This window comes from Pinus tabuliformis, chromosome 9 (assembly GCF_031772625.1).
Source record: "Pinus tabuliformis cultivar Carrire ecotype Pingquan chromosome 9, CPIR1, whole genome shotgun sequence".
NCBI classification, from domain to species: Eukaryota; Viridiplantae; Streptophyta; class Pinopsida; order Pinales; family Pinaceae; genus Pinus; species Pinus tabuliformis.
In genome coordinates this window covers 1,186,905,044-1,186,977,132 of record NC_142307.1, presented here as the reverse complement: position 1 = coordinate 1,186,977,132, position 72,089 = coordinate 1,186,905,044, and the positions used below count along the sequence as shown (strand labels likewise).

Genomic DNA, 72,089 nt, shown 5'->3' with positions numbered 1-72,089 from the left:
CATGATTCACTGGATCGTCTCTCACATTAATCCCGAGACAATGACCTTGAGTAGTGTCAGTGGGATGAAGCTTGCAACCTTCTGGGCACGAGATTATGATGAGATGTATCAGATGTCAGAGCCTGTGACTGTCATGAGTCCTCCATTCAGCTTGCCCAATAGTAGAGCTAACTCCAAAGACATTCTGAAGGATTGGGTAAAGGAGCCATCTCGTTTCAGGATGACACCTAACCAGATCTACAAGACAAAGATATTGAGGAAGGCGTACCAATACTTGATCATATTCGCATGTCGACTGAGTGGCCAAGCAAGCACTGAAACCTTTCCTTAGAGTTGGGTGATCGCATTGGACCAACTGCCCAGAGAAGGTAAACCATGCAACTGGTCCAGCATACCGGTTCATCAGCTAAAGGAACAAGTCATGAAGGCTTGACAGTCACCCGAGGGTATGCATGCAGAGATTTACATGTCTGCCTGCATCCTAGATGCAGTGTTTGCCCAACATGAGTTCCCGGGCTTGGAGTGGGCATGGTCACCGACGGAGACTGTTTTGAACACATATTTCAAGTTATTGTCGAATGCAGCTTCAGGGGAGTAATCATATTGTTGTCCGACCATTTTGTCACCCCAGTATATAGGATGATATTCGAATAGGATCCACCCTGCATGTCAAAGGAAGAAATGGACGTGTTGTTAGGCATTGCAGATTGGTATGCCTCACTGTCGGGTACTTTCATCCGAATGTTCAGTGCGGAGAAGCCTCTGCATGTTCTGCCAAAGTTTTCCTTGGACGTACTTGTCATGAAGGAAGTAACATACCACATCTCTGCAAGATTGACAGCTAGACTGCAGCAGAAGAAGAAGGAACCTTGGCCCATTCTTCCGTTGCAAATTGGCTTATATGAGATCTGGAGTATCAAGCAAGCGGATGTCAAAGTAGAATAGATGAAGAAGTACCCGTTCGACCTCCGAAGCTTCAACCAGTATGACACACATTGCATTATGAAGGATCACTGCATGAGATTTCAGTTCAACTGGATCCATGGGGAATTTTGCTGGGTCGAGGAAGACTCATGGAGGTATTGCTACAACTCCTCCAAACCTAATGAACAGGTCAGCTTCACCATAGAGTGGTTAGCAAAGTAGCATGAAGTAGCGCCATGGAGAGCACCAGTAGTAGTAGCAGCAGAGCCATCAGAGCCAAACATACATGTGCGCGACAAAGGGAAGAGGAAGATTGTCGACCGCATGGAGGAGGAGCAAAGCTACAAGTTTCGAGCAGATCCACTTGTAGAATAGGAAGCTATGGCTATTTAGGCAAAGAGGCAGCAGTGCGACAAGCGAATCACGCGAAGCCAGAAGGATAAGAAGAGAATGGAAGAAGCATAGAAGGAGTTGCATGAGCTAAGGGAGCAACTCTAGAAAGAACAAGAGCTGTGCCAACAGGAAAAGGAAACACAACAGCAGCAGATATGGCAGGGGGCGCATCATTTGCAGACAGATGAAGTAGTGCTCGTACAAGTAGTTGATTCATCTGAACAGCTGGCATCAGGTGAATAGGGTGAACCATCGCAGGGGCAAGACTTTGCTCATGAGATAGAACATGCGCTTGAATAGTTGGATGCAGACATGGAGTAGCAAGAGTTGGAACAGGACACCGACCTCATGCCTCACCGCAAAGAGGTCAACTGACCCGCTTCAATGCATCCAAATGATGAGCAAGTCTCAAATGACCAAGGAGGCACTAAGATCCTTGGTGGTCAGCCGGAAGCAGAGATGCACAACATCTCCTTTGATGAATCTCATCACAGAGTTGTGTAGTCTCACAGAGTACCGACTTCGAAGGACCAAACATCTCCTGCGCAAGTTGAAGAACAAGTGATCATGACTGATGTGCACAAGCATCTAGCTGCTTTGGCCAATGCAACTAGAGTGTATGTTGAAGCCACTAGCTCAAGTTTTCATTTCCTCATAGCTGAGAATGAGTGAATGGCGAAGGAATTACAGGTGTCCAAGCAAGGACAAGAGTTGGTGACAATGCCCACCCGAGCTGAACTTAATAAGGCAATACTAGATGAAGTATTGTCCCTTGACACAGTTATGCGAGCATTGTACTCCAAGTTTGGTACCGTGCACCAAGCAGTCGTCCATCTCCACGGATGGCAGCAGCAATGTGCGAGAAGAGCATGCATCTTGAAGAACATACATGTTGTTGTTGATAACATGCAAGCATGGACGGTGAAGTACAAGGGAGCCCTGCTTCACTTGCCAAAGGTAATGAGGGCCAATGCAGTAGAGCTGCAAGCACGTATCCAGAGTCAGATACGGAACTACGAGGACCTACCGCAACTCATCACTAGCATACAGGCTTCCCATGCACGAGTATTCAAGAGCATGGATGTTGTGGTGCACACACATGTGATCCCATCACTTGGGACTCTCACCCAGGCGAAGACAAAGAAGTAGGTCCGATAGGAGCTTGACTCGTACTTCGACAAGTTGATGCACACCACCACCAGCCCAGACTTGCCTATCAGTGCAGACATCATGCGCAAGTATGTTGTTGGTCCGGCCACATTGAAGACAATGATGCGCATGCTTTCAGATGAGTTGGACAGAGGAGCCCGAGCAATGTACCCAAATGCTATGGAGGCAAGGTTCAGGTTGCAGACAGATGTCACAGCAAAGCACGCAAACACTACAAGGACTAACAATTTTGGTTCAATATGTTATTGTTGATCAGCATGAGGATGTCGAGAAGTTGGACTTCTATAGTTGTCTAAGTCATAATGATGTCTAGTTTGGCTTGTTCAAGCCATTGTTCACATGGGTACATATGCACTGTAATGTTGAGTCATGTCAAGTGTAAGTCAAGTCTCAATATAGAGTAGGTGAACAGTCATGAGCGTAGTTGAATGGTCACAAAGGGGAATGTCAAGGGTCACCCCACCCTTTGCTATAAATAGTCCCTCATAACTCATTATATAGGTTTTTGGTAAGCCAAGCTTCTATTAAGACTACCTTGAAGAAAGCTCAGACAATATTGTAACGCACCTTGGCTTCTCCACTGTACAGAGCTAGTACATCTCTTTGGAGGAGCAGGCGGATGTGGCTGTAATGTTTCACTGATGGGGCTAGCAAGTTTACATGCCAGATGTATTGTATGGTCGGAACTTACACTTCTTTATATAATAAGAGCCAACACATTTTCTTGCATATGTTATTATTGTAGTTGGACTCTTCCGATAGCCTTAATGATATATGTTGTTTAACTTACGTATTTGTGTATGAACTGATTCGTATGCAATTATATGAATCTTGTTGCAAATGTGTTGTTGGTTTAACCATCACTTTGGATTTTCGACTGCTCTGCTTTCCAGCTTGTGATGCATCTTCGCTCGTGTGTTCCCTTCCCAACTAAGTACTGATACAGGTTGTCAAGGGGCGCACTCATCCCACCCCCTTTGTGTTAGAACCTCTCATGCACCTTCCTTGACTCATTGCAATGGTCACACCCTTGCTACTGACAGAGTTATCTTACTTGCCTCTGTGCGACATTGCAATCAAGGCATTACCTTATGACCCACTGCTGGGACTCCTACACCAAACAGTCTGAGATCTAATTAGGACTTCTTATCAGGGAGATCCCATTGACATGTCGGCAGGTCCGGGACCATCAACATTTATGGCACTAGAAGGAGGGACTGATGACAAGCTGTGTCCTCTCATCCAGTTTTGAACCTTTGCATATCTTTCATGGAGCCTTGCACTCTTATTCCCCCGCGGTTTTTTTTGGAATCGTGATGATGTCTCCATCACAGTGAAGCTTTTCAATCTCTTTTCCACTTTCACGTATGATGGTGAAGGCGAAGTGGCCTGGCCTAAGCACTTGCATAACTTTCTTTCCATGATTCATGAGGAAGATGAATTTTCTGACGAACAAGCTGGTTTCCTTCTTGCATACACACTTCGCGAATCTCCATTTCGTTGGTTTCTCAACGTACTAACTCACACCATGCACTCATTTGATCACTTATGTGATCTTATTGAAGACATGTTCTATCATTTTGATCCAGACCATCTTGACCAGAAATTGTTACAACAATGGAGGGCTCCGCATGAATCAGTTATTTATTTTTGGCAGTGCTTTCGTGAATTGCGGTTTCAAGCTCCGAGGAGCCAAATGAAGTTTGCTTATCTTTGGGACCGTTCAAGTATTTCCTTAAGAAATCTACTCGTCCCAAGAGAAATCTTGAAATCAATCCTCACTCAACATTCTTCATTGATGGAGCTGCGCAATTGCCTGTGGATACAGACACCATCTTAACTGACTATTCGTCTTCCTCTCATTCAACAGCTCCACCACTGTCAAGTGATGCTGAAGAGCATGCTCACATGCATGTTCATCTTTCACATTCTCCCAACATCACTTCACTCAATTTTTGCCCAGATTTGGTTGTGAGTCCTTCGAGTTCTCATATGCGTTCTTGTCTACGACCTCCATCTTCGCATTCGGGTGTTCCTCCGAATGATGTTGTCTTGTGTTCATCCATTCCAGACTCTTCACTTGTTGTGAATGAGGGACAACCCATTGATGGAGTTGGTGTTGCACAACCAACATGTATTTTCATTCATGAAGAGTATGAGTGGGAGCTTGAACATCAACGCTCGGCGAAGGATGGCTCCCTTCCATCCGAGCCCCCTCCGTTCTTTCCTAACCTCTTTGGTGAACCTGCCATCCATGATTTTGTATGTGTGTCTTCATCCATGAATGCACCCATTGTTGATCACTCGCAAGACTCACCGCATGTTAGTCCATCATTTGACAACAGAGAGGATAAGTTACTCATTGAAGATCCACTCGATCCTTCATCTGTCTTTTTCGAAGACACAGAGGATGATTTTGTTCGCTTTTCATCTACCCCTCTATTTGATTTATCTGATCATGAGGATGTCGAAGAATTCGTTTATTTTTCTCATCGTGGCACTCATGATCCATTTGTTTCCATTTATGATCACTATCATGACTCTATCACAGTTGATCTTTCGAAGCCATGGGTTTATAATGATCTACCAGATGACGAAGTCGAGAGACCCAAGACTGTCGAGGCACTTCAGCCCGAGCTGATGGTTATGTCAGGTCCTCACTCTCTTGGGATTAGTCTCACTTCCGATCATGAAATTGTTCAATCACCCCAAGGCTCCTCATCACTCATTTGTATGCATTGAAGATGCATCTCACACACAGATCACACTTCCTCCACTTGAACGACACGATCCCATTACTCACGCATTGGAAGAGTCTTACGTTGCAAGCACTCGTTCACGACACAAGTTATCTTTGTTTCTTTCATTTGCTTGCATGTCATAGTCAAGATTGTGCTTATGCTTCAAAGATGCACGTAGTGTCACACAACACCATGATAAGTCCACGGACTTCCCATCACACACTTTCACTCACTTATGTCCTGTGGGTACTTTGAAACACGAAGTGTGGCTGTATTCATTGTTATATCTTTCTTACTTGCTGGTTCACACACTTGGGTTGCTCGTGGACCAAGCCTTCACCAACATGGGTCTACCAATGCACGGTGGCTGCATTGGAAGTATCACTTCATGTGATCAGGCCCATGCACCGTTAGTGTAGGAGTAGGAGTAGTGTTTGCTTTTAGTTGTTTGCTTGCATGCTTGCTTGCTTACATGCTTTGTTTGCTTGCTTGTTTGCTTACTTGATTTGCTTTCACCTTCTCTTCTGCTTTTGCTTTGCTTTGTTGTTTTTCAGTCGCTTGTTTCGTTCGTAGGTTAGTTTTGCATGAAACCATGTATGACTCTTGAAGTGAGTTGGGTAAAGCACAAGAGGGCTTGTATAACTATGATTACTTGGTTATCTGTCATCTTGCCTCTGTATGATGAGCTTGTTACTTTTAGTCCATGATACGTCGAAGGAAAATACGTATTGTTCGAAGTGAACCTTGGTGATAACACAATGCTTGCGTGCTAACTAGTGTCAACTTCTCTAGTCGGTTTTTTTTGGGTTAATCCTTGTCAGCTCAGTCAAGTAGAGTAGGGTGAGGGGGAAAACCTTAACATGCACGTCACAGATACAATAAACTACTTCTCTGCTGGAACAAACTCTTCTTCTCTCAATAAGTAAGGATCCCTCTTCCGCCTCTGAAATGAATAAGTGCTATGCATAGTGAAAAATGAAAAAATGAAAAGTAAAAAAAAGATTCAAATGAAAATTGAATAAGGCGAAAGAAGAGAAAGGCTTCCTGCGCAAGGAGGTGATGCAAGTAACTCCGCCGGAGTATTGACTAGGCTCGCTGGCAACAGAGCCATGCTTGTGTTCCTATGTGACTCCACCGGGGTACTATCCAGGCCTGCTAGCAGTGGAACAACACCAGAGATGAATCAAAGACTCAGACGACTATACTTCTTATGCACTTATATACCCCTCAACCCTAATTGAAACGATTGTGTTGCCTTGGCTTGGAATGTGTGTCAATCGACCAAGGGTTTGGTAGATGCTACATCTTATAATCAAGTTAGTGTGAAACCAAGATGAGCTGAGAACTGAACAATACTTCTGGAGGTGTTAGACTCGCTTTTTACGAATAAGGTCCATTCAGAGAGCTGGAGTTCTCCCAGTGTGTTTCCAAGTGTTGTAGTAGCTACAAACACCCTCCAAAATTTTGCCTTGGACTGTTTTGGAGCCTCCCTACCAACCTTTCATAGCGCTTTGTCTTGCTTCGTCAAGTACTCAAGCTTCAGGGTTTCCCTCACACAAAGGCAGCTTGTCGATCACAGTTGATCCATCCCCCTCATAGGCTGTTCACCCGAACTTGGTCGAGCTGCAGGCTAAGTAGCTTCCCCTTGAAAATTGCACATTTCTGGATGGAAACCAGCCTTCCCTCTAGAAATTGTGCAATTGTCTCTAGCAGCCTGCTGGGCTCCAAGATTGCGCAATCCTGCCAGCCAACACTTCCAGTAGGATTTGCGTAGATTTCCCTAGCAGGGCTGCTCAGCCTAGGATTTGCGCAAATCTAGGCAGCGGTCAGATACTTTGCCCAGAAATTGTGTAATCCTCCTGGGCATTCAACCTAGTTCCCAGCTAGGAATGTGCATTTTTCCCAAGCAATTGAGCAGCTGCATGCATGAATAGTCCGATTGACTAGTTCCATCCGGGACTGAAGAAACTTGACTTGCATGCATGCATGACTTGTTCTTTTCGGAATAGCAAGAGGCAACATGAAAAAGGCATCCCATGATTCAGGGATTTATTTTTAGCAGTCGGGGTTACATGCAAAGTTGTTTTAAAATTTTTCCTCCTAGTTTCGCTTTTTCCTATATTTGTGGCATGCGCATAATGAGACCAAACTTATTTATTCAACGCATCAGAGCTCATTCATTCACATCGATCTTGGAGCTCTGACATCCCACAACAAATCCAAACTCTTTGACACATCCGACTCAACTATTCACAGGTAAGTGGCCTCAACTTGTATTTTTCAGCATTTCTATCGTTTTTTGTGTATTCGCTTGTGTGAGTGTTGTTTGCTTGATTTCTTTGAATGCTTGTTGTCATTTACATGTATAATAGCTTTTCCTAGCTCTGTTTCAATTTTTGTTGCTATCTCACTGTTGTTGCATGCATGAAACTGTTTTTGCATGGACATTCGCCGAACCGGCGAATTGCCTCACCCACATGCATGTTTATCTGTTTTCTAAATCTTTCATTCATGTTTTTCATGCACTGTCAATCACTTCTGCTATCACTTAGTGTCGCCATGCATTCACTGTCTTATTTTCTTTCAGTTGCTTGTCGGCAAGTTGGGTCAACCTTGGCGCGGACTCTGCCTCCACCAAAGTTGCATTGCGCAACCTGGGAAAGGAAGACTCACCCTCCTCCCCAGAAATGTGCATTCCTGCCGAACACTTGCCTCTAGGACTGTTTTGCACATTTCTGGAGGACAGTGGTTGATTGCGCAATCCCAACAGCTAGCTGCCTGACTGGATTGCGCATTTCGCAGATCCATTAGCCAATCCTGCCTCACAGACAACCCAGACTGCCTTTTGTGCAATTTTGGCAGCCAGTCACCCAGCCTCCAAGTAAAATTTGCACAATCTTGCTCACCATTTTCCCAGGTATGTGTTATATCCTTCCCCAGATTTGCTTTGTTTTCATTGACATATCCCTTGCCATGCATTTTGCTTGTCTCCAATTCTTTCAGGTGTTCATCTGTCTCAATGGCTTCCAAGAGAATAGGATCACAAGGCACTGATGGAGTTGCAGCTGGAGTAGCAGTTGAGCAGGTGTCCTCTAGTCTGTCGATCTATGAAGATACGAAGTTGTATCTAGACAAGGAGCAACAATAGCAGTAGCAGAGGCAGCAAAGCCAAGCATACTTGTGCACGACAAAGGGAAGAGGAAGATTGTCGATTGCATGGAGGAGGAGCAAAGCTACAAGTTTTGAGCAAATCCACTTGTATAACAAGTAGCTATGGTTATTCAGGCAAAAATGGCAGCAACACGACAAGCGAAGTGCACGAAGGCAGAGGGATAAGAAGAGTATGGAAGAAGCAGAGAAGGAGTTGTGTGAGCTGAGGGAGCAACTCCGAAAAGAACAAGAGCTACGACAACAGGAGAAGGAAGCGCAGCAACAACAGATATAGCAGGGAGCGCATCATGTGCAGATAGACGAAGCAACGCCCGTACAAGTAGTTGATTCATCCGAACAATTGACATCAGGTGAACAAGGTGAACCATCGCAGGGGCAAGACTTATCTCATGAGATAGAACATGCGTTTGAACAGTTGGATGCAGATACGGAGCAGCAAGAGTTGGAACAGGACACCATCCTCATGCCTCACCACAAAGAGGTCAACTCACCCGCTTCAATGCATCCAGATGATGAGCAAGTCTCAAATGACCAAGGAGGCACTGAGGTCCTTGATGGTTAGTCAGAAGCAGAGATGCACAACATCTCCTTTGACGAATCTCATCACAGAGTTGTGTAGTCTCACAGAGTACCGACTTCGGAGGACCAAACATCTCCTGCACAAGTTGAAGAACAAGTGATCGTGATTGATGTGCACAAGCATCCAACTACTTTGGCCGATGCAACTAGAGTGTATGCTGAAGCCACTAGCTCAAGTGTTTGTTTCCTCATAGCTGAGAATGAGCGAATGGCGAAGGAACTAGAAGTGGCCAAGAAAGAGGAGACCTGGTGACAATGTCTGCCTGGGCTGAACTGAAGAAGGCAATACTAGATGAAGTATTGTCCCTTGACATAGTTATGCGAGCATTGTACTCCAAGTTTGGTACCGTGCACCAAGTAGTCATCCATCTCCACGAATGGCAGCAATAATGTGCGAGAAGAGCACACATCTTGAAGAACATACATGCTATTATTGATAACATGAAAGCATGGATGATGAAGTACAAGGGAGCCCCGCTTCACTTGCCAAAGATGATGAGGGCCAATGCGGTCGAGCTACAAGCACGTATTCGGAGTCAGATCTGAAACTATGAGGACCTACCGCAACTCATCACTAGAATACAAGCTTCCCATGCACGAGTATTCAAGAGCATGGATGTTGTGGTGCACACACATGCAATCCCATCACTTGGGACTCTCACCCAGGCGAAGACAAAGAAGCAAGTCCGACAGGAGCTTGACTCGTACTTCGACGAGTTGATGCGCACCGCCACCAGCCCAAACTTTCCTATCAGTGCAGACATCATGCACAAGTATGTTGTTGGTCTAGCCACATTGAAGACAATGATGTGCATGCTTTCAAACGAGTTTGACAAAGGAGCCCGAGCAATGTACCCAGATGCTATGGAGGCAAGGTTCAGGTTTCAGACATATGTCACAGCGGAACACACAAAAACTATCAAGGACTACCAATCTTGGCATCAATATGTTACTATTGATCAGCATGAGGATGTTGAGCAGTTGGAATTCTATAGTTGTCTAAGTCATAATGATGTCTAGTTTGGCTTGTTCAAGTCATTGTTCACATGCGTACATGTGCATTGTAATGTTGAGTCATGTCAAGTGTAAGTCAAGTCTCAATAGTGGATGTAATAGTCATAGAGTAGGTGAAGAGTCATGAGGATAGTTGAATGGTCACAAAGGGGAATGTCAAGGGTCACCCCACCCTTTGCTATAAATATTCCCTCATAAATCATTATATAGGCTTTTGGTTTGCCGAGCTTCTATTAAGACTACCTTGAAGAAATCTTGGACAATATTGTAACGTGCCTTGGCTTCTCCACTACACAGAGCTAGTACATCTCTTTAGAGGAGTATGCGGATGTGGTTGTAACGTTTCATTGATGGGGATAACAGGTTTACATGGATGTATTGTATGATTGGAACTTACACTTCTTTATATAATAAGAGCCAACACATTTTCATGCATATGTTGTTATTGTAGTTGGACTGTTCCAGTTGCCTTAATGATATATGTTTTTTAACTTACGTATTTGTGTATGAACTGATTCGTATGCAATTATATGAATCTTGTTGCAAATGTGCTATTGGTTTAACCATCACTTTGGATTGTCGACTGCTCTGCTTTCTAGCTTGTGATGCATCTTTGCTCGTGTGTTCCCTTCCCAGCTGAGTATTGATACAGGTTGTCAAGGGGTGCACTCATCCCACCCCCTTTGTGTTAGAACCTCTCATGCACCTTCCTTGACTCACTGCAGCGGTCACACCCTTGCTACTGACAGAGTTATCTTACTTTCCTCTGTGCGACATCGCAGTCAAGGCATTACCTTACGACCCACTGTTGGGACTACTACACCAAACGGTCTAAGGTCTAATTGAGACTTCTTACCAGGGAGATCCCCTTGACATGTTGGTGGGTCCAGCACCGTCAACATTATCTTAGTACAAATTCATCTATATAATGGCTACAAACAAATAAGCAAACATTAGAAGAGAAATTTGATGTTAAAATAAAAACAAAAATTGATACTAATATAAATTTTAAGGTGCAAAATAAGTGTTAAAGTGGAAGCAAACCTTAATCATAACATGGAACCAAAAGTTCACACCAAAACTCGAAGCAACATACAATGCTAAAGTGGAAGCAAAACAGAAAGCCAAAATAGAGGTAATATTCAGTACTAAAGTGGAAGCAAATTAGTACTAAACTAGAAGTAGCAATAGGTGTTAAAGTGGAAACAAAACTCAATGTAAATAATGAAGCAAGACTCCGCACTAAATGGAAACAACAATTAGTATTAAAGTGGATGTAAAACTTGCATCAAAATGGAATCCATAATCGATGTTATAAGTGTTGATGCTATAATGGACATAATTTTGGATTTTTTCTAGTGCAAACATGCCAGGAAAACAATATTTTTGGTAATAAACCAAATGTTATATTTGAAGCAATATTAGATGTTAAATTGACTCTACAATAAGAATGTTTGATGGCACCAAAGTTAGCACAATAATTGATTGTCAATGTCAAAATCATTATTGAAAGCAACACGAATATATGCATTGTGAAAATCTAACACAAATGCAATTGTAAAATACAAAAAACACAATAACTTTGTTTTTAATGTTGAGGAAATGTTCCAACTTGACAAATAATTGCACTAAAATCTAGCACTAATGGTTTGTTTTATTATAGTGACACATTTATATGTACATAGTTGTATGCCTACATACTTACATCTATGCATATGCATATATACATTGTGTATAATAACACACACACACACAACTTGTTGGACTATGGATTAGTAAGATATTGGAGGAGTTGTTACAATGATGACCCATTTTCAAATCTTAGGAAGCATGCTCCTAGCTTGCACGGTGTTTGTCAATTGTGTTTCCTTGTATTTGTTGGTTCTCCTTATTAAAAGGAATATTGCATAGATTATCATTATTCTCTATATTTTTATTAATGGTATTTACCAAAATTGATGTATAGTTATCAACAATATAATGATACCCTCTTCTCACCAAAATTTAGTTGAGCTTGCATTACTAATAGGTTTTCAGCTCATTGGGAGCTCTCTCTCTCTCTCTCTCTCTCTCTCTCTTGCGTGTGCGTGCGTGTGCCACTCTTCAAAGTTCAATGCTTCAATCTTTGATATTCATCATTAAATTTTATTTCCTTTGTGAAAGATTAGGCGAGTGGGAAGGAGAAGGTAGAATAATTGACAATGAAGGAAGTGTGAACTCAAAGCAAAGGCAAACTTTACAACCTGTTAGGTCACTACATTCATTTCATTAGCCTAGACATAGAACAACCTTAAGGTAAGTTTCGCTTCTTTCGTGATTTCAAGATTTTTGTTCAATATTATCATTTGTGAGTAAATATTTTTTTCTAGGTTACAAAGCTTAGGGAAAATCATCAAGTACTTCTTTTCCTTTTGAGGATGGTACTTAAGGTAAAACCTAGAATCTTTAGGGCATAAGGCCGGCCACCAAGGCTAGAAGTTATTATAATAATATACTTGATATGAGCTTAACATATCACTTGTGAGAATTGATCATCGGGGAAGATAACAAACATTCCTCCCAACCACTCGAGATAAACCCAATTATATATAAATACTGAACAAATTTAGCAATCTTGAATTTTGTGTTCAACAAATAATATTGAATGTAAATTTTCAACATTATGTTTAAAATAAGTATTGTAACTCAAAAAATACTTATATTTTTTATATGGAAATTTAGATAAAAATTATCTTTCATGGTGGCAAAGAAAGTTTTTAATTTAATTTAATATTAATACTTACAACAAACTTATAATTTTAGCAAAAAGATATAGAACAAACGAAAAAATAAATTAAAATAACCGCATTAACATCAATTTAATTAAAATAAATAAATAAATTATACATGGAAAGAAGATATACACAAAGAGAAAGAGAAAAATCCAAGAAATTATAAAAGAATAGGAAGTAACCACATTAACACTGCTTGAAGAGTGAAAAAAATTAAAATAAAATAAAATATTGAAAATCAAAATTGGTGAAATTTCTATGTAAAAATTATTTTAATAAACAAAAAATTATTATATATTTTAATAGATTTGTATTATGAGAAAGATTTTATATAAAATATTTAATATTAAGTTTTTTAGTTAACAAGATCTATACATTTTTGTTTTGTTAATTTCTATAAATTAGATAAAAAAATTATTTTAAGATTATTATAAATTTTTAAAGAAAAAACCAAGATATTTTTTCAAATCTCAATATACAAAGATCTTTAACAAAAATAAATGTATTTTGACTAATACCTATGCACTTTTAACAACCCTAACCATCTCAACTGTAATTTAAAAACCAATAAGTATATATAAATTTACATTAAATTCATAAGTAATTTCAAGTCAATGTCCCTCTCCACCATCAATACATTCTTAATTAAATCATCATCGAGAGTATTTAAATTAAACCATTTTCAAGTTTTAACTTATCTAGACTTATCGCCTTACGTAAAATAAAAAAGTAATATCCAAAAAAAATACAAAATTTATCATTTTTTTTCTCGAAGGTGGTAAAACCTATCAACTCAGGTGTCAAACCAACAGTGAGGACAGCCATCTCTGGCTGCTATCCGCGAATGATGGGTTTGACTCATCACTGTTAAATAGGAAAACCACGCCACCTGGCATAACCCTACTGGTGGTCCGTAATCGGGAGCAGGCTCTCACTCCTGCCAGATGCCTCTGGGTCTTGGGCCGTTAACCTGTTCCTTACGTCCGAGGAAGACGAGCTCTTAGCCAAGCAGAAGCAGTTTTACGGCATACTCCAGGCCGTAATACAAAATTTATCATTATTGCTAAAAACATTTCTCAATTAAATAAAAAATGGTATTATTTGTAGATTTTAAAATTAATTGTTTCTGGAATTCCATGTGGCGAGATTCACAACGTGGACCGACAGAGATAAATGACTCCATACAATATCACAGACTTTTACATAATTTATCGTTTAAGAAAATATATACACATATATTAAATTATTATTTGAAGATATCAACGAAATTGAATTCTTTCACCAAACCAAACCTAAAAGCGTTGGCTTTGATTCTGATATTCCTACATGTTCAACTGTTACATTTAAAATTATTGAAATTTGGTTTAGTAGGCTCAACTAACTCTCATTTTCATAGAAAAAAAATCTCACAACTTCCATCTTTATTTAACCAAAGAAGTTAGGTTTGTTTTTTTACGAAGTATTATTATATTTTTAAGTTGTGATTTAGTGGTTGAACCAAATATAAATTAACGATTTAGGTTCAAATATGAATAAATATAAATGTTATAATCTGAGTTAATAAGTTTGATTACATTTATAAAATTTTGTTATTAGTTGGCTTTTTTAATAAAAAAGACTATATTGTATTATAAATTTGTGTTTAATTGTAGTAAATATATAAGGAAGTATAGCTATTTCGATTTAAAAAAATTCAATTATGTGTCTCGTGACAAAGAGATAACTAAAATTGATATCCAACACATTCTATTGTTCTATAAAACTAAGATTTTTTAGGTAAAAATCTTACAGAAAAGTCCCTTTAGAATACAACATTTGAAGAACATATTTATTATTTAGAAAGGTGAACCTGAACTTCATGAAACATGTCATCATCTTGAGGGAATAAGTCTAATTCTTTCATTGTTGGTTTCTTCAATGAGGCAACTATTTAACTACTTAATTTGTTCCTTTAGCTCCATTATTTCCCGACGAAAAGCATCCACTTCATTATCTTGATGACCTATATGAATTTTCAAATTAATGGTTTCACCAAGTTCTCGATTGATGAGTGCTCCTCCATCATTTTGTTTTAGTTGAAGGGCAAATATGTATATTTGTATGGCATCAACTTGTTGAGTGAAATTGGCAATAAGGGTTCTACAATTACAACCCTTCATTATGGATATTAGAGACATCAAAGAAGTCTTATCCATTGTCAACCTATATTTCCTTGCAATCCAAGATATCTAAACAATGAAAATTCCTCTTGAATCTGGATCACCACCAAGAAATGTCTTGTGAATAGAACCATGTGAAGATATTTTTGAGGCAGAGGCTACTCTTGGAGGCTTCACTAGAATCAAGCTCACAACTAATACCAATGTCTTCACAACTTGCAAGGCACTAAGAGGGTTTGTTTGGCCTTATCGAAAAATTAAAATTAACCATGCATAATCGACACCGAGGCAAACCAAGAGGGAGCCTTGGTTTCTTGCAACATTATCCTAATTTGTCCCAAAGTGGATACAACACCAACCCAAGAGACTAAATTCCACAATGAGAACCAAAACATGCTTGTTACAAGCTTTCACCGAAACTTGCCCATTGTGAGCATAATATAAAAGCTCAATCTCTTTCTCATTTATGGCTAACAGTAAAATTAGAACAACAATCACTAGCTCCCTAGAGCTAATAGGACAATTGTTGAGCATAACATGCGAATAAACTCACTTAACCAAGCAAACAAACAGATTGAACTTGAAAGTTATCAAAGCCAACTTCTTTTTCCCATTTATGTGAATGATAATACTAATGAATTTTATACTAACCTGGAAGACACATCCCTATGAAAGGGCAGAGAACCATTGGGCATAATGATTCAAATAAGACCCAAAATCAAGTGAAGAATGAAGCTGGAAGTCCTAAAAAGCTTTGATTGTCAACTATAGATTCTTGGAATTCTTATTGTTGCAAATGTCACCGCATTATTTCCAATTTTTATAAAGGAGAGAAGGTGGAAATGCCTGCAACCATTGCAAGGCAATCCCACATTCGTTCATGAACAAAATACCATAACTCTTCATTATTACCCACCACCTCCTATTAGGTATCGTGTCCCAAGGTTGGGCACTATAACATGATGACTCTGTAATTGTAACGACCTCTGTTTTGATTACTGTAGGGGGTGAAGTGATGTTTGTTATATTGTATGAATTGACTACTATTTGCCACGAGGCCAACATACCTCCTAATCTCCAAAATATTTTCCATAATTAAAATATAACAATGTATAAGGAATTGATCCATCATTAAGGGAGAATAGATGGCTTAAGATGGCCATTAACAAACAAATCTCCCACATTCTTTTTGCATCCTTCCTTAGACCGAATGTAAGCTTCTTGGTCGAGATCGTGAAGGACATGGAAGAAAGCTAATTACTAGGACCTCTAGGTGCCTACGTACACCCCTTCTACAAACATAGGTAAATCAAGAGATATAACACTTTATTATCACAACGATCACCAATTGAGCTCCCCGCTAAGGGTTGTACGTATCCATTTAGTTGTGATCCTCGTGAGTTTAAAATAAAACGATCTCATCACAAAAAAATGAAGTGCCAGTGAAATGCCTTAAAAATGGACATGATATAGTGAATTTTGAGATTCATTTATACGATGTTTTAAGTTCAACTCCTCTTTATCACTTTTCCCTTTGGCATTTTTATTATACAAGTTTTCAACATCATGACAAAATCAATAATAATGGATATCATACCAAGACTTAATTTTTAATCAAGGATTTTAATTAGAGAAAGTTTAATTCTAATTACGCATTGAATTAGACTAGTTAGTATACTTGTCCAAAACATTTTTATTTTTATTTTAACCATAACAAAATTGATGTACATTCAAAATTCTTGTAGCCAAAGTAGACAATTAGTTACATAAGGTTGATTCTTATATTCTCCAATAATCTAAGACATTTTTTTGAAAAACATAAAAAAAAATCCAATAAATTACAAAATAGATGTTCCAAGTTTCCCTATGTGTGACACGCTGGACATGTACTGCAAAGATACATGTATATCGAGCTATACAACACTAACGATAAACTAAAGCAATACCCTCTTCTTATTGCCCCTCTTTCAATTGAGGGGAGCTTTGTCTTTCTATTTCCATGTGATCTCTTGGCTTATGGACCATCTCTTCATCCTTGGGCTTGATTTGAATAGAGTTCGTTGCTTCCTTGTCGTTGGAGTTCATTGTTAAGGATTCCATATGCTAATTAGGTGTAAGATTATGCAACCTATTGCAATATATCCGGAGAAAATTTATCCTTTGCATATGATGTACAAGAATATTCATGGAATTAGTATTTTGGTTAATGAAAACTTTATCAACCTCTGAAACTTTGGTGGAATCAAATAAAACGACACTTATACCAGCTTGAATTAGTTCATTTTGGCTTTGCATGACCCTTCGAATCTCTTAGATGTTTCCGCTATCCATATTGCATAATTCTACTCGAGAAACTTGAGAAAGAGATAAATGGAAAAGACCACACTTATGCTTAACCAATAAGATAAATGATATTATTGTTAATGGTATTGTCATGGTTTTTGATGGGTAGACTTCCTTTTTAAACAGCCCAAATAACTAGAAAGTACTCACATCATAGTACCCAAAATCAAGATACTGGTTTTTTGCAAGGAAACACAAGGCCATCACACTATACCAAGGTTCAAGACAACAAACTTTAAAAATTCCACAAAAGTACTAAGTATTTACACATTTTGAAATAACTTTAACAAGGGGAGGTGGGGATTCAGGGTTATGATCTATCTAAAATATAAAAAGATTGCTACACAAAAAAGTTGTGATCCCAAGGGCCTTAGCTCCCAATTTAACAATTAGCTACTACAAAGGTCCCTTGTAGCAAAATGACAATTCTTGCCACAAATTCCACCCATCCAAATGCCTTAATTTTTCTCTAATTCTTTTTTTGAGAGATCATAGATAGGATGGTTGGGTGAAGTGTTGGTGTGAAAACAAATTGAAGAGATGTGATGGGAGAAGCTTAACCCACTTAAATTCGTACTTATATAGGAAATTACTAGAAGGAAAATATCAATCCAGAAAAGAAGAGAACTAGGGTAGTTTCCAATGCTAACTAGGGCACTTACCAATGTTCCAAGCACATGGGTGAACCAACCCATAATACACTGACGCTCATTCCTTAGCCACCCATTACTCCACAACAAACATACTAGAGCACAAAGCAACATTCAATAATTACGTACGAAGTAAGCTTTCACATGAGGAGGAAGGCGTTAAGTGTCCTCTAACCACCCATCCCAAGACATTTCCAACTCATAACTAAATGTTGCATCACAGTGATATTAATCGAGTTTGATGTTCACTTAATCCAAGACTTGGGGGAATATCATATGACTTTGAACCCTATTTAAACAAATGTTTTAGGCCCCAACTATATTGCACATTTGTCCCATAAATTTGCTTCCTTTTTTAAGTCCCTCTTCATATGGAAAAAGGAGATTCTAACAAAGGAGCTAATATCCCACTAAATTATGGAGATGATGGTTTTTAACTTGGCTCCTTTAGGAGTAGATTTTCCAATCATTGCTTTGATGATAATCATAGAATCACCAAAAAATTAATTAGATTACTCCAATATTTGCCTCCTTAGCAATAAATAAATCACACAATAGAGCATAAGTCTTAGACTAATAAGGAATTGATTAACCTTAAAACATGCTTTATAATTAATAATTATATTTTAAACATTATTCATTTAACTATTAGATTAATAACATTCCTCAACTAAAATTTTTAAATAATATTATTTGATGGTAGCATTTATTAAAATCATACTAATTATTGAATGGTGGTATTTTATTGAAATAATAATATTATTGAGTGGAATATTTATTATAATCATATTAATTATTGAATGGTGATATTTTATTAAAAAAATATTATTCTGAATGGTACTACTTTATGGAATTGATAAAGGTGGGTGGGGAATGTATCACTCACATATTAATGAAGGGACAAGGGGTAGCTGGAATGATAAGGAGGGGGAGGCTCAAGGAGGTGCGAGAGGGGTGGAAGTCAATAACATTAAAACTGAGGATGGGGGGCATTCATAGGAGGTGGTGGGGACAAATGAGAAAGGCAGGATAAAATGAGGAAGTGGGGATGGAAGAAGGGACACTTATTTTTTTTGGGTTGACTTTTTTTTGTTGGCCCAGGGAATTTTGGAGTGGGGTGAAAGAGATACCAGGGAGAACTCAAACTGAGATTTATTGGATTTCTTAGAGAGGGTTGAATCTAGATTTAACCCGGACACACTACGACTGGTTGGACTTGGGCTCAGAGGGATAGGGAACCTGTGGAGGTTACTTGGGCTAGGAAGTCATTCCTAGTTGGTTGGGAGGTAAATTCACTCGGGCAGCCCCAATAGGAGCATCCCTAACCAAGCCATGAGATCAGGTATTCTTTTATTTATTATTTTATTTATGTAAATTGTTGCAATGACATGTATAATATGTTGTAGATTGAATTTTATGTACATGCTAGTGATGTTGTTTTATAAACATTAAAATTTCATTGTTTTGATTTTTTTTTTGTGAAATTTATTTGTGTGAATGTAATAGTAGTTAGAGGACCCCCTAATTGAGGTCTTGACAACCAAATATATCCCGAGGAATTGTGTTGAAAGCTTTTCTAAAGTCAACAAAACAATATAAGGGATCAATTTCATTATTGTGACATTCCTCGACAATGATCCTAAGAGTAACACGACGATCAATAATTGAGTAATGTCTCTTAAAACTAACTTACCCTTTATCTCTTTTACCATGGTTTTCAAGTTAGAGGCTAATCTTCTTTTCCAAAATGAGCCCATACAATTTGGCTAAAATGTGACTGCTCATAATGGTCTTGTAGTTAGAGGGAACATTTTTATCTCCACTATTAAAGATAGGAATAATAAGGCTTTGTGTCTAAGGCTTAGGGAAGCGTGTTTCACTGCCAAATTGAGGAGATTGTGTATACGAGGGATGAGGATAGTTATTCCCATTTTGAAAATTTTAGCTTGGTAGCCTTCAATATCGCTGGCTTTCCCCATTAGCGAGTTTCTTAATCTCAAACTCCATGTCTTCTAAAAATATATATCCTCCTATGTAGGAGTGTTTAAGATGTAGCCCATGGTGTATGGGGAAACTAAAGTTTCTTAAGATAGATATCCCAGTTCTTTAAGGGGATCAATTTAGTTTCTTTCGTTTTACAAACAAGAATATTCCTACAAAAATTTATAGGCTCAAGTTTAGAAAGGTGAAGAAGAGGCTCCTACCTCTGATTTATATAGGACCTTTTCTTGCTTTTGATAAGAGCTTTATACATCTTTTTTTTCAAACTTTATAGTTTCGTTAGGAGCATCTATAATCGATTTCCTAGAAATTTTACAATCATTATCATACTAAGGGTTGGAAGTTCTATTTTTTTTTTTTTATATACAACACCTTAGTAGAGAACTTGTTAATGACAGTGGAAAGGGTTGTAGTAAAATTGTGGTAGATGTGATCAATGTTATTATTGTAAGTAAGAAACCTAAATCCCTTCTTAAATCCTTCAAGAAGAGATCCATTTTACTTCTATAAAAACAAATGTGCCTTTGACTCTCATAATTCTTTTACATGTGGTTGGTGTGCATGTCAAGGTTTAGAGTTAAGGCTAGAGGTCTATGGTCAAAATAAAGTTTGTGGTCGTTTAGGAGGTCAAAAATTACAATATGGTTGAGAACATGGGTATCAAATATTGCATCATCCATAACGATTTCCAAACCCATGAATACATGTCATCTAGCTAGAGGTTGGCCACTTATTAATTCCATTACAAATTACTAGGTCTTTGGAACTACAAAACTTGATTAGCTCAGTACCAAATAGGTTCTCGATTATGTCTTCATAATCTCTTTTGAATCTACTAGCTAAGTTAAGTCCTCATCTAGCCACAAGGGGGTTAGGGTTAGAGTTATTACTTAGGAGAGTATCTTGGTTAGTAGCAGTTCTAACATTTAAGTCCTTGAGCAAAAGGATACTACCTTCATTCCTTAGACTGTGAATATCCTATTCTAAATATTTCCGAGTGGAATCAACAAGGAAGTTGGAAAGGATGGAAGCTCGAAAATATCCCTGAGGTTCTTCTCCTCCAAAGAGATAAACTTATCAAGAATTTAAGAGGTTGTGCTCCCATAGCTCTTACAATGGCAGATAAGTGGGGCTGGAAAAAGGTTAGTTACATTGTCAAAGAAGGGTATTCACACCTGCTCTTAAAGACCCAATTACCACCTAAAACCTCCATTTGGGGAAAAATCTGGAAAATAATTGCCATCCCAAAAGTCAAATTTTTATGTTGGCTGCTATTGCCTAAAAAAAATCTTACTGTTGAAAATATTCAGAAGCGAGGCCAGATCGACCCCTCAAGATGCTTGCTATGTGAATCTGCGGAGGAATCAATTCCTCACCTCTTTCTCCACTGTCAGGTGGCTAAGGTAGTTTGGTTAGTGGTCCTCGACCCTCTATTCTATAGAACTGCTTGGCCTTCAGACCTCCTGATATTCTTCAGCTCTTGGCCCAAATGTTATTTGGGCTCCCTTTAGGCCAAAAGCAAATTCAAAGAAATATGGTCTGCTCTTCCTAAGTATGTCTATCGGGAAATTTGGCTATAAAGGAACAAGGTTATATTCAAAAAGTCCCAGACACCTGCTGGGGTAATGGCCATGATAGCCCTTTCAACATGTATGTAACTGCATAGACTAGCAATAGACCCTTCCTTGATGAGCTTGAATCCGCTTGGTTGGCTCCGTGGGTTGGATCCCCGACCTCACAACTCTTGGGTTGATGTGTTCCCTCGTGTGCCTAGTGGATTTTGCGGTTGTCTTCAGGAGGTTTGGTGGAATGGATCAAATCCTCGAATCAATGGACTCTTCAATTCGATGGCATGTCAAAAGGCAATCCTGGGGTGGTAGGAGGGGGAGGGATTTTCATTAATCCCGAAGGAATCACAGAAGATATATATTCTCGGGGGCTTGGAAGGAAGACAAACAACCAAGCATAAGCTTATAGCTTGTTTCTAGGTATAACATTGGCTCAAAAGAAGGGCATTAAAAAATACAGGACTTAGGGGACTCCATGTTGATCATTATGCATATGAACTATACTTCATCAACAAAAAACATTATCCTAAATCAAATTATCAAGAGATCCCAAGGGTTGATCCCCTCCTTCGATTTAGTGTCCTTTTTTCATATTCTCAGAGGGAATAATCAAGAATTCGATAAACAGGCAAACCAAGACTGCTAGTTAGGCGAAGAAAGAAGTATTGTGAATGAGGTCGAGGGAACGATTTGCATCCCCTAATTGCATTCATGAGCTTCAAGTTCTAGGTTGAGGAAGACATTCTTGGTCTAGCTAAGAAGTTAGAAAATATTAGTAATTGGAACTATGCAATATGGTTTATCAAGTTATCCTATTGGTCCCCCCCCACTTTGCCCTCCCTCTATTTTTGACCCCCCCACTTCCCCTCCCTCCACTTTCCCTTTTCCTATTTAACCATCCCATCCCTATCCCCCACCATTCGCCCCCCTCTCTCCTTACTACGCCCTTCTTCCCTCATTTCCACCATGTTCCCCTCTCCTGACTCCTTCATTACCCTTCACCTTAGCCCCTGTCATATCACACCTTGTAGGACCTAGCTTATCCTTGGGCCTCGTGGCATGGGCTTCCTCTGGTTGTGACTGCCACGTGTCTATGTTCATCACCCTGGTACAACAGTTGTGCCTAGTAGATTTCAAAGCATGAGTATTCAGCTCCCATGCCTTGTATCATGGTGCAAAGGCCTACACACCATCTCGGGTGATTGTAAATTAATAGGGAATTTAGAGCAGCAATTAATTCTCGTGCTCATAAACGCTCGGTCGCTTGTGGGAGGAAGGTTTGGATGAGAATGATGGACCAGGAGTAGAGATGGGAAATAATGACGAACTATTGGGAATTTATGGAAGTTCATCAAGATTACAACTCCATCAGTACCTCTCCACTGTACTGCATCATCGCATAGTCCTGCATTTGCTATTTAAGGAATAACGATATGTTCACTTTTTATGGTTTAAGGTTGTTTTCTACTCATGTGGCCTCTGCGAAGGCCATGCGGCTAAAGTTGAGGTCTTTGAGGGTTGGCTGTTGGGTCTAGGTTGTAGTACAGGATCTCAAGGTGATTTCTGGTGTGCTTGAGTATTCAAGTGTTAACCTTCAGTGGACTACCTGTCTGAGTGAGGCTGCTTGGGTGAGGGCTACCAGGCTGAGTGCTGTTAGTTTGCTTGACTGGGAGGGGGGGCTTTGGAACAGTACCTCGGGTACAATTCGAGTGTTGAAATCTAGAGGGTTGCCTGTCTGAGTGCGACCGCTAGTGTGAAGGCTGCGGGTGTAAGTGTTGATACTCTGCTTGATTGGGAGGGAGTTATGGAACAGAACCTCGGGGACTCTTTAGATTTGGAGGACGGTGGGTTCTTAGAGCGGTAGGTCATGAGTATCCTGGATTCGGGAGGGCGCGATAGTGGGGTTGGTGGCATTTTGGAGAAGCTAGTCGGAGGTAGTTTGAAGATGGATACGAGTGTGCACAACACTGAGGATAGCTCCCTGTCGGGCTCATGGGGCTGCCGCAGGCCGAGGACAGGGGGGCTGCGAGTGGGAAACTCTCTGGATGGAGGTAGCAATAGGCAGACTTGCAAAAAATGTGTTCAAGATCACTTGAAGATACATGAAGGGTTGGCTATGTTGCAACATTGCATCCATCAACAACAACTGGAGAATCTGGTCTTGCAGGAATGACAATTGGAGAGGAAGGAACAAATTCGCCAATTGGAAGATGAGGTGGATGTGCTGCAGCATCAAATTGAGCAGTTGAAGCTCAAGGTGGAGGAGAGCAACGAGAGTAACGAAGAAGACTCCACCAGGCTGGATCTGAATGAGAGCAATGAAGAAGTTTCCACTGGCCTAGATCTGAAAAGTCCAATGCCAGTGGATGTTTAGTCTGTACTCCCTCTCGTTTTACTTATTGTTTTTGAATGGCACACCTCAGATGTAAATATTTACTGTTCCAATTTTGTCGAATATATAGTTATAGGATCTATGGAATGATAAATTTTTGTGAAAACCACAGTAAAAACTCATATAGAAGGAATGCAGAACAAATGCTGTATCAATAGCCCTTAGTAGGCTTGAAAATACCTTGTAAAATCCCGATTTTGCATACGAACATGCATGTTATATATATATAAAATCTACTCATTCTGGTTATAAAAAAAAAAAAAAAACACTTGCTCTAAGGTATTGAATAAAATATAAAATTTAGTTAACTACTTAAAAAAGACAACGAGTAAAATAACCCTTTGGACTATAAAAAAATAATATTAGTTTCTAATATATTCATATAATTTGATGGCTTTTATGTTTTTTTTGGGTGGGATTAAATTAACCAACCACCTTGAAATGTTGATAATACTTAGTGAAATAACCTTTTCCATTATGATTAAATGATATTTGTTTCAAGTATATTTGTGTTGAGAGGCGCTTTTTAGTTCAATATTGAAGAGACTTGTAAGGTCAGGTTATGTTATGTTATGTTATGCTAAACATTTTGGATTGGTCAAATTACATAAAAACTAGCCAAGCTTCATCTTAAATCTAGATCTAAGTGTTGAGAGAGATCAAGTCTTGAGTTAAGATGGATCTAAGTTGATACTATTACATTCCTTAATGGATTTCCTCAAGCCTTTAAATAGATTTCATCATAACAAATACCATAGTTAAAACCATGGGTTGTCAAACCCCGCAGTTAACTCTGAATCTATTAAGTGAGTTAATATGGATCTAACTTATACTATTGCATTCCATAATGGATTTCCTCAAACCTTTAAATAGATTTTATCATAACAAATACCATAGTTAAAACCATGGGTTGTCAAACCATGCAGTTAACTCTGACTCTATTAAGTGAGAGGGATCAAATCTCTCAAGGTGCAAACCTTTCCTGGAGTTATACATTCAAAAAAAAATTGTACCTGAAAGAGATTTGATCTCTCTCCACACTTGATAAATTGAGAATTAAAATGGATCTAAATTGGTCCTTTATTTAACTCAATTAAAAAAAAAACAACATATAACAATAACGAAATTAACAGGCTTAAAAGATAATGAAAAACAAACTAAAACAAATTTAACACACTTTGTTCTTTTTATGCTTTTTAACTCGGTCAAAATAAAATAAATAAAAATAACAATATGTTAGAATACAAATTTTGTTGGGTAGTTAAGGTAAATTTGAAATAAAAATAAAAATAACCCTATGTTAAAATAAAAATTTTACACGATTATTTTTAATTAATTTTGTTAGATAGTTCACGTAAACTTGACTTTATCAAATTACCAAAGATTTTTGAACTCCAAATTTATTCCGACCCATAATATTTATGTGGAATATAACCTATTTAAAAAGAGAAAAAATCAACCTAAATTTATCTTAAACTCTAAATCTACTAATACCAAAGAAAATCAAATCTCTTAAAATACAAATAAACAATATTATATCCTAATTCATTTTATTTTATCTTTTTTTTTTTTAAAAAGTCGGTTGCTATATATTGATTGAAAAGAGTGATAGGGCATAAAGCCGTACATAGTTTGCTTCAAAAGCATTACAAATCCAAGGATAGTGCTTGAGGTTCCTATCCCTGAGCTGCTTCCTGAAAATTCTGACTACTAAAGGACTAGAACTACTATAGACCCGGACGAACTGATGATTCAAAAGTTTGCATTTGCAATACATAATTATTCAATGGAAATATGACTGATATTTCTCGCAGTAGAGTCTTCTGGGTGCTGATCTGCTTCCATTGGCTTTGCGCTTGAAGAAGTTGATTTCTCTTTCTGTTTGGTTTCCAAAATTTCCCTTAAAATTGCCAAGGATTCCTCTGCATGAATGCATCTATTGTTGAGCCCGTTGAACTGCTCCTGAAGCGAATGAACCCTGTGGAGAAATAAACCCATTTCTGTGCGGTATTTAGCATGGATGTTTCTGAACTGCTCCTCAAATTTTCCTTCCAGACATCGCATCTGCTCAGCATGCCTAGCTTCCATGTTTCGCACTTGATCTTCCAGAATTCGCTGTTGAGCTCTGACTTCGTCGAATTCTGCTTGAAGGTCTCGGCAATGGAAACATTGCTCCGCACGAGCCATCACAGAAAAGGGATGGATTCTAAAAGAGGCGGGATCACAAGAATAGTCCAATGACTTCTTCAGGCTACAAGAGGGAGGGGGCCGAGAAATAAATCTGAGATTAATGGCGGGTCTGAAGGGGATTAAGAAAGAGCAGTGAGGGGGTAAGAGCAGGCAGAGGAGGTTCGAGATCCCAGATCTCAACTTCAAAGGATAAAAGAGAGAGAAGGCGCCCAGGACAAGGGAATAAGAGATTGAAAGGAGGGGGAATGAGTCAGAAAGATGCAAGGAGAGGGAGCCGGATGGCGGACAGCAGGACGACGGCCAGCACAGAAGCTGTGGGGGAAGAAGAAGATTATGAGAGAGGGCAACTGAAGCTCTGAGCTTCCCTTTAGGTTTTATCCTGTAAGAGATCAACAGATTTATTAGAGAAATGTTAAACAGAAAAAAGAGACCCGATACCAGAGCGAGAGTTCTCTGTCGAGGCTGATCCTGGACGCTTCCTTGGCTTTCACAGAGCTGCTCTTGGTCACAATGCTGAGAGATATGAGTTCCTATGCTCAAATATATAGGATAAGTTCGACTGCAGCGCCCTGGATTCGTATCCGCAACCCGATCCTCTGCAGCAATTAGATATTTTTCGAGATTTCTAGGACGATTGACTGTGGCGGTGAAGTCCTTCCTCAGTCCTTCCCTGTAGATATGAGATTTGCTTGGGATATCCACTGGTCTGCCGGGCATTTTCTGAGGTTGATTGATGGAGCTTTTCGAGCTGTTTCCAGAGACGGGATTCACCATACCCCTCACACGCTTGCTAGGATTGCGCGCTTGGGCATTGTCAGAGTTGGCCTGGTTCATGGCAGGGGCTGGAAGGTAGTACGTTGACTGTGCCTTAGAGTTCCTTCCTGGTTCCCAACTGCTTTATTAGCATGAGTATCCGCTTTTCCATTGTGTATTCGAAGAATATGGTAGAATCGAATTGTTTCAAAATAATCGATGAGGAGGGTGATGCGATGGAGGTGCTGTTGGAGACTACAGTTTGAGGAGGTCCTGTGATGGTTCATATAGCCGATGATTATGGAGGAGTCTCCTAAAACAGTTGCAATTTTGATTCCCCTATTTTTTAACTGCAGCAGTCCTTGAAACAGAGCAAGAGCCTCGGCATTATTATTTGTTTTTACTCCTAAACTCCATTCATAGCTGCATATCTCTTCTCCTTTTTCATCTAAAATAACTCCTCCTGCTCCTGCTGGTCCTGGGTTGGACTTGGAGGCTCCATCAAAGAATAAAGTTGGACAGTTTTTGCTCAGAATCCATCTCTTGAAATCCTGAGAAGAAAGCCTTATTTCCCATTCTTTGGTCCTGTGCTGAGGTTTCATTCCACTTCTCAGAGTACTCTGATGTTGGCCTGTGCTACCTAAGATGTGCCTGATCATGATTCTCTCTTCAGTTGTATAGTCAGTAGCTTTAATGATGCCTGAATATTTAACAGCCATCGTCTCCTGTGCCAGAAGATGAGCACTGTTACAAGTTTTTCTAACATTGCCTTCTTGATTTTGAAAATTTTTTTTGTTTCTAGTAAGCCAGATTTTCCAAAGAAGGTTGTGGGGGATGATGTCCCAGGTTCTTTTGACCATCTTGCTCCGCTTATCTTTCCAGGGGCAGGTTCTTTTCCAATCTTGGATTGTCTCAGCAATGTTTTGCTGAGGATGCCATGTTATATTGCCAAGGTTGGCCATAAAGATCCAGCAATTCTTCGCAAAGGCACAGTCAAGAAAAAGATGATGGATGGTTTCCTCCTCGGAGCAGCAGTTAGGACAGATTGATGGACCATATATCCCTCTCTTTCGCAAATTTTCCGAAGTGAGAATTTTCCCTTTAAGCAGCAGCCAAATGAAAAATTTGACCTTTGGGATGGCCTCTGACTTCCAGATTATTCGCCACTGGTTCCAAACCGGTGCTTGATAATTGTTGTTGCAGATGAATTGGTAGCCAGATTTGATGGTGTACCCTGAGCCCGAGGGGTCCCATCTGAGTCCATCTAGAGTTCCTTTTTTAATAGGAGCTCTATTTTGAAGATTCTTAAGGAGGACTTGATAGCTAGAGTCCAAGTGTGGGGGAATAACCGGGAATTCCCAGCTAAGCCAAGCACCGCTCTCTGCGTCCCATTTTGAGATTTGATCCAACTTCTGAATGCCTTTACTGTGCAGGTAAAGAATGATGGGAATGGCTTCTTCAACAGAAATTAAGGGTTGAAGGCCCATAATTCTGTCAGTGGCATAGTTAATGCTGCTCCCATCCCCCGGAATCTTTGAAGTGTTTTGAATAAGAGTGGGGATTGCTTTTTTGCAGAGTTGCCAGATTTTAGTGGAGTCTCTTGTTGGGATATCAGATTCAAGAAGTCTTTGTCTGTGATCTGATAGGTATTTGCATTCAAGGACCTGTTTCCACCAGGCTTTTGGTTCACTGATAAGTCTCCAAGCCATTTTAATCCCAAAGGCGAGATTTAGCAGTTTGGGCATTCTGATTCCCAATCCACCTCTATCTGGAGATTGAATTACACTTTTCCAGTTGACCAAATTGTATCTATTTCTTTCTTTTTTTCCTCCTTGCCATAAAAAATTACGAAGAGCAATTTCTAACTTGTTGTGGAACGAAACTGGAGCTTGGTAAAGAGTGAAACGGTACAACGGTAAGGAGGAAATACCTGATTTAAGCAAGATTAGTCTGCCCGCTGGATTGAGCCATTGAGTCCCCCATTGCTGCATCTTTCTTTTGACTTTGTCGATTATTTCATTCCAGGTGGAGGCTTTGAGGGCGCCCAAGGTAACCGGCATCCCCAGATATGTGAAGTGGTCCCAATTTTCTTTGTAGGCAACTCCAAAAATGTTGGCAATATTGTGAGTTGTTTGATTAGAGATATTCCAGCCATAGATGCAACTTTTCTGAAAGTTGACTTCTCCCCCAGAGCACTCCATGAATTGATCAAGGAGAGATTTGAAGCGCCTTGCTATTGTGGTGGAAGCCCCGCCAATTAGCAAGGTATCATCAGCGAATTGTGAATGATTGATATTTTTAACTCCATTCCCATACTTGATGCCAGAGATGAGGCCGACTCTTCGGTTGTGGTCAAGATTGCTGCTGAAGGATTCCGCCATCAAGATGAAAAGATAGGGTGATAGTGGACATCCTTGCCTTAGTCCTCTTGAAGATTGAAAAGCTTCACAGGGGCGGCCATTAATGAGAGGCGAGATCCATGGACCAGAGATGCATGCAGCAATGGTGCTTATGAAGTCAGAGTTAAAGCCCATTTTTCTCATGACAGCGTACAAGAAGGAATGACTTACTCGATCGAATGCGTTGGCTAAATCGAGCTTGAGGACGAAGCCTTTCTCTTGTCTAGAGGTACTAGAATGGATAGCTTCTTGAACCAAGGAGATGGAGTCGTGAATTTGTCGGTTGGTCATGAAGCCGCCCTGATTTTCAGATATGATAGAAGGAAGCAAGGGTTGGAGTCTAGCAGCTATGATTTTAGCAAAGATCTTATAAGAAGTGTTGCACAAGGAGATTGGTCTAAACCTGGAGAAGGAAGTAGGCCTGGATTCCTTGGGAATGAGAGCAAGATATGTTGAATTTGTGAACCCCCCCATTTTCTTTTTTCTTTGGATTCCTTTTATCATCTTTACAAGATCTTTTTTAATCAAATGCCAATGGTCTCTGTAAAAATTTATAGAGAACCCATCTGGACCTGGAGATTTATCTGGTTGAAGAGTCCAGATAGCATTTCTTATCTCTTCCTCAGTTATTTCTCTGTTCATCCTCTCATTCTCCTCAGCAGAGATTTTTCCTGGAAGGTGTTGGAGAAAGGCCGTATAGTCCCTGTCGCCTTGGTGTTCAGTGAGAAGACTTTTGTAATGTTGGAATGCTGCCCTTTTAATAGATTCCTGATCTTCATGCCTGCTGCCTTGACTATCTGTGATAGTAGTTACAATGTTTCTTGATTTTTTGACAGTGGCCTGCTTATGGAAATATGCCGTATTTTTATCACCTTCCTTTAACCATATTTCTCGCGACTTGAGCCTCCATTTGGTTTCTTCCGCCCTTTTAATTTGAGTTAGCTGTCCCTGCAGTTCCCATTCCTTGCTTTTGAGTTGATTAGTGAATCCATGCTCTTCTATTTGCTTATGAATGTCTTCCAATCTCTGCTGTAATTTTTCCTTTATTTTTTCTGGTTCCTTGTAGCTAGCTTTTGCCCAATCCTTGAGAGCTTTCCTTGTGTTTCGAATTTTAGTTTCCCAAATGTAGTTTGGGGAGCCTTCAACGTGCTTCTTCCAAGTTTCTTCTATAATAGACTCAGCTTCAGGGCTGTTCCTCCACAGTGGATTGTATCTGAAAGGGATTGGTCCCAAATTGGCGTGGGAGTCCATCGTTAGAAGGATGGGGAAATGATCTGAAGCTGTAGCGCTTAGAATTTTGGTGTGTCCTGCAGCAAAAAAGGAAAGGAGAGAAACATTAACCAAGATTCTGTCCAGCCTTTCCATAATGTTACCTGGCCCCATACGCCTATTGTTCCAGGTGTATTTTCTATTCTTTGGGATGATGTCCAGCAATTCGCATTCAGCCATGATGGTTTCTAACTGTCTTCTGAAAGGGTCGGGGGTGAAGACTCCCCCCCTTTTCTCATTCGCGTGGAGAATTAGATTGAGGTCTCCCGCCATGATAAGATTTGTATTCTGCTCCTTGTCTATTTCCTGCTTCAATTCCTTCCAGCATTGATCCTTTTCCCTAAAATGATTGGGGATATATACATTGTAAATGATAATATCACAGCTTTCTTCCTTATTGACTAGATTGGTCCTGATCCAATTTGAGTTGATGACGGAGGAAACACAATTCCACTGCTGCTTATTCCACATAGTAGTGATTCCTCCAGAGGCTCCTCTGGAACTGCTACTGATCCCTATGAAGGATTTTTGTGTATCTATGATTAACTGCATATCATTCTGGTTTTGCTTGGTTTCCTGAATTAGAACAATTTCAGGCCTTTCTGAATGAAGAAGGTCTCTTAGGGCCGCTGTTTTGGAGGGGTGCCCCATACCCCTACTATTCCAAGATAAAAGCTTCATCATAAGGCGTTCGGTCGATGAGGTGCTCGCCTCTCGAATTCTTTGGCTACTATATCTTTCTCTTGAGAACCTGTTATGAATGAATCCATAGGGGTCTGTATCCCTAGAGCTATGTCCTTTTGCGAGCTTTCTTCCCGATGTTGCTTGGCTGATTTTCTGCCTGGTCCAGGTTTCTTGTGGTTGTCACCGGGTGCACCAAGGTCTTTGGAGGAACTTCTGGTGGTTCTTATGGGCTGAGAACCGAGAACTGGCTGAGCTGGGGTCGAAGAGATCAAAGGGGGCTCAATGCGGGTCAGAACTGGTTGATCAGATTGGGGGCCATCATCGGATACTTTCGATTTATTTTTGAATAAGCTCCTATCCACTGAGTGAGGAGGGGAAGTTCGGAGGGGGGAAGAGGGAGAGATTCTGGGATCTTTGGGGGAAGGAGGGGGAGAAGGGGGATCCTCTGAAGCAAGAGATCCAAAGGGATTGGAGGACGAGGGGAAAACAGGGGAAGAGAGAGGGGATCCGGCATGAGGTGCCTCAGGCTCAGGAGGAGGGTTTGACTTCTTCTTTTTTCTTACTAATTCCCACTCTTCCTCATGAGATTCAGACAGATTGTTATTGACTTCTGGTTTGGACTTAGGGCACCTATTTGCAAAATGACCATACTCATGACATACCTTACATTTGAAGGGGAGCTGTTCATAGTCCACCTGTTGAATATGCGTCCACTGGTCCACTCTGAGTTTTACTGCCTCTGGAAGGCCTTTGCCCAAGTCTACCTCCACACAGATCCTTGCGCATGCATACATGTTTTCCTTTGGTTCTGATCTGTCCACGTATTTACCTATAGCATTTCCAATTGCTCGAACAGTTTCATCAGCCCAGCAGTGAAGCGGCAAATGCGGAAGGCGTACCCAAACGGGAACTGCATTGGGTACATCCATTTCAGGATCGAAGTCCGGGGTCCAGCGATTGAGATAAAGGCCTCTTGAGTCCATAAAGTATGGTCCGTTTCTGAAAATTAGGTTGCGATCATCCACTGTTTCAAAAAGGAATGCATAATATCCTCTTCCACAGAACCTTATGGCAATTTTTCCTTGGACCATGGCATTCCAATTTCTTTCTACCCAACGTTGGACAGTTCGAGGGGAGGGCCATAGCCCCGTGAACTGGCCAACCAATCCTCGCTCAGCTAATGCTACAGCCGATCTCCTTGGAAGAGAAAGGGGAAGAGGAATTTCTGGAATTTCATCAAGTTTTTTGATAAATTTGGAGGCAGAAGGTCGAATCCTCTCCGAGTTATTTCCAGGGACGAGAGAGGCAAAGGCTTTCTCAAGGTCGGGCTGAATGGGAGCGTGAGAATCCATCGAAGGCAAGAGGGGGAGGGCAGGAGGCCCAGGAGGGCGAGCAGCGACAGAGGGCCGCCCCTAGATCAAGGAAGGGGGGCAAAGAGCGCAGCAGGGAGGGCCCGAAAGGGCCTGCAAGCCCGGCAGCAGGGCTGCCAAGGCACAAGCGGGAACGATCAGGGTTTCAGAGGCGGGGGCGGAGCTCCATCTCTGGCGCGCGCGGCATCCTCATTTTATTTTATCTTAATCATCTTAAAATAATCAAATTTTTTATAATGAAAATATCTTTCCAGAATTTTATCTAATTTAAAGGATTTTCATATGACAAACTATAAATTGTCTTTTTTCGTTCCTTTATTATTATTTTTTTAATAAATAATTTTCGCGTATTGACTTTCTATACTTAACATTTAATAATTTTCAATTTACATAATACCTACTTCATAATTTTTTCCTTTTTACTTTTTAATTAGAGCGCGTCAACATCTATCAACCTACTCTCTTCATAAATCCTACTGACGTCATTTAATGTGATTGCAGCGGTATCATGTTTATGCCGTCTTAGAACATGCCTAACCACTGCAGAAACCATGGTGTCAACACGTTACCCCTAACTAAACTACAACTATCCCACCCGTGACAGATTATAAATTAAATTTAGGTTAAAATTTGGTAGATCATATCATTACTAACTCTCCGATACAAACAAGGAGTGAAGCACGAACTAAAACTGGCTCGCTGCACGCATTTCACCCAAAAGATCATATTTTCAACTAATGCTGGCAATTTTCTTCAGTGCGCACAACTTTTTTTCTTCTGAGGTTGGGCTCCAAAACATTGCTGGGTTTTGATCCAATAACCTGTAATTAGCATCAGCAGCAATCAAGGTTCGTTTCACAGCTCCGTTCCACTAAAGGTTTTGCATCAAATCAAACGGGAACTTGGGTTCTGTCGTTGATGTCTCTTAAGTTCGTATTTGTGCTCTGTGGTGGTTTGTAGTACTAATATGATGATGCACAGGTACCTGAAAGCCATGGCTGCTGCAACTGCTTCTGGGCTTCAATTAGCTAGAGCCGCACTTTACTCATCTCAGTCTCCTTCAGCCCCCACAAGCGCCCTCTCAGGAGTTTGTAATCCGGCACCCAATATCTCATTTTCTTCATCTCGACGGACCTATCTGCATTCCTCTTCTTTTCTGCCCTCTACTTTGCAGCTGTCTAGGACCATTAAAACAGAGGCAGTTAAGTTCAGCAGAGGATCTACAAATATTCAGGCTGTTGCCAATGATAACGGCGCTCCCTCTGGACTTTCCATTGATTTGAGAGGTCTGATCATCTTCTCTCATTATAACTTAGTTTAATGGATTTGTTTCCTTTCCGCAGTTTCTGATAAGGAATAAAGATATCGGTGATTTTTGTTTTTTCTTTCATGTAGTTATTGCATAGAAGTTGTTGTTATTGAAACTGAGTTGTGTGTATGACGTCGGATTATAATGGTGATAGACCTGGTTTTTGCCATAGTCAACTGACAAATGAAGATTATAATAGAAACCCTGACTATGTCTGTCTTATACTTAGCAGCAATATTACATAGATCTGTTAGCACTTTTAAATTATTTTAAGCTGCAAAATCTCATGGATGGAACGTGGCTGTCTTACACTTAGCAACAATATTACATAGATCTGTTAGCACTTTTAAATTATTTTTAGCTGCAAAATCTCATGGATGGAACGTGGTGCTAATTAGGCACCTGCATTCTCATCCTAGCTCCAGAGGTCCATGCAGGCTGTCTATGAAATTGTTTTATAATCACAACTTACAAGTTTGATCACAACATTCGTGCAATATCCAAATTGCACTCCGCAAAAGATTCTGACAAAGCTGTTGTAGTAAGGGAACGTAATAAAGTAGTAAAAATCCATTAGTTCACCCATGCATAGCCTAATAGATGGCAGACCCTTCCTGTATCTTTGTTGGCTCACTTTCAATCCTATTACTATTTCTGGCCATATTTGGTTTAGTTGTGTACCCATTTTTTACCATATCAATGATTTGTATGTCTCTTAATGTTTATATGCTCTTAGAAATGCAAGTTTGAATTTGGGTTAAGCACTTATTGTAGTTGTAACGTATGTACATACCTTCACATAAATTTATTATATAATACAACAAAATTACATTCCATAGAGCACAATTTCATTTCAAAAAACTCCCCTAAGTGGAGAGCCTATGGATTTTCACTAGTACATGCTCCATTAGAATCATAATATCCCCCCCAAGTTCATAGAGTCTTCATCATCCAAGAGAAAATTCTCTCCAATCTCAATATCCTCCCCAAGATAATTTGCTACACCAATGCTCCATTGTGTCCAAGAGAAAAGTATGCTACTAGTGTGCACTCTCTATTTTATGAGTGAGTGTGTTTCAATGATTTGTCTAAGTCGACTTCCCTTTATTTCTAGGAGGGCAACCAAGTTGATTTAGCAAAATTGACTAAAAGCCCTAAAAAAAATAAAATATGTGATTACAAGTGATTGGTAAATTGGTGTGCACATTCCACTGGACAATTCATCATGAAAGATTTGATAAAGAAAATTTACTAGACTCCGTAATCTATACTATGAGAGTTAATTTTTGCTTAGATTTATGGAATTATTAAGCTATTGTTTATTGCGTATGCATGCAAAATATAAATATGTAGAAAATAGAGAACAAATAGAACAATTAGTAAAACCACAATAACACAAGATATAACCTGGGAAATCCTTTTGGGAGAAAACCCAACTGGAAGGTGAGGTTGCTCTACTCTCACTTTATCTAAATGGAAATGGATGTAAGTACAAAGGAGTGAGACCCGTGGTTTGTGGGCTACTATAAAACACAAGCCCTTTTTGTTTGCTCTCTCTCTCTCTCTCCACTCTTAGCTACTCTGCTCATCTATCAAAAAAATGCACTCAAATAGAATGAAAACCTTTTTCCTCTTAGTGACCCAATTATAACACAAACCGATAGCCAACTAGGGGATAAATTTGGCCCATTCAATCCTCAATATTAGCTACAACTCGACCCTTCTAGAGTATTCTTCATAGTGCAATGTGGCTAACACCTTTTCCATGAGTAACAGGGCTTGATGTGGCATCCTCCCGAATTTTGGTTGTCAATTTTGATATGTCAACTTCTAGGAGTCATGTCTTTCTCATATGAGCTCTGATGGAGGTGATTCTTACGCTATTGGAAAGGTATTAGTGGTAGTGTATTGAGTCTAGATCCTTAGTGAGGTCGAAACCATAAAAAGTGGTCATTTAAGGCCTCAAAATGGCTCCTGATGTTTTTCACTCAAAATTTTCCAAACTTGAACCACTTGTAAAAATGACCTTGTAAGCTGATTCCTCCAAATTTTCCTGTCTAAAAGCATCGAGATTTATGAAAAATAATTTATTGATCCAATGCAGATCAACAAGTTAAGTAGGTCACAAGTCTACCTAAAAGATAGCTATCTCAATGATGAAACATAATGATAAGCCTCTTTTTGACCCGCATGTGAGTAAAAAGGCTTCCAAGGGTGATTCCATTTTCCAGAAGTGAATATCTCCATAAAAATGTGCCATGGATGGGTCAAAGAGTGCTCCCCACTCAAAAGGCCATCTCCTCATCAATAAGGTGTCAAATCATTGAGAAAACCTTGCTCATCATCAACCAAGCCCACATCATCAGTCCAAGCCATATGAAGGGGACGTCACAATGTTTAGGCAAGACATCATCATCTCTGGAAGTGTACCATCCACTCTAGAGGGATCTCAAGTCATTATCCTCATCAAACTAGCTTGGCAATAGGGCAACTGCAACATCCATTAAGAAGGTATAATGCCAACTTGGAGGCATCTTGCTGTCCCTAGGTACATCATCTCGCTTGGCAATGTCGTGGTCCAAATGCACATTTTTTAGGTTTTGGAGGGAGAGGAGAAGCTCATCATCAATGCTGGATACATCTTGAGGTCAATTCTCCTCAAAAGGTGGTCAACATCCTGGCTCTAGTGCCCATAATGGTTATCAAATGGGGTTGGACGCCCTCTCTAAACATTGAAGTGTTAGAGAAGCTCATAGGATCCCTCATGTGATGGTAGTTGTACCTGGGAGTAAGCATCTGAAACATACCCTCAAAATCAAGTGAGATCATCATTATAAGTAAAATAAACTTAAGAGTATCACAATGGGTCATATCTATTGCAAGAGGCACAAAAGTACTTCACACAAGCATCATCTTCAAATGTCTTCCTAACTTATGGTTTGTAAGCAAGTCACCATGTTTAGATATGCGAGGGTTATCCAATGGCCCTATTAGGTGCTTCCAACCCTGACGGGAGGAACGGTTCCTAGGCTAATTAGTAGGTGCAAGTGGTTAGTGATATAGTAGAGGTTTACTTCATGGAGGATGCCACAGTCTTTGAACCAATTATGAAATTCCATCGTCCTTGAGCATCACAATGTGAAGAGGGAGCAATCATGGGACTTAAGTTACCCATTTCCTCAACGTATTTTACCGCTCCTCTTTTGTGCCTGTTTCTTCATTGATTTTCTTTTTCTTGCATTAGCTTGGGTTACAAAATTTCATTCATGCATCATTTACCCCGTAAGATTAAGTATTTTATTGTTCGTCAGGGTTGGAATATTCAAAGTTCTGTTCATTTTGGTTGCTCATGCATTAGCTAGGAACTGGGTGAGGGCTAATGAAGGGGGTAGAGTTCAAACTAGGATTTCATCCATGCCCTATATAATATCCTAGCCAATCTTTTTGCATTTTATCATCATGGCTCATGCTTTTGCCTTCCTTTTAGCTGCATCAACCCCTTGGGGCAAAAGGTTTTTGCGCCCTTAGACAAGGATGAGGAAATTAGGGAACCAATACTGGCGACATGTAGCAATCAACCCAAAGATGGGATGTGGATACAAGGGACAAATGGAAGGTGTTAAGTATGGATTACCATGGACAAATAACATCAATTGCTACCTCCTATTTGTGTCCCATTTGGACTGTGGAAAGAAGGGGCTCAAGGAATGTCACACTAGACTAGGGGCAAGCTATAACCATCAAGGCGAAGCATGAGAACAATAATACAATTAGAAGTAGTCTATTATCCAGTTCAACTTGTGTTCCATACTAGAATGCCTTTGTACCTTAAATGAAAGCACTTGATCACAAAAATGGTTAATGTACCTTATAATATATGACCGCCCTTCATTTTATGAGTAAGCTAGATGAAATAAAACTTTGATCGAAGCATGGATGGAAGGCCTTTGAGCTAGCTATTTGTGGATCATCATAAGGTTGTTAGTTGGCAAGCTGGACAACTAGGGGAATTTTTTTTCTAGGGGTTGTTGAATTTTTTATGTAGCATCGAAAGGTGTTCCTGCATGTCTTCAAGTCGGCCTAGAAATAAGATAAGTTGGCCAACTAGTGAAGTGACATGTCCCTTGCGTTGTCACACCCCCTGGACATGTATAAATAAGATGTCAAGACGCCTCATTTGGAGACCAATGAAGAGCAAATGCTTCTCTCTCTTCATCACCTAGTTTGACTAGCTTCCTTGAGGCCACACATGTGAGAAATCAATAAGTTTGACTGCAGCTAATTAATTGAAGCTGACCGAGCTTGACCGGATTTGACCATTGGGCGTTGATTGAATTTGACCATAGGTTTGATTGCAGACTGAAGGGCTGAAATTTGACCAAAGTTGACTTTTAATTGGTTTTGACCAACTTTGACTAGCCATTGAATTTGACCAGTTTTGACTGGTATTTGACTTGGATTATTGGCACAAATTTATAGACAAATTGTTGATTGGTAAACGTTGCTGAAGAATAATTTCTCCTAAGAAAAGTTGTTGGGTTTTCTCCCAAGGTTAGGTTTCCCAAATGGCATAAAATATTGGTTGAAAATCATTAGTGACTAATTACTTGGCAATTTTGTATTCTACTGCACTAGCCTTAGAATTTCAACATGGTATCACAACTTTATTGAAAGAGCAACCATTAAAGTAAGCCTAAGAGACAATAATCAACAACTTGATTGGATTTTAGATCTCCTGTCAAAATGGTGCCAAGTCTTAGAGTAAAAGACAGGTTGGATGGTGCTATTAATTTCAAATCTTGGACCAGGATACTTCTTATCTTAGAAGAAAATAACCTTCAGGATCATGTGAAGGAAGTCATTCTAGAGCCAGAGGGAGTTGAGGAGAAAGCCAAGTATAAGAAGAATGAAGCCAAGGCTAAGAGAATCTTGATAGATTCCATAAAGGACCACTTGATTCCACATGTTGCTGAGTTGAAGACTGCCAAAGAAGTATATGATGCTTTGGTGGGATTGTTACAAAGTGGCAACATTAGCAGGAAACTAACCTTGAGGCATCAACTTCATAGTGTCATGATGACTAGATTAGATTCTGTTGTCTCTTACCTTATGAGAGTCTCTCAGCTGAGAGATGAACTTGGAGCCATTAGAGATATTGTTGATGACGCAAAGCTTGTTACAATGATTCTCAATGGATTTTCATCACAGGATCCATTTGTTCAATGAATTTGTGCACGAGAAAAGTTGCCCAAGTTTGATAAGCTATAGACTGAGTGTGTCCAAGAGGAGGCCAAATTGTTGTCCAAGGATAGCTTGCAGAGACCTCAGGATGAAGAAACTCAAGCCCTTGCAGCTCATGTAAGAAAAGGAAAAGGAAGAAGTAATTTTGGAAAGTTTGATAAGAAGAATACAGGTAGAAGACCTGCTCTAGTTCAGGATCAGAAGAAGAAGGATATGTCAAAGATCAGGTGCTTCAATTGTCATGATTTTGGACACTATGCCTCCCAGTGTCTTTAGAAGAAAAGGAAGGAAAAACAACATGCATCAACAATCGATGTTGATGATGAACATCAACCTCAAAAGATGACATGGGAATCTAAACTTGATGAGATTGTAGATGGACTTCGGAAAGAATATGTCTTTTGACATTCATTAGTGATTGTTTCCAATGAAGGCCAAGGATGAAGTCTTCAACGAGATCCAGGAGTTCGGGGTGCAGGGAGAAAACTTGACAGGGAAGAAGATCAAGGTTTTGAGGTTGGATAATGGAGGAGAGTATACTTCCAAGGATTTCAATTTTTTTTTAAGGAGGCAAGGATCAAGAGGGAGTTTACATTTCGCTACAACCCTCAACAATTTCTTCCTTGATCAAGAGATAAGTACTTCCAATCATATTTTATTCTCCTTTTGATTTTTTGGTCAGCTTCTTGTCCTTTTATTTTGTATGCTTTAGATACCAAAAAATAATTGCTTATTTATGATTTTTCCTTTTCCACGGCCTCCTGAATGGGGTTTGCGGAAAGGAAGAACATGTCCATTGTGGAGGCTGCTAAAGCGATGATTCATGCAGCAAATGGTAGCATCGAGAAGTACAAACAGAGGTTTGTGGCAAGAGGGTTCTCCCAAAACGAGGGAGTAGACTACAAGGAGAATTTGCTCAAGTTACCAGATGGTTAGGTTCTTGTATGGATGAAGGGCTCAAGCTTAGACTTAGTGAGAGTGATTGATGTTCGAAAGGGAGGATTGTACAAATTGTTAGGACGTCTAAGACCATGCTAGATGGTTAGAAGAGCTTCTAGTTCAAAGGGAGAAAACAATTAGAGAGAGTGGAAGGAGCAGCCTTCCAGGAGGATGTCGTGGGTTGAGATTGTCAGGTTAGATGCTCAGAGATGAGGGGTCTCTAGGAGCAGTATGCCTTCTATGAGGGTACCATGCCAGACAACAGTTTATGCATCAGTAACAGAGGGAGCAACAGTGGCAAGAGGATTTACTTTTGTGACAAAGGGAGCTACCAAGATTTCCATAGGAAGATATGCTTCAGTGTTAGAGGGGGCACCCAATCAGGGTAACTCGAAAGCAGCTGTGGTGATGGATCTAGTGAAGGAAGATGGCTAGTTTATGGTTGAGATGAGGCATGCGACAAAGTATGTGTTGAGGTACCTACATGGTACAGTTGGATATGGTTTGAGATGTCTCAGGTGGTGAAGTGAGCTTGCAAGTATATATTGATTTGGATTTGGGCCGAAAGTGCAGAGGATAGAATGAGCACCTCATGGCGCTACTTCAGCTTGGGATCAACTATGATATCCTGGTTTAGTAGGAAGCAAACTTGTGTCGCACTCAATACAACAAAGGCAGAGTATATCGTAGCCAGTGCCGCAAGTCAGGAAGCAGTGTGGTTTTGGAAGCTATTTGCAGGGCTATTTGATCAGGTGCTAGAGACGACCTTGATATATTATGATAATCAAAGTTGTGTCGAGCTTTCAGAGAATCCAAATTTTCATGATAGGTCGAAGCACGTTGAGATCAAATATCACTTCATCTGAGACATGGTGCATGTTACCCACCACTTGTGGGTAGTATGCATAGGAGAAATTTTTTCTCCGGTAGCCAACAACCCCTTGCAGCCACCAGATAGCTCGATGTGCCATTATCTCCGCCACCTGAGCCAACCATGTGGTCCCTCGCCCATCTGTTATGATGGTATGTTTGAAGGTGGGCCTCCCAACCCCGAAGGTATGGCTTTTCATTGGTATAGTTGAGTAATTTTCCTTACTTTTCATGGACACTTTTGGGCATGGATTGGTGGGGGGATTCGGCGGAAAGAGTGGGCTAGGTTTGTATTCTTGTCTCCACTGCCCGATTTCGTGGTTAGCCTTGTACCCTAGTCTTGTGGGATCTCCTTTATTGGCCATTAGCTTTAGGGTTGGCACTACATGGGAAATCTTGATTTTGGTTGCGTGGTCCTGCTCCCTGATACCATATAAATCACCCCCATCCACTCATTTTAGCCTCATTCATCTCTTTTCCCATCCGGGTCCACATGTGTCGACTGGGTCCACATAGGATTAGCCTCCCCCTCCCCTTGTCCACACCTTGGGTCGGGCCTGGAATGATGCCCGAAGGTTGATGCAACTAAAAAGAAAAGGAAAAGCATAATTTGGCCACTCTCAACAGGGAATGCACCAAAAAACGCAAAAGATGGCCGAGACATACAAATTTAGCATGTGGGCAAAAGCCAAACATGAGCTCTACGCCTTATCTATGGCCATCACCCTGGTTCCTATGGGCCCTAGATGAGCCCCCTCCATCATTAAGAAACCCATGATTGTTTCAACCCCTGGTGGGCAATGAAATGCCCCACCTCAAAAGGGGGTACTTACTACTTCATCTTACACATCCTACTCTCATCCCCTGGAGCCCCAAGCAATTATGAAGAAAAATAAATCAAAGGCAAAAGGCATATGAAGAAGGGTGGAAAAACAAGGCCGGGGTAACTCATGAACCACGACTTGCTCCCCCCTACACTCATATACCCAAGTGTGGGCTTCCCTTATTATAACTACCCTTGTACCATGGCATGTGGCTTGGAGCTTTCCCCGGATCCCTACTTCGTTCCATCACTATATCATTTGCCACCTACCATGTGATGGATGTACCATGGACATGTCACTGCCTTTAAAGGTTGAAACCACCTAATAGGGTCCTTGATTAACCCCCTTATTGAGCTTGTATACACTTGTACATGCCAAAGCCCACTATGGAAGGGCATGCCACCATGAAGTGCCCTATTGGTTCCATGACATGTAAGCTCTTTTACTTGATTATTCTAATGATTTATTGTGTTGGAGGGCAAGGGGACGCATTGGATCTTATGCAGGATTACAGGTGGGTCTCCATTTGGGGCTTGGTCTCCCTATACGGGGTCCTAGCCCTCCAGAGGGCCACATTAGCATTTGTAGGGTGAGCGTTGAGAGCCATGGGCCTTCACCATAGTAGAAAGTACTTTATGGATCCCCAACACCACTCATTGATTGCTCGTGTTCCACCTTTTGGATGAGGATGATGCACCTGGTTCACCATGCCTAGGTGACTCCATACTTGCACCATACACTTGGAAAATGTTCCAGGGTCCAGATGAGGATATGTTTCACTGCAGGAGACAAAGGGAGGGCTTATGTCAGCATCCTGGCCCTTACAAATGGTTTACATGCATTTTCGATCCACTTGGAGACCCATGAGGATGTCCTTGTACCCCCGCACCCACTTGGGAGCACCGCAGGGATTTGCTTGGAAAACAAGGGGCCAACCCTTGTCCACTATGTTTGAAGTCCATTCTCACATCATGACACAATCTAGACTTCATCAGGGCTCCTCAAAGGCCCAACGACTCAATTTATTGATCATTCTACCTTCTTGAGAGGCTTATTCTTATGTTATTGAGCTATCTTGGTGGGCTTGTCACCAAGGGATGTTATTATTGCACATTATTTTATTATTTGGGGCTCAATTAGGCCAAATTAGGCAAATCAAACTCATTAGAGATTGTATAAATAGATGAGAGGTGATTCATTCTCTCATCATCACTTGGATTGGGTTTAGTAGCTACTTGAGAATTTCACATTCCCTTTTGGAGGACGAGTTTGGATTGCATGGATGAATTTTGATGTTTGGATCTATTTCTCTTGTCTTGGAGCTTCATTATTGGCATAATTTGATGATTGGATATACTCATTTGTACATGTAAGTGATCCTTTTCATGCTTATTCTTGTATTTACTTTGTCACATGAAATGTTGCTGGGATTTTCACTATACAAGTCTGAAATTTACTGCTTTTCTATGTGAAATTGTGGAAATTTTGATCTTTTGTAGCATTGCATCATTGCATGGGCCATGTATGAATGGGTGAATGTTCCTAGAGATTATTGTTGTTAAATATATCTTGATAAGTCATCAATTATTGCATATCGAAGTATAAAGACCTTAAGTAGCTGCTCTCATGCCCTAATGCCATGCGAAGTTGCTTGAAGGCCTCCTTGATTGGGTAAATCTTTTCCAAACACCAAGTCTCTTTGACTCCATCTCTCCCAAAGGATAAGGCACTAATCCTTTCACAGGTGATCGCTTTTAAAGAATATTTCTCTCACCTTTCGTTCTCTTTCTAGGCCTAGCCTCCATAGGTCACCTAGGGCATCACTTTTCTCCCATTGTAGCCATTAAAAAAGTTCGATTTCTTGTCCATAATTGCGCTAGGGTTTTCTCTAGAGACCCTCCAAATTTCAAGAAATTCCGACAGTGTGATCTTGAGATATAACAAGCCCTAGCTCAAGGATCATTTCTTGCCCTGGGTTTCCCTTGGTTAGTGTCCTCATTTGGATCATTGCATTAAATTCTCAAAGGAAGATTTGTCCTTTGGTCCTCTTCTCCTCCATAATTAGGTCAAGCCCCTCCTTGGCTGATCAACTGTACATCCTTGACCTAATTCTGGGTCCACTTGGTCCCATGTGGTTTCGCAACCTTGCAACTCTAATTCCACAAAGATCACACGAAGGCCAATTCTCCACAAGGATTCTCAGGTCTAGGAAACCTCTTGACAAGATATACTCCCAAACCCTAGCCTCAAGAATCCTCCTAGCCTTTCCTAGAGAGCCTATCACCTTGCTTTCCAAGCAAGAAAACTATATTATTGAGTATCTCCTATGACCGGGCCTTGCGAATCACCCTTCATCTTTTTGTTGACCTATTCATTCTCGTGATTCCTCATACCGGGTCTCCTCCCATCGATGAAAGTCCGTAAAGAGCAGGGAGCCTTAGTTGAGGTGACAATGGGCTATCGCTCCATTGTTTCCCCTTGACCTAGTAGTTTCTCTATAGGATCCCCTCCTAGGACCCCTGCTAGTTTGAGCGGTAACAGTGCAAAAGGGAGTAGCGAAGCTCTGTACATATCCACAGACGAGCAGATTGCGGACATTCTCACCAAGCCTCTATCTAGAGTGAAGTTGGCATACTGAAGAGACAAGCTTGGCGTGATGCAAAATGTATCCCTCATTGAGAGGGAGTGTTGACGTTTTTGCAATTTGTAGAATAAGGCAGACGTTCTCCCATGGGGTGATGTTGATTTGACTAGGGGAGATTGATACATTCACCCATTGGGCCATGCTGATTTGGCTAGGGGTCAATGGCCCAGAGTATTAATGCTTGTAGGATAGGGCAGGTATTCTCCCTCAAGGTCATTTGACTAAGGGAGAATGATACACCCATGGAGCCGTGCTGATTTGGCTAGGGATGAATGGCCTAGGGCAACTGCAACATAGGGTAGACATTCTTCCATTGGAGCCATGCTGATTTGACTAGGGAAGAATGATACATTCACTAAAGAAACCACGCTGATTTGGCTAGGGGTGAATGGCCCAGGGGAAGACTCTTTCCTAAGAAGCCACATTGATTTTGTTGGGTCATGCTAATTTGACCAAGGGAAATTGATACATTTACCTATTTAGCCATGTTGATTTGGCTAGGGGTAACTGGCCCAAGATACTCACATTGCTTGCTTCGAGATGGAGTGATCTATATGTATAGATGTGCATGTGAGAAGACACTACATCAACATAGCAAGCTCATAAATTTTTCTAGTGGAGGAGAAACTTCAGCTAAGGAGAAATTTGTTTTTAGCTAAGGGGAATACCTCCCTTGCTAAGAGGTAGTGTTGATTTTTTGTGTAGCATAGGAAGGTATTCCTGCATGTCTACAAGTTGGCCTAGGAAGAAAACAAGTCGGCCCAGAAAGAAGATAAGTCAACCAACCAGTGAACGGATGTGTCGCTTGGGTTGTCACACCCCATGGATATGTATAAATAAGATTTCAAGACGCCTCATTTGGAGACCAACGAACAACAAGTCCTCCACTCTCTTCATCACTGAGTTTGACTAGCTTTCTTGAGGCCGCACATGTGAGAAATCAAATAAATTTGATCACAACTAATTGACCAAAGTTGATCAAGCTTGACTGCAGAGGTTTGAATGGATTTGACTGAAGGGTGTTGAACGAATCTAGCCACATGTTTGACTGTAGACCGCAATTGACCACATGGTTAAACATGACCAGAGTTGACTTTTGACCAACATTGATGAACTGTTGAATTTGACCGGGTTTGACTAGTATTTGACTTGGATTATTGGCACAAATTTCTAGACAAATTGCTGATTTGTAAACCTTGTTGAAGAATAATTTCTCCTAAGAAAAGATTCTAGGTTTTCTCCCAAGGTTGGGTTTCCCACGTGGCATAAAATACTAACTGAAAATCATTAGGAAGCAATTACCTGGTAGAAAATTGTATTCTACTGCACTAGCCTTAAAATTTCAAGAGGGGTTACTTGCTTGGGTGGGTAACATCTGGCACCAACTCGGGGACATGTGCTCACTGTAGAGTGCATGATTTATGTGCTTGAATGAAGAGTGCATGAGAATTCTAGCAATCCTTGGTGCCCACAGAGTTGTTACCTATATGTCAAATTTTGTGGGCACTAGACTAAGTGCACATAGAAACATCAGATCTGGTAAAAGTCTCAAATTAACTCTAACCCAGCTAATTAACTGAAACACACTGATGTGCCTAACCAAAAACAAATTATGCATAATGGAACTTATAAAACTAGCAATTAGATCATGCACAATAAACACAAAATTTTAGTCCCAAAATCCAATTCTTATTATTCCTTCAATAAGAATATAGGGCTCCCATACCAAACAAAATTGCCCTTTTACAATGCTCAGTAAAATGCCTAATCACAAGGGAAAACTTACACAGAAAAACCCTTGTTTTAACCCACAAAAAATTACTTAGAGAAATAACAGTTGAAGGGGAACTTTAACTCGGCCCCTGTGGAGATTTGGCTGCTTGGAAACTCAAATCTGAATTGGAATTGGCTCCAGGACAAACTCAGCCTCCTTGGAGTGTTCTCAACCCTCTCTCCTTGCTCACCACAAATAGGCCCCTCAACTCGGTCCTTCTCTTCTTGCTCGACCTCCCTTGAATTCCTTTGGAAATCCCCCCCAACAATTCCTCCTCAGTCTTCTTTAGTCAATTAGAGCCTCTTGTCCCCCTCGGCCTACTCAACCCAACTCCACCCTCTTGGCCCAACTCAGCCCTCTCGGCCTAGTTTACCCCCTTGGCCTACTCCTCCACAAGATCTTCTCTTGTCATCTGCCTTCCACAGACCCTCTCAACCCTCAAAGGTTTGAGGCCTACTTTGTCTTTTCTTCCACAAGATGCTCTCTTGTTGACCACCTTCCACAGGGCCTCTTGACCCTGAAAGGTCTTAGGCCTACTCGACCTTCTCTTCCACAAGATGTTCTCTTGCTGACCACCTTCTACAGGCCCTCTTGGCTCTGAAGGGTTTTGAGGACTCAACCTTCTCCTCCACAAGTGGCCCTCTCAAACCTCAATGTTCCGAGGCATACTCAACCTTCTCTTGGTAGAGCTCGAAGGAACATTTTGCTCCTTCTCCAGATATATAGGCTATGTCCGTGTTGCTGGTGCTGTTGATCGATACTCAACTCGAAGAGCCTCTTGCTCTTGATCCTCTACACTTGTTGGCTCGCTTTGAAGACTGATTACCTCCCGAGACTGCTCACTCCCGAAGCTTGCATCTCTCTGACTCCATATCGCAGGCCTTCTCGACCCTCAAGGTCTCTGCTTGACCTTCACTCCAAGTTTCTCACTTGGATCTCCAATGGCTATCTGAGCTCTCTGCAATGTTTGCTTGAGCTACAAACTCTAACACTCCCTCTAGTGAGGAAGGTACTTCTGGAAGAACCACCTGGAACTGGCTTACCCTCTAGTTCTTGTGCAACGTGCCAAGCCTCATTCTCCATCCTGTAGCTCTCAGTGCTAGGTCTCTCTAGCATTACTGCTAAACCCTCAACTAGTATGGTCTCCCTCTCTCCCTCCGAGGGTTGACCTTCACCAATCCCGCTGGCAAATCTTTGTACATTTTATACGGTCTCTACTAGTGGTACTCCCCGTTGCTACCAACTCTGTCGGCTTGTGCTTTTCGCAACAAATCCTTTGCCCAATGACACCTGTTGGCCACTACATCCTACAACTACTTGATCATGCCCAACGTGGCACCCTGCCCTTGGCATGATCCTTCACATCACTTTGTGGCATTACTTCCACAACCCAGTCTTGACGACTGCCTCACGTAGCCCTGCCAGTAGTCCTGCTCACGGTCTCGACCTGACCTCTCTACAGCTTGTGTGCTATTGCACCCATGCATTTGGTTGCTTTCTCCTGCAACGCGCGTAACCCTGCCGATCGTCACTGTTTTTGCATCTCAACCTCTTGCCGCAGCCAACAGAGTCCAAGATGATGCTTCTTGCCAAGATGTCATCTTCATGAAACTTATCCTTTCTTGCTTGATTAGATGGTTCAATAACTTTACTTGTAACAATTCCCAAGACATTGTTTTTTTCAAGTATTATGTCAAGTCTAGCCTTCCATGCCCTGTAATTAGTAGCTCCTTCAAGCTTGCTTTCAATCTTCATGTAGGTGTTCATGATGAAGATTGCTGGTAAAAAATAAGGCATAATTCAAACTCTTCAAAGTGCTTCTTGGTGCCCTTCAAGTGCTCTTCAAGGTGATCTTACATCTCTTTTCCTTCACCAAAGCTCTGATGCCATGTTGATTTTACTAGTATAACAAGACTGGTGCAGTGTTTCACAATTGATAACTACTTCTAATGATATAACCGGTCCTTTCTTTATATTCAAATCATCAAGTAGTTATACTTGAGAAACTTCAACCATTCATTTCATTAATAGAGCAGTAAAGAGATCACAATAAACAGTAAACAATAGACAAGAGACAACAAGAATTAGGTTCACAACCAACGCAAAACCCACAAGGGGAAAACCCAATCAATCTTTCCTTATGAGAGAGAGAATTTTGTTCATCAATAGTACATCAAGAATATTCCAACAAGATTCCAAATCTAACCTCAAAATGTCCAAATCAAAACCAGTCAATGATGAGAGAGAAATTCAACTTCTGGTCAAAGTCAAGTCTACAATAATAAGGGCTGAATTTTGCCTTATGAAAGACAATCAAGCCTCAGTCAATGGATCCCTGAAATCTTTGATCAAATGCCTCAGTCAAACCCTGCGGTTAACAAACCAAAAATATGGACAAAAGTTCGGTTAAACCAGGTCAATGAGCATTTGCAATTTTTGGCCTCCTTCAACAGCCAAAAACTCGGTCAAATAGAACCAAACCATCCCAAGTCAACGAAAGTCAAGCAAAGAAAGATGTGTTGGTCAACACAGAGAAGAAAGGCTCCTTTGACTCCTTTGTACGTATGAGATACTCTTGCAATTTCAGATTGAACTGATGTGTGATGTGATGGTGCAAATAAGGTTCAACGATGCCATATTTATATGTGTTGGAGGAGGCGCCATTTCATACTTGCGGGGCGGACATGTCCTTCTAGAGGTCGACTTGGTGAAAGTCAAGAATTTGAATTGTCTCCTTTAATTGCCAATGAAAATATTGACCGCAACTACCCAATTTTTCAATAGATTAGAGCTATCCAGTGTCCATTGCTAGAGTTATTTTTGAATTTCCCAATAAAATCCAGACCCCATTGTTGGAATGGTGCATTGGTCCTCAACTATGATCGACTTCAAAGGAAATGCAGGAAGTTGCTTCTTTCCTATGAAGAATTGGCAGGGTTGACAAGACCTAACACACTTGTGCGTATTAGTGAAAATTGTAGGCCAATAATATCTTGCCCGAAATTTTTTATGGGGGGTGGTTCTTGTAGCGAAATGCCCTTGACAAAATCCTAATTGGAATTCTAAGATCAATCTCTTGACTTTTTGCTTATTCACACATCTAAGTGCTCTTCTCTCGGGATTCACTAAATGAGGAGGGACACCATGATTTTTCAAGTGGTAAATGATGTCAGAGTATCAATCATTGGTTTCTAATTCATTTAAGACAACATAAATCTGATTACTTTCTTCTAATTCAAAGGCCCTTTCATTGCTCTTGGTTAAAATTTCTGCTAACTATTGCCCCTTGACTATGTTCTTTGGTTTGATATTTATGTCAATACCCTTGAAATTTAGATACCCATTTCCCTCTTGATCCAAAACAATTTTGTTCGGTTAGCACATCCTTGATAGCGGGGCAAGGAACATAGGCAATGATCTTATTATACCCAACATAGGATATAAAATGCTTTAAGGATTTAACAAGGGCATATGCCTGCTTTTCAGTGATCATGTATCTCCACTCAACATCTCAAAGGGCCCTGCTCATGAATGCAATGGGTTTTTCATTTCCAGAATCATCTTTTTGCAATATGATCCTTGCAATCATGTGTTTAGAAGAAAAGTAGTAAATAATGAAATCCTTGGAATGGTTTGTACCAATCAGGATTGGTGTGGTTGTGATCTTGTCCTTAATCTCTTCAAATGATTTCTTACTCCTGTCATCCCATACGAAAGCAATGGCCTTTTTCAACAAAGCATTCATGGGTTTAATAATTTCAGCGAAATTTGGGACAAATCTTCTTGTAAAATTAATCTTGCCAAAGAAAGATCTAAGAGATTTTTTATCCTTTGGAAGGTGAATAGATTTGTTGGACTTAATTTTTTCAGGATCTATACAAATATCATCTTTAGATACAATATGTGCTAAAAGTTTTCCTTGGTCTACCCGAAAAATAGATTTCTTAGGGTCTAATGGAATCTCGTATTTCTTACATCGGTCAATTTTTGTCCGAAGATGCTATATGTGGGCACTTTTTGCTTTAGATACCACACATATTGTCTTGTTATATCTTAATTATCTTTCCAATGAAATCCATAAATACAAAATCCATGGCTTTGGCTCTTTGAAAAGTAGACCCTGCATTGAAAAGACCAAAAGGCATCCTCAAATACTTGTAAGTTCCGCATGGGGTGGTGAAAGCAGTTTTCAATTGATCTTCTGCTTTTACAAGAACTTGGTTATAATTTGAGAAACCATCTAACATAGACATCATTCTTGCACCCATAACTCTTTGTAACAAATTTTCCATATTTGGCAAAGGGTAGTTATTTTTAAGGCAAGCTTGGTTCAAATCTCTAAAGTCAACACATATTCTAATATCATCAACCTTTTTTGGACAACTACATGGTTAGATAACCAAGATGAATGCCTAATAGGAGCTATGATTTTAGCATCTAACTTCTTTTGAAACTCCTTTTGGACGGGGGGGTGGGGGTGGGGGTGGGGAGGGGTGCATTTTGGATTTATATGCCAAAACTTTCTTCTAATGGATTTAACTTCTTCTTTTAGAGGGATAGTATTGAAATTTTGAATGGCATCTTCACTATAGGTTGCAAGATCTTGGCATGACCAAGAAAATGTCTTTGTATTCATGGAATACTGTTTTGAACTCAACTATTTCCTTTGCGTAAGTGTTTTTTCCAACCTTAGTTCATTGAGGCTTCGACTCTGATCCAATGTTATCTCTATTATTTCTTGTGGTTTGTCAGCTAGTTGTTTTTGTTTGTACTCATCGTTGCTGTCAATAGTTCTTTCAAAAGGTATCATGTCTTTAGGAATGGATTCTTCTAGAACATTTACTAACTGGGATCCTCATGTTTTTCATTGGAAAATTCTTTTGTGCCTTGCATGAATTGGAGGATTTGAGAATTGTTGTAAAAAACTCACTAATGTTCAAGTTTGTTTGGAATGGTTGGTCTAAAGATTACATCTGTGTTGTATTGCCCTAGGCCATATATGGAATCATCAGGGGGTTGCAAAGTGTAGTGGTAACAATAACTAGTGAATCAACTAAAGCATTCCTATCCTTGCGAACAACTTCTATGGCACATGCATCAAAAAGTTCCATAGTTTTGCATATGGCATGTCTATATCTCCTAAGCTTTTCATTTTTGGTATTGAAGACATTCTTACTCCGGGATACAATCAAATTAGAGTCCCCAATGACATTTAAGCATATAATTTTCCTATCCAAAGCAATATCCAATCCTAATGCAAGAGCTTCATATTGGACAACGTTGTTGGTGTAGTCAAAATCAAGTCTGAAAGAAAATTATTTGCAATGCATAGTTGGTGATATTATAACTATTCCTGCACCAAACTTAGATTTGGAGCAAACCCCATGAAAGCATAAAACCCAAACTTTGTCTAAGTTTTCTTTAGATGGACAAGTGTTAGCCAAAACTTGCCAATTTCCAAACTCTTCACCTTCTTCATCATCAAATATAGTATAATGGCTTTCCACTTGAGGTCACTTGGCTGATTACCCAAAGATTAGAGCAATTGAACTTCCCCCATCGGGATTTCGATGTAAGATAAATATATCTGAATTGTGCCACCTATTAGCCCACTTCCTAGGTAAAAGCATGCCCTACAAATTAGGAATATCTTTAATTACCACATCCATGACTACTTTCCTTTCAGGGTGTCCGCATAAGCATACCAATAAATCTTTAATAATACAACATACATCAATGGCTCTTGAAACGATACCATAAACATTCTTGTATGGTTGAGTAATATCGAAGCCTCATTGCTAGATGACTGTTAGTGACATTACATTCATAGATGCCCCTCAATCTAGCATGTAATTATGAAGGAGGAAGCCACTGACTTCCAAGGTTATGAAGAAGGGAGGATGAGCTTCATTATGCGTTTTGGTAGACATTATGACAAGGGGGTCAATATCATCATCTCTACCATGAGTTTGAGAGAGATTAGTCTAAACACTTTGGCTAATGCACTTAGAACTTGAATTTCTTGTTCTATTATGTTTCTTTGAGCAACAATAATGTTATAGTTTTGGATAACTTTTGGCATCAATTCTTCAAAAATGTTGTTGGCATTGACCACAAAGTCATTCGAACAAAGACACACCATGTCTATGCTTGGTTGGCTTGCTGCCATATTTTCTTCAACCCTTACAGCATCATTTTTAGCATGAATTATAGTAGTGGGGTTCTTGTCTTTGAGGAGGTAAGCAAATTTCCCTTCAAAAGCATGCAACTAGGTTGACAAGATGAGATCATTTGGTGGTTTCAAATTCTCGAGAACAATATTCACAAGATGGTGAAATCTTTGATTGAAACTCCTAATGTCTTCAAATATTACCTTTTTAACCAAGTAGAACCTTTGAGCAATTCTTTATAGTCTATTCTTTTGGCCCATCTTTTAATGAAACTTACTTCGAAATCTATCCCATTGAATGCCTTTATTTGGGAGTGCTTGATACCCAGCTTTAGCACTACTATCCGGGGATAATGCAAATAGTCACATTATCACATCTTCCCTAGTTTCTTTATGAAGATGGGATGCACAAGATGCTCAAAAGCATCTATGTGCTTAATAGTGGTAAAGGAACCATTCCCATGGAATATTGGTAACCATTTATAATCCCTAGTCATCGAATTAGGGAATCCTAGATACATGTCATGTCAAGCAATTTAATAGTGTCCTCAATCCAAGGTATCATTATCATCGTCACATTGATTTGTCTAGGACATGATTACTACAATAGGATATTCCTTTGGATTTTCTTTGATATTGTTTCGATAGGATCAAATTCTACAATCTTTAGATTCATAGGTCGAGTCACTAGATCAACAATTTAAGCTTGGCTTTTGGATAAACTCATCAAGAGAGATTGAAGCATAGACTTTGGATCACGAGGAGAAGGTCTCAACTCCTCCCTGACAATGACACCAAAATTGTTACCACAAAATCTAGCACCATAGTGCAAGACCTCACTAAGCACTCTAGATTAAGGGAAACAATGGGACCAACCACCACTATCACCTTAGTAAATGTTCCCTTGTTGTTCTGTGGATAGATCTTATCCCCACAAGGGAGGATTCCCCAACAGGTATTGGAAATTAGATAACCAAGAACTCTCACGATAAATATCCTCCAAGGTTTTGCTAATTAAAATACTCGAAGATGATATTCAATAAAGTAGGTCTCCAATTGAGGTGAGAGATAATTGAAAGGTAATGATTTCAAAGGAGCTATGGCTAAATTTAGAGGGCTTGAACAACCTTAGAGACACTCAAATAGATCCCAAACACATGTTACCATTAAATTACCAACCATTATTATAAATTAGGGTTTTTTAGAATCACAATTTACAACATGAAAAATTTATGACAACAATAATAGAACAACCTATAAATGGCGATGAACAATAAATAAACAAAGGCTATTAAATGAGTAAGCAATGAAATAGGTTGCAACAATTTTTCAATGGCTAATTGCATAAAACAACTATGAAACCCTAGACATCAACACGAAAAAGGTGGCTGAGAATTGCATTTAAAATGATATTTTTCTTTTTTCAAATTAGTAGATGCAATTCCTAACGCTAGGATTATGAGGTCAAAGGTATTTTATGTTATTAAATGCATATTTTTCCATAACCTAACCTTAATTTACCCTAGAAGTCAAAAAACAAAATTTAGGATTTTAATTTAAAGGATTGACACACTAATAGACTAATGCCTTTTCTTAATCCTAGGTTAATGGAATCAAAGGGCGAGGTCTATGGAAGAAGACTGATTAGAGTGAGGTATGAGAGAGAAAATGCTCCAGATAGGTTTCTCTTCATCAAACCCTAGCAACTTTCAACTAATTGGAGATGAAAGAGCAAGGAAGCTGTACTAAGGTTGCTTGATGGAAACTAGGTGATAATTTTGCCAAAGGAGATGTTAGAGCAATAAAAGATTCAATACATTAAGATGAAAATTTTAGTGAAAAAATAATTATATAACAATTGCAAAATGGAAGATGATATTCACAAGAAAATTGCACAAATCACCATAGAATTACCTATCATCCAAGAGAAAATTTCCTCCAATCACAATATCCTCCCCAAGAGAATTCGCTACATCAATGTGCCATTGCATCCAAGAGAAAAATAGGCTACTAGTGCGCACTCTTTATTTCATTGGTGACTGTGTTCCAGTGATCGATCTGTTGATGCGAGTGATAGTTTTGGAAGGTCTTCTACACAGGTTTCATGTCTTAGCATGTGGAAGACATTATTTGCCTCTTCTAATGATTTATGTCTTCTTTCCTAAGTCTAACTTAGGAAAAGTACAATAACTAAAGTAAATTAATTATTGTGGACTATTGAGTTATTTTCTGAGGATAAATAATTTAATCATTTAAGTAACTTAGAAATAATTGTTGAGAAATCTAGGGCAACTAGATTAGGGGTGATTTCTCTTAAATTGATAACTACTTGTGATGTTTTTTACTTCAATTTGTAGTATTTACAATTAGCTTCATCTTCTCTTGATTATTATGGTGTTCTTATCATCAACAATTACCAAAACATGAAGATCAATAGAACAAATGGACACAGGATGTAGGCTGCTAGCCAGGGCCAAAACCTCTCCTAGAGAGGAAAACCCACAAGTAATTCTTCTCTTCTTATAGAATCTTCAAATGATGAATTCCAAGACCTTTAGACCCAAGGCTAAGACCCCTCCAAGATCAAATCAACCTTCCTCTTGATGAGCAACAAATTTTGTTCTTCCAACAACTTCTGCAACTTCGACTCCTACAACTTTCTGCAATTTCGACTCCAACAACTTTTTGAAACTTTGACCCTCAGTAACAAATTTCGCCTTTCACTGTAGGCTTGCAAATTTTGGCCCTTCTGCAACAATTGCAACTTCACACTTGTGGGATAAAGAGGCTATTTTATACCTCCTTTCTTATTCGCTTGGATTGTTTCTTCTTTCTTAGTCAAATGGATGATATGTCTTGCCTTTAGATCACACAGATTTCGACCTTCTTAGGAGATTTGAAATTTCGTTCTTGTTGCTGCAGAAACCCTAGCTTCTTCTTCGCACGTGTGAGAGAAATATTCCCAAAAACTTTAGATTTGTTGTCTTCTAGCCTTTCCTTGATCTTCGCTTGCCTTTCTGGACTTCTTCTTGTGATCGAACTTCCTTGGATTTCTTGATAGTCTCCACCAAATGAGGTCAAATGCTTCTTATATATAGGCTTTCTAAGAGTGTGAATTGTCCTTAATGAGGTTGACTTCTTCTTTGTAAGCCGACTTGGTCTTGGAGGGACTCTTTGACACATTTTGACTCAAATAAATTCTTTTGACTTGTTACAAGATGCCCAATAGGGTCTATTACATATGGCAATGACTCTTTTGACTTCTTGACTCTATGACAAAACCCTAGAAGCACACAATGGGTGCTTTGACCTAAAAACAAATTAACTTTGAGCATGAAACCCATGCTATAAAATAATAATAGTAATTTTTTCTTTCTCTTTTACATCAAATACATAAAATACATAAGATATTATGAACACTGAACCTAGTTACACATTTCAACACTCCCTCTTAACTAGGGAGGTATTCATAATACATTGATGGTACATGGACATTCTCATACTGAAGATTTCTCATAAGAAGAGTCAGATTGGTAAGCCATCTCATAAGGTATCTTTTTAGCTTATATCAGTGCATCTCATCATATCAACCAACATTGTCATATGGCAAGGGCTTCACTAACAACTCTATCTCTCCATTCGATTAGAGCACAATGCTGGGGAGACAATGATTTATAGACACCTTCATTATTGTCTCTCAAGGCACATACCCCATCCGAATGTTCACAAGGTATGTCCTTTTAGGACCATTCCCTTCTTGGATTTACACATCCTCAAAGAATCTCCTCTTCGACTACTCTTGCTTATTGGATGCCCTACCTCATCCTCGAAGAGTATCGATATCGGTCTCAGATGCTTACCCAATCCTCCATTCTTTTTTCATGATGTGAAGACAAGAATGATTTGTCTCTCTCCTCTCAACTAGGGAGGATCTACTCATTCCTATTGAAGAATCGAGGGCGTGCATAATTAAATTGATTCTTCGTTACATGATAACAATTTGTGAAGTGTTTATACAATTAATCTTAGCTTGATGTTCCATTCATTATTAGTGTGTGTGTGTTTACTTCATCAAACTGCTATCAAAACAAAAGAGACAAGAACACAAAAATTTGGCTTTCCGCCAGGGCCAAAACCTTTCCCTCTTGGAGAGGAAAACCCACACAAAATTCTTCTTAGGGATTCCATTGACGAATACCAAGACCATGACCCTTGACACATTCTGCCTCTCCAAGACCAAGATCATCAATCCCTTCCTCTGTTCACTGCTGAGATCATCCTCATTACTGCTGCTATACTTACTGTTGTTGCAACTCCACTGAGATCATCCTTGCTGCTCCTTTACTAAGATCATCACTACACTCTTGCTGAGATCATTATCACATTGACTGTGATCATGTCGAGAGTGTATTTTGAGACTTGTCACCTTTTCTTATTATGCCAAGAAAGTAATGCTTATCACTGCTTCTCATTACGTTGAAACTGTAACCCTTTTCACTGTCATTACGTTTCCTTCTCTTCATACCAAGACTACTACAGAGATATCACGTGGATCTTCTTCACCATCAATATGCTAAGACTGTGGCAAAGTTTAGGAAGGGTGCGAAGGTTGTAATACTTCTCCTTCTCATCAATCCGACACTGTGATAGTCATTGATATCCTTTGATAAGAAATTAGGGCAGCCTCTGATCTTTCACCGGAGACTATAACTAATATCTCATTGCACCGAGGTCAATTGTGGTTATGTCGAGACTGTGTTACGGTACTCTCCATGCTCCTGTAAGATTTGCGATGTCATCACAATTGTGCTGAGAACATGTTACAACTGCAATATAATGTGATTGAGATTGTTGACCTTGAGACAGAGTAACATAGGGACAGAGCTCCGAGATCACAATTGCGTGGAACCTGTTATACTCATCGAGGAATAGCACTGTGACTCCAGGCTCTGAGTTGCCGAGATTGTTCTTGCTCCTGTAGGGTTCTAGAGATCTCACCGAGAGATAATGATCATGCTTTCTGTGAGGAGGTACACCTCCGAGGAGGAGGGGATTATCATCCTTCCTTGCTGTGATCATAACCGCATCTAACAAGTTCCCCTGAGATCTTATACCCAACCGAGATCTCCTGCTTGCACCTCACATCCATCCGCAACTCAAAAAAAATGCGAGTTCTATTTCATTTCATTTTGGATACCCTAGCCACCTACTTATAGTGGTTGGTGCTCTACAAATGAGCCGACGTGCATCCATGAATTGACATGTCTATTGCCCAAGCTGACATAACTTGCATTTATCCATTTAGTTCTATTTTCGAGCCAACATGGTGATCTCTTCGTTGTTTTGCTTGCAGACTTCAGTGTGCTTGCATTTGAAGTATTGTTCTTGGTCTTGGAGGGCTGTTCCACATTGTTGAAGACTTGTATGCATTTACATAAGCTTCTTAGAGAGCTTTTACATATGACACGACTCTTTGACATAATAATAAAATTCTAAAGACATCAAGAAGAAGTCTTTCACCTAGTGACACTTCTTGCTCATGAAACCCATGTAGCAAGGCATACAAAAATAATTTATTTTCTTTATTACATCGTTTACAAAGATCATGTCATTATGAAGTCCGAACCTAGTTACATTTTCTTCAACAATTCCTTTACATGAAAGGAATATACCCAAGCTCCCTCTTAACTAGGGACTTGTTTTCAACAACAACTATCTATTCTTTCATGGAGATCATGGTACTATCAACTACTTGTAGGGCTCCTCTTTCTGCATCATCATGTCATGAATAAATTTCAACTTCTACATCATGGAGCCATCTTCTTCCATAACTTCTTCATAGGGCTTCAACCATCTTCTTCATCACTTTCCCTTTTTCTTTTCAACGAAACATAGTGTTGAACCAAGTAATGCTAGTCATGTCATCCTTCTTTTCATCGGAAAGTGACCTTCTTTGTCATCCTCTGGCTATCCTTCGTTCTTCCAAGTCATGTTTCTTTTAGAATCATACATCCAATTTTATGTGTAGTTGTAAGTGAATTTCTACAACCTTCTGCCAGTAGCCCTGTTCCAATCTAACCATATGCTTGTTTTTATCTTCAAAAAATCAAAAGTGAACTTCAAAATTAGACTTACCTCTTCATGATGGCCCTTCGTCATAACATCTGCTTCTGCAACATCAACATCTTTTTGTATGCTATATGAATCCATCTCCAAGACATTTATTACCAAGGTTCTACTATACTTATCAGAATATTCATAGCTTCTTCATGGAGATATCATAGTTAATCCTTCTAATTGTTATCAGATGTTGATTAATCATCTTATCTAAGTCGTTGTAGATACATCTTTACGAACTCTTCTTTCAACTTTTTCACATACTGCTTCCTCCAGATAATAGTCCAGATTTCTATACATAGCTCCTCTTGCATAGGAACAATTATTGCCCACCACCTCATATTCTTCATGAGGTCTTATGATGTTGATTTTATCATGTCATAATGTAGAAGAGTTCAAAGCATATTGTATTTAAGCCTTCATGTATCATTCAGAAGGAAAAGTTCCTTCTTTTTTATTCATGTTTACCCATTCTATCTGCAATTAAGTGATGACTTTATCTATCTATTAAGAGTTACCAAATATATGCATACCTTTTTCCTTCATGTGATCATCTAGGCTTCCTTTAGCAACTTCCTTTCCCTTGCTTGAAGATGAAAAATAGTTTAACTAAATTATCATGCTGCACATTTCTGTCATCATCCTTCATCCTTCTAAACTGTGGATCCCACACTAGGTGGAATGTAGACCATCTATGTAAGACTTGCTTCTTCCAAGTAGAGATGAACCTTTTCAACATTGATTTTGATGGAGGATCTTGGTGATCCTTATTCTGCAAATACTTCTTTTTAATGATGATGACGAGTGCTGATCTCTTATCTTCCCATCTTGCTAGATGACTTGCTTCAACCATGCAAATTATTGTTTCTGCTATCCTTTCATGCTTCTAGTATGATGCCATCTCATTTATTGCTATAATGCATCTTATCATAATTGTAATGCTTCCTACCATGACTGTTGTCTTGAAAATAAACTCAATGTATGAGAGACCTTTAATAGTAGAGGTCTTTCACTTCTTCCTTCTTAGATTTCTTCTCTTTCGGTTCTTCTACTTCTTCGGTCACATGGGCTTCACTTCTTTCTTTCCTTTTCTTGTTTCCCTTATTGAGTTTAGGACAATTCCACTTGAAGTGCCCATATTCATTACATTCATAACACTGAATCAGACATATCATTTTTCTTTTGAAATTTCTTTTGAGGCTTAAATCTTCCAAACTTTCTTTTTTTCCTTCTCATAGCTGCAAATGCTTGTGTTTTCTCATTTGATCCAACGTCATTCCTTGCTTTTAATCTGGTTTCTTCATTCTTACATAATGCCATAGATCACCAAATGGTGTAGCTTCCTTCTTTCCATAGATGCTTGATACAAAGTTGCCCCATTCATCTGGTAGTGCATTGAGTACACAAGTGGTCATCTCTGGATTTGACATTGTTTCTCCTAGCTCTTGTAGTTGATCTCTAATTTGAGATACCTTCATGAGATATGAAGCTACCCCTTCTTCCTTTGATACTTTCATCTTGTATAATTCAGTTCTTAAAGATATTATTTCCCCAGCTGTACTTACAGAGTACAACTCTACCAACTTGTCATAGATCTCTTTTGATGTCTTCAATTTTGCTACAAAGGGAATGAGAGAATCCTTGATAGATTCAATGAGGATTCTTTGAGCCCTTATTTCTCCTTTCATATATTTTGATAATGCTTGAGATTGTTCTTGAGGAGGCTTTGTGATGGAGCCCTTGACATAATCAAAAACTTCATTTTTTGTAAGAATCAAATCTATTCTTTTCTTCCATGCAAGGTAGTTTGATGTCCCAACAAGTTTATTGTTATCCTTGCAGAAATTAGTCATTTGATTTGTAGGTTGAGACATGAATATAAAGTACTTACTTGACAAATGAAGATGCCTCCTTGCAGATGATGTCTTCCACTAGAGTGTGAACTTTAGAATGAGAGAGGGATGTTCTACTCTCTTCAAAATGGCAATGCTTCTTCTTCAAGATAAGGAGAGATCTTCTTCTTCCTTGAAAGATGCTTGAGATGTATTCTTTTCTTCAATATGAAGGAGATTCCTTTGATGATGATGAAGAATGTGGAAGCTTCCCAAAATAGTTCAAATGTGTAGAGTCCTTCTTTCTTTGAGATGGAGGTGGGGTCCTTGAAGTCTTCTTTTCTTCTTCCAAAACTTTTTCCTTCAAGATGATAGGGCTTTTGTGATGTGATGACTAGATCTCCTTGATGTTCTTCCTCTTATATTCGACCCTTATGATCTTCAAGTTGCATTTCCTTGTCACCTTAGCTCTGATACCATGTTGAGAACTCCAGGGCAGCTAGATTAGGGGTGACTTCTCTCAACTTGATAACTGCTTGTGATGTTCTTTACTTCAATTTGTAGTATTTACAATTAGCTTCTTCTTCTCTTGATTATTATGGTGTTCTTATCATCAAACAACTACCAAAACATGAAGATCAATAGAACAAATGGACACAAGATGCAGGTTGCTAGCCAGGGCCAAAACCTCTACTAGAGAGGAAAATCCACAAGTAATTCTTCTCTTCTTATAGAATCTTCAAATGATGAATTCCAAGACCTTTAGACCCAAGACTGAGACCCCTCCAAGACCAAATCAGCCTTCCTTTTGATGAGCAACAAATTTTGTTCTTCCAACAACTTCGACTCTGGCAGCTTTTTGCGACTTCGACCCCCAACAACAAATTTCGGCCTTCACTGTAGGTCTGCAATTTTCGGCCCTTCTGCAATGGCTGCAACTTCGCACGTGTGGGATAGAGAGGCTATTTTATACCTCCTTTCTTCTTCGATTGGCTTGTTTCTTTTTTCTAAGTCAAATGGATGATATGTCTTGCCTTTAGATCACAAATTTCGACCTTCTTAGGAGATTTGAAATTTTGTTCTTGTTGCTGCAGAAACCCTAGCTTCTTCTTCACACGTGTGAGAGAAATATTCCCAAAAAATTTAGATTTGTTGTCTTCTAGCCGTCCCTTGATCTTTGCTTGCCTTTTTGGAATTCTTCTTCTTGTGATCGAACTTTCTTGGATTTCTTGATAGTCTCCTCCAAATGAGGTCGAATGCCTCTTATATATAGGCTTTCTAGGAGTGCGAATTGCCCTTAATGAGGCCGACTTCTTCTTTGTAGGCCGACTTGGTCTTGGAGGGACTCTTGGACACATTTTGACTCAAATAAATTCTTTTGACTTGATATAAGATGCCCAATAGGGTCTATTACATATGACAATGACCCTTTTGAATTCTTGACTCTATGACAAAACCCTAGAAGCACACAATGGGAGATTTGACCTAAAAACAAATTAACTTTGAGCATGAAACCCATGCTATAAAATAATAATAAATTTTTTTTCTTTCTCTTTTACATCAAATACATAAAATACATAAGATATTATGAAGACCGAACCTAGTTACACATTTCAACAATAATCTTAATCGTTGATCTCCAAGATGGTTCTAGAAGGGAGATTGGGGTTAGGGATTTGGACTTTCAATCATGATTATAAAGGAAGCCTAGTAAGGAGGTGAATACACCCTAAGATCACAAGTTGTGTGAATGAATTATCATTCAAAGAAAGTAATTTTCTCTAAGTGCGAGTGGCTTAGTGGACTAGTGACCAGTGCGAGTGGCTTAGTGGACTAGTGCGAGTGGGTTTGTGCAAATCCAGGAAGGCCAACTAGGAGGAGATTGCAAGGTCGAGTTACTGGAGGGAGATTGAATTTATCTGGAGGAGGCTGAGTTTTCCCTAGTGCGCATCAATGTCACGCAAGGAGGGCGCAGGTCGAGTTGCTGGCAGAGTAGTTGGGTCGAGTTCTCCAGGCCGATTTCATCCGGAGGCTAATTTACGTGAGACCGAGTTACCTTGGGTCGAATTCATTCTGAGGGAGTTGTGTTCCAGGTTCCAGGGCTTTGTATTTTTCCTTGTATCTTTGTGGGTTGAAAAACCCAAATTTTCCAGATAATGAAATGACAAAGAATTGTTGCAAGTGAATTTATTTTGCAATGTGTGATTGATCTCTTTGGTTTATTTCGTTGCATATATTTAATTGTAGAAGTTAAAAATACCAGTGATGTTATATTTTTGGTGATTCATTAATTATTTGGGTAAATAAATAAATTGTTGGGGATAAATTTAATTGCCACGAGAAAATAAATATGGCTGGTATTAGAAATTTAACATGATCCGAAATCAGCTTACCTCTATTTATATGAGGGAAACCAAATCGATTTAGGAGTCTCGACACTTTGCTTCTTTTTATTTTCATGATTTCCTTGGATCTCAATATCCTTGATGATGAAAACTTTTGGAACACTGTGTGATCTCGATGGGGCGTCCAATGTTTCAGGTGAACACTTCACCCATCCTGAAGGGCAGAAAGCTTCATCCTTTTTAGGGAGATTCCATAATAATATATTTTTTATTTCTTCCTTGTTTTCAGTCGTGGATTTTTGTATTTCTTCCATGTTTTCAGTGATGTACTTTTGTATTTCTTCCCTACAAAATTTTCATGTTTCTTTCTTTGTTTCCACCATTTTTTGTTCCACATTCTTTACTTATCCTTGCGTTTGTGACAATTGATCTTCCAACTTGGTTACTCAATAATGGATATCTTCTATTTCTTGATGAGTCATTAATGAACCTTCAAGAGGTTTAATTGGTGGAATAGCTTTTGGATTTTTCTTTGGAGCCATGTGAGAAAATAATAATAGTACTCCTCTTTATCACAACTTTCAGTCACCCAAAAAAATGTATCTTAATCAAAAGTGATGTCGCTTGTAAGTTACACACCTTTAAAGCCTTAATTTGGAGAATATCTCAATGGCTAACCTTTCTCTTGATATATCCCTGACATTTGAGCCCTTTTGAATCTGAAATTTTGGAGTGTGATACTTTGATATGTCTTCTCTACAATTCTGCAGGTTTGACCAGAATTTGATTTGCCTAGTGAAAGTCATGTTAACTTTCTCAAAACTTGCTGATTTTTGGCCTCTTTCCAGGATAAAATTTGTAGTGTGCCACGTGTCCAATTCTTCAAATATAATTCTGAATTTTTTACCTGAGGTACTTTGTTATGTCTCCTCAGATCTCTAAGAATTTCAATCTTGAGATTTATTCTCTAGTTGAACAAAATTTCACGGTCTAAAAACTTCCTTGAAAAAAATTATAGTGAAAATTGTGAGATGATTTGTTTGAAACAGATTTTAGGACCAATCACAAACTCTAACTTCCTCAGCGTATATATCTGAAATTATAGCAAACCAAAATCTGAAATTTTATCTAGATGTTTGTCAAGATCTTGCCTAAATCTGCTCAAAATTTCACTTTTGAAACTTTCCAGAAAAAAGTTATAGTGAAAATGCCATGATGACCTTTTTGAAGCAACAAAACCCTAGGCCTATATGCTTTGATACCAAATGTTATGGAACTTGGGCTTTAAAAATGATAAGAAACCAATAAGTACAGGCCACTCTATGGTGAAACTTCCTTTTGCAATGAGAACAATGTATAAGACAAGATTTTATAATTCTAAGACTAGGTCTGCTTATATATATATATATATATAGATATATATATATATATATATATATCGAGAGAGAGAGAGAGAGAGAGTACAATTATAACAAAATGGTATAGTGAAAGGTTATAGCCTACATAGCAATATAACAATAGAAGTGTAATCACTCGATATCCAGGGTTTAATAAGGGGTTTTAGAGTTAACATGGGGATTATATAGGGTTTAACAAATATGTAGGCTCTACTGCCAGATATTTGCTCACTGGAAAAAACTATACATTGTGAGAGTAGATGTTGGTCTGTTAGCCTTCTACCTTATGTTAAAATTCAATTGTTGAAAGTTTGTAAGTTACCATATCAATCATTAATTTTCTTTCTTTTTTTGCCAGGAAAAAGAGCATTTATTGCTGGAATAGCAGATGACAATGGATATGGTTGGGCCATAGCAAAGTCCCTTGCTGCTGCTGGTGCAGAAATTCTTGTTGGCACTTGGGTTCCGGTTCGTCATAATAAGCTTGAGACTGTTTTTCCTTTTAGCATTTTAGACAGTAAAAACTGAAAGCACGTCTTTAAAACTATTTATATTTCATGTTTATGCTAAAAAGCTCGCTATTATGAACATGAGATTTCTCACTTGCCACACTTGTGTTTAAAGCTGTCTTTGTTTTCATGATCTGCTTGCATAAATGCATACTGGATTTCTTAAGTGTATATACTGCCATTAAATTTGTTTTTTGAAAACTGCTAGAAGTCCCATGATTTTCTTTGTTGTTCACCAGGCTATGAACATATTTGAAACCAGCTTGAAACGAGGCAAGTTTGATGAATCACGTGTGTAAGGACTCTCTTAGACTTACCTTATTTTAGTTTGCAAGGCATTTTTTATTCATGAATCTTAAGGCAAAAGTCTTAATTTGTTTATAAATTGAATCATTGCTTTGGTATAATTAAAGCTACAAATTTCGAAGTGCAGGCTGCCAAATGGTTCTATGATGGAGATCTCTAAGATCTATCCTCTGGATGCTGTTTATGATACTCTCGAGGATGTTCCTGAAGATGTAAATATCTTAATCCTATCACAACCATAAGTAGATATTTTTCCTTTAATTCTTTGATTGCTTTCCTGATTTGTGGATCTGCTTGAGTTTTAAAGTTAGTTGGCCTTGGTACAAAGCAATATATTAAGTAGACAATTCTCAAACAAGCCTTTGTATTTGTTAGATTTGGATATCAAGTGAAATAGATGTCTGGCAGGGTTCTGGGCCAGTGGGGCTGAGGGCATAAGAGGAGATTAAGGCTATATTTATGCCCTTAGTATCTTTTAAACAAATTTTCAAATCTAGTTTATCTGAAAGTATCTAGAATTTTGAACACGAATAAATTTATTCTATTCTACTACAGGTAAAAAAAAACAAAAGGTACGCAGGAGCCTCAAATTGGACAGTTCAGGTAATTACTTTTGTTAAAATATTCGATGCATTTGGTTATAAATTAGGATGGACATTATCAATTGGGTGTACCTCGGGTTGTTGGGAGGAATGATTATTATTCTCCCCACCCAATTTCAATTCCCACAAGTGACATGACAGCTTTGATGTAATGGCTTCGAGTCTTCTTGTTGATAATGAATAGTTTCTTGAGGACTGGAACATGTATATTCCTCATATGAAATATAAATATATTTTCCTTGTGAAAAGGAGAAAAAAATTAGGATGGACATTGCCTTTTAACTTTATTATTTATGATATTTGAAAAATAGTCTAAGCACTTATTTGTTTGATATAGAGATTGAGCTATTATATCCCATGGCTAATATTTCAATCTAAATAATTGATAGGAAGTTGCAGAGTCTGTAAAACAAGACTTTGGAAGCATTGATATTCTTGTGCACTCACTTGCAAATGGTCCAGAGGTACATTATCCTTTTATAAAGATGGAAATCATTATGTGTTTTTGTTTATCATTTCTTGTATGAGATTGTCTTGCTTTCTTTTCGTTGTACTTTTAATGATGGTCAGCTCTTGACAGGTTAGTAAACCTCTTCTTGAGACATCAAGACAAGGGTACCTTGCAGCTGTTTCAGCCTCGAGTTATTCTTTTGTCTCATTGCTGAAGTACTTTATACCTATAATGAATCCTGGTGAGTTTTGTCGAAGATACCGTTCGTCTTAGGGCATCATTAGCATATGAAATTCTAGTTTTAGGATGTATTTTTCATAGGCATTTGCAACTATTTTCAGCTTGATTGGAAAATTCAAACCCGTCTAGTTTGTTTTCGAAGTCTTTATCTTTGCTTACTGAAATTTATACTACTACATAAAGGTAAGATTCCAGGTTTTCAGTGCATAGTCCTCTTGAATCCACAAACATGTTTGATATGAAAAAGAATGGTGCTTGAAAAGATAGGCGCTGAACTGGAACGACCTTGCTTTGTGATGCAGGTGGGTCCACAATATCTCTCACATATATTGCATCAGAAAGGATCATTCCAGGGTAAGTTATAATTAAATTCATTACTTGCCCAATGAAAACAGGGTAAATTGCCTCTTGAACATTCTTGTAAGTCTACTAAATATACAAAAAATATATGATTGCTTGCAGATACGGTGGAGGAATGAGTTCTGCAAAAGCTGCTCTGGAAAGTGACACCAGGGTATTATAATTATTTTCCTTTATTAGTATTTTCTTTTAAAGGCTGTTATTTAGTTGCCACTGAGTGAATTCAATATTTTAATTAAATAGGAAATTGAAAGTAGAATGGGAATTCTGTAGAACTTTTTCAAAGCATAAAAGTGTATAGATCCGATCTATGTGGAGGGTTTCAACTGATAAACTTTCTAAATCTGTAGGTGCTTGCTTTTGAAGCTGGAAGACGCTACAACATAAGAGTTAATACAATTTCAGCAGGTACTTTCATGAATATCAAGATAGACACCTTTGTGATTCTCAATCATGACCATGAGTTCAGTGTGATTATGCATGTCTGTACTGGTTCTTTATCTCTTATCTGCTTCACATTTTCTGTTATATGTTTTGCAGGCCCCTTGAGAAGCAGAGCTGCAAAGGCAATTGGATTTATAGATACCATCATTGAATACTCAATGGCAAATGCTCCCTTGCAAAAGGATTTGCTAGCTGGTAATGCAATTCCATCATTTTTTATTCCTCTTTTATGGAATTTTGTTCAAGGCATTCTGCATGATCATGTAGGGAGCTTAGATTGTTTATCAGATAATAAGAAAACAGGCTCATCTTAGACATAGTATGTTGCAACTTGTTTTCCAGATGAGATTGGGAATGCTGCAGCATTTTTAGCTTCACCATTAGCCTCTGCAATAACTGGCACAGTTGCATACGTTGACAATGGGTTGCATGCTATGGGAGTTGCAGTGGATAGTCCAGCCTTTGCTGAACTTGCAATACCACAGACAGAAAAAAGCAGGACTCCAGCATGATACTGTTAGCAAACAAGTCATGAAGTCTATCTGTCACAGGTTGTCACATAACAAGTGACCGGTGCCTTTCAAGTGGAATCTGGGTAGTCTCTAGTTATGATAGAGTTATTTGATTAAATGCTTTAGTCCAGTAAGGCAGTTTGGTTGTTAACAAAAACCCTAAACATTGAGCATTGAGGAATGTAAGTTCCCTCCTCACTAAGAAAGGCTGTTCAGAAATTAGTGTATTCATGGAGGAATTTTAGAGAGGTATAATTCAGGTTAATTGAAGGCATCTTTGCATATGTTGACTCTCGTTATGGCAATTTAGAATAATGATCCACCAGATGGAGGGGTTTCATCTCCACTTAATCTGAAGAGACTGTTAAAGAGGTTATGGAGCAAGCAAAAGAAAAGTTGCTGTAGCCTGTAGATATTGGCGTCTTACAATTTGTTTGTTTGTTGCGTGGCCTATTATTTGGAAAAATGTTTACAATAGGTTTAAATTGTTAAAAATAGGTTCTGGCAATCATTTGGATACTTGTGGCTGGAATTTAAAGAAAAATAAATAAATTTTATTAAAAGCAGATTACTAGATATTCCTTATGTTGTCTTACAGGCTTTTAGTCACGTGAAATTCTTATACACTAAATTTAGAAGCTGCTACAGATTGTATGTAAAGATTGCAGAGCCTTTGCAAATGGCTTGCGGAATTTCTTGTATGTCTCTTAATTGATTCCTGGATGAGGACCTGTAGGCTTTTGCAAATGTTTGTTGTGGCCCTTCAAGAGTAGAATTAACACACCACTCTTACAACATGACTGACATGATATTTGCCTTTGAGAAAACAAAACCATAAGTTGACAGATACACATCGCAAGACATAACTTCAGTGGTGTTGGTCATTCATTCTTAGCACTTTTTTCTTGTCTGCAACTCAATCTTGTTGTGCTTCATAAAATGCAAAACTTTGTTTGTGAACAAGACTTGCAGACACATAGATCTAACAGGTTTGAAACCAAATGGCTTGCGGAATTTCTTGTATGTCTCTTAATTGATTCCCGGATGAGGACCTGTAGGCTTTTGCAAATGTTTGTTGTGGCCCTTCAAGAGTAGAATTAACACCTGTAGGCTTTTGCAAATGTTTGTTGTGGCCCTTCAAGAGTAGAATTAACACGCCACTGCTACAACATGACTGACATGATATTTGCCTTTGAGAAAACAAAACCATAAGTTGACAGATACACATCGCAAGACATAACTTCAATGGTGTTGACTCTTTATTCTGTTAGTCATTCATTCTTAGCACTTTTTTTCTTGTCTGCAACTCAATCTTGTTGTGCTTCATAAAATGCAAAACTTTGTTTGTGACCAATACTTGCAGACACATAGATCTAACAGGTTTGAAACCTATGCCGGCGACTCTTTTTTTCATGTTGGCAAACCAAATTGTGATTGCCCCTCAGTGATATCCGATTATGAATCATCCTAAATCATTCACTCCAAAACTTGATGCAGCAATTTGCTTTTTTTTAATCATAAAATGTTGAACTGCACCAGAAATAAAGAAGTGTAGAATGGAATTTTATTCATATGATACATATTTAAATATGTTGTTTCTCACTGTTTGGATTCATCTTCCAAGGCCTCTTGGACTCTCAATGATGGTTCATATTTCTCACCATAACCCTTTTGATTTGGTGTCCTACATTCCCCCCCTTAATCTGAGAGGGTTCTTGTGAATCCAAGCAGAGAGATCAGGACAGCTGCCAAAGACTGAATGTGCTCTCAAAGTCTAGTGGTTTGGGATGACCAACAAACCCAATGGCTAGCAGAAGCTGAAGTCTTTTACTAATGGTGGTTTAAGGTTGATCATCTACTCTAGAGCTCGACCCTAAGGCTCAATGGTTCTTGGAACATTTTTAAATTTGGCTAGAAGTTGTCGCAAATTGTGGAACTTAGTTTAAGGCTCAACAGTTCTCGGAAGATTTTGTGATTTAGCTGGAAGTTGATGTCTTTTGCTGACTGGAAATGCTGACGAATAGTGATTTGAAGATGACTACAAATTGTTGTCTAACTAAGTCTTCTACTAAATGGTGGTTTAAAGCTGACCACAAATTAAATCATGCTCATGGCTCTGAGTCTAGCTCAAGCTTTTGAGGCTCTAGTTCTGGTTGTGGCCCAGGTTCATTTGTACATGTTTGATTGATAGGGCTTCAAAACTAAAGGTCTATCATTACTATTATTCTCTCTTGTCAGATGCAAGGTGAGAAGGTAAAAATCTTTCACTACGCTCACAAGGATGAAGATAAAAAACTTTGATCTTCCATGTGGCCAAATTGATGAGGGTGTTGATTGGAGTAAAGAAGTAACGATTATGCTTGCCTAGGTGTGAAAGCTAGTAGAAAGACCCATAGGATAGCCACTTTGCATGATATTAATTTATTTAACTATTTCCTAAAATTGGACTTGGGAAAAATTTAGAAATCCTAAGTTAACTTATGATTTAATCTCAACGCTTCATCAAGATCTAATCTTAGCCATTGAAAGTGATTGTGAGTCTTAGGTCGAAATTATAAGAGGAGATAGAGCGAGGAAGTGGCCAATTCGAAGAGCACAAATAGTGTGTCAGAGCAGCGAAGGGAGAGACTAGGGTTTCAACAGATCACAAAGTTTCAACAACCAAGAGGGAGAGATCGAGTGAGGGCCGAGTTGCTCTAACTTAGAAAGCATTAGTGCAACCCTTTAGATCACACGTATGCACAAAGACATAGAGTTGCACGTCCATACAGGGCGCATATAGGTCGAACTATGCAACCATTTGACAAAGCGAGTGCACATAAGGGGTTCAGTTTTCCTTGGGGAAGCTGCTAAAAAAATCCTGTGCTGAAAGAGAAGTTTTCCCTTGCTGTAAATTTTGTGAAAAATGACCTTTTGCTGAAAATAATAAAAGACACAAAGTTTGCAGGTTTTCCCCAGAGTTGGGGTTTCTAGCGTATATCTCGTGTTCTATGTGTTGAATGTGTTTGTCTTCTGATTTATTTATTTCTGTTGTGCATGCTAAGTTAGCGTATATCTTGTGTTCTATGTGTTGAATGTGTTTGTCCTCTGATTTATTTATTTCTGTTGTGCATGCTAAGTTAGAAAACTCAGTGTTTTTGTAATTCAAGTTTCCAGAACAACAATTGTTTGTATTCAGAACACCAATTGTTTATATTTATGGGAACACACTTAGAAAATTGCAAATCAGTTACTGGGTTTTAAGGGAAACTAACATGGTATGACAACATAGCTTCTGGTTGAAGACCAAACACAATTTTTGTCTTTAGGAGCAAGTTTTGTGATTCAGAGGGAGCAAGTTCACCGATTCGATTTGGTCGCTAGGGTTTTTGGGTAGTGCGAATTGGCAGTATGGCGTATCAGGGCCTTAGATTCATGGATAGGTTGTATGGTGCATCCAACTTCTATTCTTAGCGTGAGAGGATTGTTGTGGTGTTGGAGGAACAAGGGGTGTGGGAATTTGTTGATAATGTTCCAACTACACCCAATGACCCTCAACAGTTGGCTGTGCATAACCGACAAGATGCTAAGGTGAGAAGAATCAATCTTGGGGGTAATCAAAGACCATATCATTCCTCACTTGACCATGAAGAAGATAGCCAAGGCTATGTGGACTGCCATCATTGGCCCTTATCAAGGTTTGAGCGAGGCCAAAAAACTAGTGTTGAAGGATAAATTGTGGACTACTAAAATGTCCAAGTCTGATTCTATTGTGTCTTACCTCACCAAGTTTATCCAAGTGAGGGAAGTGTTGGCTGGTGTGGGGTAGACAGTTCCACATATGGATCTGGTAAATTTTGGTTTGATCTGGTAAATTTTGCTAGAATGTTTGACCAAGTGCTAGAGATGACCATGATATGGATTGAGATATGTCTCAAATGTTGAAGCACAACTGTAGGGATATGCATATTGAGATTGAGCAGAGAGTGTAGAAGATATGAAGAACACATTAGGATGATGCTTCAATTTGGGCTTTGTCATGATATCTTGGATGAGCAGGGAGCAGATATCTGTCACACTCAACACTCCAGAGGTTGAGTATATTGTAGCTAGTTTGGCGAGTTGTGAAGCAGTATGGCTTCGAAAGCTACCCACATGAATGTTTGACAAAGTGTTGGAGACGACTATGATGACAAGTCGAAGCACATTGAAACCAAGTATCGAGACCTGAAGACAATTCAATGGTGACTTCCAAGTAGATCTACAAGATCAAGTATGCGGCAATTGGAAGTACAAAGTGCGATTCGTGACAAGAAGGTTCTCCCAGAAAGAGGGAGAGAACCATGAGGACACATGTTCTCTAGTTGCCAGGGATTTGAGGTACATGAGAGGTAATCTCATGTTTGCGACTGAAGAAAGCTTTGTATGGACCTTGGGCATGGAATTCTCGGATTGATGGATATATGATGAGTCTTGGTTGATTTTGTTATTATATGAGTTGTTTCTGACGGGCGCTGAAGGACTCATGTGACAAAGGGAGCAATAGTGGCAGGAGGATTTGCTTCTGGGATAGAGGGACCAATCACGCCCTGCTTTAGTGTCAAAGGGAGTTGACCACTGAGTTCGAGATAAGGATCTAGATTTGATGCATTACTTCCTTGGTCAAGGAAAGTATACTATTGAG

At 39.3% G+C, this 72,089-nt stretch overlaps 1 protein-coding gene across 1 annotated transcript; it reads left to right on the top strand.

Moving 5' to 3' along the window:
- The first annotated feature begins 33,169 nt into the window (after positions 1-33,169).
- Positions 33,170-68,004, top strand: LOC149152799 (enoyl-[acyl-carrier-protein] reductase [NADH] 1, chloroplastic-like). Its single transcript, XM_089437983.1, has 13 exons — positions 33,170-33,389; positions 33,523-33,827; positions 64,361-64,470; positions 64,751-64,806; positions 64,945-65,029; positions 65,373-65,420; positions 65,809-65,883; positions 66,000-66,111; positions 66,413-66,464; positions 66,573-66,624; positions 66,821-66,878; positions 67,011-67,109; positions 67,257-68,004. The coding sequence occupies exons 2-13, from the start codon at positions 33,536-33,538 to the stop codon at positions 67,424-67,426; spliced, it is 1,209 nt and encodes a 402-aa protein (XP_089294109.1). The 5' UTR covers positions 33,170-33,389; positions 33,523-33,535; the 3' UTR covers positions 67,427-68,004.
- Positions 68,005-72,089: the final 4,085 nt, after the last annotated feature.

What these genes read in the sequence shown, in the direction of transcription:
- LOC149152799 (XM_089437983.1), top strand. Translation starts at nt 33,536, where the DNA reads ATGGCTGCTGCAACTGCTTCTGGGCTTCAATTAGCTAGAGCCGCACTT. An exon ending in ACTTTCCATTGATTTGAGAG is followed by an intron (nt 33,828 to 64,360) that starts GTCTGATCATCT and finishes TTTTTTTGCCAG; the next exon opens with GAAAAAGAGCATTTATTGCT. An exon ending in AAGTTTGATGAATCACGTGT is followed by an intron (nt 64,807 to 64,944) that starts GTAAGGACTCTC and finishes TTCGAAGTGCAG; the next exon opens with GCTGCCAAATGGTTCTATGA.